Below are 72,089 nucleotides of genomic sequence, written 5' to 3'. Positions count from 1 at the left end.
TATAACACTAATCACCAGTATAACACTGCTCCCCAGTATAACTCTGCTCACCAGTATAATAACACTGCTCCCCAGTATAACACTGCTCACCAGTATAACACTGCTCACCAGTATAACACTGCTCCCCAGTATAACACTGCTCACCAGTATAATAACACAGCTCCCCAGTATAATAACACTGCTCCCCAGTATAATAACACTGCTCACCAGTATAACACTGCTCACCAGTATAATAACACTGCTCCCCAGTATAACACTGCTCCACAGTATAACACTGCTCACCAGTATAATAACACTGCTCCCCAGTATAACACTACTCACCAGTATAATAACACTGATAACCAGTATAATAACTGCTCCCCAGTATAACACTGCTCACTAGTATAACACTGCTCACCAGTATAATAACACTGCTCACCAGTATAACACTGCTCACCGGTATAATAACACTGCTCACCAGTATAACACTGCTCACCAGTATAACACTGCTCACCAGTATAATAACACTCCTCCCCAGTATAACACTGCTCACAAGTATAATAACACTGCTCACCAGTATAACACTGCTCACCAGTATAATAACACTGCTCCCCAGTATAACACTGCTCACGAGTATAACACTGCTCACCAGTATAATAACACAGCCCCCAAGTATAACACTAATCACCAGTATAACACTGCTCCCCAGTATAACACTGCTCCCCAGTATAACACTGCTCACCAGTATAACACTGCTCCCAAGTATAACACTGCTCACCAGTATAACACTGCTCCCCAGTATAACACTGCTCCCCGGTATAACACTGCTCCCCAGTATAACTCTGCTCACCAGTATAATAACACTGCCCCCAAATATAACACTAATCACCAGTATAACACTGCTCCCCAGTATAACTCTGCTCACCAGTATAATAACACTGCTCCCCAGTATAACACTGCTCACCAGTATAATAACACTGCTCACCAGTATAACACTGCTCCCCAGTATAATACTGCTCACCAGTATAACACTGCTCACCAGTATAATAACACTGCTCCCCAGTATAACACTGCTCACCAGTATAATAACACTGCTCACCAGTATAACACTGCTCACCAGTATAATAACACTGCTCACCAGTATAACACTGCTCCCCCGTATAACACTACTCACCAGTATAATAACACTGCTCACCAGTATAATAACACAGCTCACCAGTATAACACTGCTCACCAGAATAACACTGCTCACCAGTATAATAACACTGCTCCCCAGTATAACACTGCTCACCAGTATAACACTGCTCACCAGTATAACACTGCTCACCAATATAATAACACTGCTCACCAGTATAATAACACTGCTCCCCAGTATAACACTGCTCACCAGTATAATAACACTGCTCACCAGTATAACACTGCTCTCCAGTATAACACTGCTCACCAGTATAATAACACTGATCCCCAGTATAACACTGCTCTCCAGTATAACAGTGCTCTCCAGTATAACACTGCTCACCAGTATAACCCGGCTCCCCAGTATAACACTGCTCCCTAGTATAACACTGCTCACCAGTATAATAACACTGCTCCCCAGTATAACACTGCTCCTCAGTATAACACTGCTCACCAGTATAACACTGCTCACCAGTATAACACTGCCCACCAGTATAATAACTGATCCACAGTATAACACTGCTCACCAGTATAACACTGCTCCCCAGTATAATAACACTGCTCACTAGTATAACACTGCTCACCAGAATAATAACTGCTCCCCAGTATAACACTGCTCACCAGTATAACACTGCTCACCAGTATAATAACACTGCTCCCCAGTATAACTCTGCTCACCAGTATAATAACACTGCTCCCCAGTATAACTCTGCTCACCAGTATAATAACACTGCTCCCCAGTATAACAATGCTCACGAGTATAACACTGCTCCCCGGTATAACACTGCTCCCCAGTATAACTCTGCTCACCAGTATAATAACACTGCCCCCAAGTATAACACTAATCACCAGTATAACACTGCTCCCCAGTATAACTCTGCTCACCAGTATAATAACACTGCTCCCCAGTATAACACTGCTCACCAGTATAACACTGCTCACCAGTATAACACTGCTCCCCAGTATAACACTGCTCACCAGTATAATAACACAGCTCCCCAGTATAATAACACTGCTCCCCAGTATAATAACACTGCTCACCAGTATAACACTGCTCACCAGTATAATAACACTGCTCCCCAGTATAACACTGCTCCACAGTATAACACTGCTCACCAGTATAATAACACTGCTCCCCAGTATAACACTACTCACCAGTATAATAACACTGATAACCAGTATAATAACTGCTCCCCAGTATAACACTGCTCACTAGTATAACACTGCTCACCAGTATAATAACACTGCTCACCAGTATAACACTGCTCACCGGTATAATAACACTGCTCACCAGTATAACACTGCTCACCAGTATAACACTGCTCACCAGTATAACACTGCTCACCAGTATAATAACATTCCTCCCCAGTATAACACTGCTCACAAGTATAATAACACTGCTCACCAGTATAACACTGCTCACCAGTATAATAACACTGCTCCCCAGTATAACACTGCTCACGAGTATAACACTGCTCACCAGTATAATAACACAGCCCCCAAGTATAACACTAATCACCAGTATAACACTGCTCCCCAGTATAACACTGCTCCCCAGTATAACACTGCTCCCCAGTATAACACTGCTCACCAGTATAACACTGCTCCCAAGTATAACACTGCTCACCAGTATAACACTGCTCCCCAGTATAACACTGCTCACCAGTATAACACTGCTCACCAGTATAATAACACTGTTCCCCAGTATAACACTGCTCACCAGTATAATAACACTGCTCACCAGTATAACACTGCTCCCCAGTATAACACTGCTCACCAGTATAACACTGCTCACCAGTATAATAACACTGCTCACCAGAATAACACTGCTCACCAGTATAACACTGCTCACCAGTATAACACTGCCCACCAGTATAATAACACTGCTCACCAGTATAACACTGCTCCCCAGTATAACACTGCTCACCAGTATAACACTGCTCACCAGTATAATAACACTGCTCCCCAGTATAACACTGCTCACCAGTATAATAACACTGCTCACCAGTATAACACTGCTCACCAGTATAATAACACTGCTCACCAGTATAACACTGCTCACCAGTATAACACTGCTCACCAGTATAATAACACTGCTCACCAGAATAACACTGCTCACCAGTATAACACTGCTCACCAGTATAACACTGCCCACCAGTATAATAACACTGCTCACCAGTATAACACTGCTCCCCAGTATAACACTGCTCACCAGTATAATACTGCTCACCAGTATAATAACACTGCTCCCCAGTACAACACTGCTCACCAGTATAATAACACTGCTCACCAGTATAACACTGCTCACCAGTATAATAACACTGCTCACCAGTATAACACTGCTCCCCAGTATAACACTGCTCACCAGTATAATAACACTGCTGCCCAGTATAAGACTGCTCACCAGTATAATAACACTGCTCACCAGTATAACACTGCTCACCAGTATAATAACACTGCTCCCCAGTATAACACTGCTCACCAGTATAATAACACTGATAACCAGTATAATAACTGCTCCCCAGTATAGCACTGCTCACCAGTATAACACTGCTCACCAGTATAATAACACTGCTCACCAGTATAACACTGGTCACCGGTATAATAACACTGCTCACCAGTATAACACTGCTCACCAGTATAACACTGCTCACCAGTATAATAACACTGCTCCCCAGTATAACACTGCTCACCAGTATAATAACACTGCTCACCAGTATAACACTGCTCACCAGTATAATAACACTGCTTCCCAGTGTAACACTGCTCACGAGTATAACACTGCTCACCAGTGTAATAACACTGCCCCCAAGTATAACACTAATCACCAGTATAACACTGCTCCCCAGTATAACACTGCTCACCAGTATAATAACACTGCTCCCCAGTATAACACTGTTCACCAATATAATAACACTGCTCACCAGTATAACACTGCTCACCAGTATAATAACACTGCTCACCAGTATAACGCTGCTCCAAAGTATAATACTGCTCACCAGTATAACACTGCTCACCAGTATAACAACACTGCTCACCACTATAATAACACTGCTCACCAGTATAACACTGCTCCCCAGTATAACACTGCTCCCCGGTATAATAACACTGCTCCCCAGTATAACACTGCTCCCCAGTATAATAACACTGCTCCCCAGTATAATAACACTGCTCCCCAGTATAACACTGCTCCGCAGTATAACACTGCCCACCGGTATAATAACACTGCCCACCAGTATAATAACACTGCTCCCCAGTATAACACTGCTCCCCAGTATAACACTGCTCCCCGTTATAACACTGCTCACCAGTATAATAACACTGCTCCCCAGTAAAACACTGCCCCCAGTATGACACTGCTCACCAGTATAACACTGCTCACCAGTATAACACTGCTCCCCGGTATAACACTGCTCCCCAGTATAACACTGCTCACCAGTGTAATAACACTGCTCACCCGTATAACACTGCTCACCAGTATAATAACACTGCTCCCCAGTATAACACTGCTCCCCAGTATAACACTACTCACCAGTATAATAACACTGCTCACCAGTATAATAACACTGCTCACCAGTATAACACTGCTCACCAGTATAACAACACTGCTCACCAGTATAATAACACTGCTCACCAGTATAACACTGCTCACCAGTATAATAACACTGCTCCCCAGTATAACACTGCTCCCCAGTATAACACTGCTCACCAGTATAATAACACTGATCACCAGTATAACACTGCTCACCAGTATAATAACACTGCTCATCAGTATAACACTGCTCACCAGTATAACAACACTGCTCACCACTATAATAACACTGCTCACCAGTATAACACTGCTCCCCAGTATAACACTGCTCCCCGGTATAATAACACTGCTCCCCAGTATAACACTGCTCCCCAGTATAATAACACTGCTCCCCAGTATAATAACACTGCTCCCCAGTATAACACTGCTCCCCAGTATAACACTGCCCACCGGTATAATAACACTGCCCACCAGTATAATAACACTGCTCCCCAGTATAACACTGCTCCCCAGTATAACACTGCTCCCCGTTATAACACTGCTCACCAGTATAATAACACTGCTCCCCAGTAAAACACTGCCCCCAGTATGACACTGCTCACCAGTATAACACTGCTCACCAGTATAACACTGCTCCCCGGTATAACACTGCTCCCCAGTATAACACTGCTCACCAGTGTAATAACACTGCTCACCCGTATAACACTGCTCACCAGTATAATAACACTGCTCCCCAGTATAACACTGCTCCCCAGTATAACACTGCTCACCAGTATAACACTGCTCACCAGTATAATAACACTGCTCTCCAGTTTAACACTGCTCACCAGTATAACACTGCTCACCAGTATAACACTGCTCACCAGTATAATAACACTGCTCCCTAGTATAACACTGCTCACCAGTATAACACTGCTCACCAGTATAACACTGCTCACCAGTATAACACTGCTCACCAATATAATAACACTGCTCACCAGTATAATAACACTGCTCCCCAGTATAACACTGCCCACCAGTATAATAACACTCCTCCCCAGTATAATAACACTGCTCACCAGTATAACACTGCTCACCAGTATAATAACACAGCTCACCAGTATAACACTGCTCCCCAGTATAACACTGCTCACCGGTATAACACTGCTCACCAGTATAACACTGCTCCCCAGTAGAATAACATAATAACACTGCTCCCCAGTATAACACTGCTCACCAGTATAATAACACTGCTCACCAGTATAACACTGCTCACCAGTATAATAACTGCTCCCCAGTATAAAACTGCTCCCGAGTATAATAACACTGCTTCCCAGTATAACACTGCCCCCAGTATAACGCTGCTCACCAGTATAACACTGCTCCCCAGTATAACACTGCTCACCACTATAATAACACTGCTCCCCAGTATATCACTGCTCACCAGTATCACTCTGCTCACCAGTATAACACTGCTCACCACTATAATAACACTGCTCACCAGTATAACACTGCTCACCAGTATCACTCTGCTCACCAGTATAATAACACTGCTCACCAGTATAACACTGCTCACCGGTATAATAACACTGCTCCCCAGTATAACACTGCTCACCAGTATCACTCTTCTCACCAATATAATAACACTGCTCACCAGTATAACACTGCTCACCGGTATAATAACACTGCTCACGAGTATAACACTGCTCACCAGTATAAAAACACTGCTCACCAGTATAATAACTGCTCCCCAGTATAACACTGCTCACCAGTATAACACTGCTCACCAGTATAATAACACTGCTCCCCAGTATAACACTGCTCTCCAGTATAACACTGCTCTCCAGTATAACACTGCTCACCAGTATAACCCGGCTCCCCAGTATAACACTGCTCCCCAGTATAACACTGCGCACCAGTATAATAACACTGCTCCCCAGTATAACACTGCTCACCATTATAACACTGCTCACCAGTATAACACTGCTCCCCAGTATAATAACATTGCTCACCAGTATAACACTGCTCACCAGTATAATAACTGATCCACAGTATAACACTGCTCACCAGTATAACACTGCTCCCCAGTATAATAACTGCTCCCCAGTATAACACTGCTCACCAGTATAATAACACTGCTTCCCAGTATAACAATGCTCACGAGTATAACACTGCTCCCCGGTATAACACTGCTCCCCAGTATAACTCTGCTCACCAGTATAATAACACTGCCCCCAAATATAACACTAATCACCAGTATAACACTGCTCCCCAGTATAACTCTGCTCACCAGTATAATAACACTGCTCCCCAGTATAACACTGCTCACCAGTATAATAACACTGCTCACCAGTATAACACTGCTCCCCAGTATAATACTGCTCACCAGTATAACACTGCTCACCAGTATAATAACACTGCTCCCCAGTATAACACTGCTCACCAGTATAATAACACTGCTCACCAGTATAACACTGCTCACCAGTATAATAACACTGCTCACCAGTATAACACTGCTCCCCCGTATAACACTACTCACCAGTATAATAACACTGCTCACCAGTATAATAACACAGCTCACCAGTATAACACTGCTCACCAGAATAACACTGCTCACCAGTATAATAACACTGCTCCCCAGTATAACACTGCTCACCAGTATAACACTGCTCACCAGTATAACACTGCTCACCAATATAATAACACTGCTCACCAGTATAATAACACTGCTCCCCAGTATAACACTGCTCACCAGTATAATAACACTGCTCACCAGTATAACACTGCTCTCCAGTATAACACTGCTCACCAGTATAATAACACTGATCCCCAGTATAACACTGCTCTCCAGTATAACAGTGCTCTCCAGTATAACACTGCTCACCAGTATAACCCGGCTCCCCAGTATAACACTGCTCCCTAGTATAACACTGCTCACCAGTATAATAACACTGCTCCCCAGTATAACACTGCTCCTCAGTATAACACTGCTCACCAGTATAACACTGCTCACCAGTATAACACTGCCCACCAGTATAATAACTGATCCACAGTATAACACTGCTCACCAGTATAACACTGCTCCCCAGTATAATAACACTGCTCACTAGTATAACACTGCTCACCAGAATAATAACTGCTCCCCAGTATAACACTGCTCACCAGTATAACACTGCTCACCAGTATAATAACACTGCTCCCCAGTATAACTCTGCTCACCAGTATAATAACACTGCTCCCCAGTATAACTCTGCTCACCAGTATAATAACACTGCTCCCCAGTATAACAATGCTCACGAGTATAACACTGCTCCCCGGTATAACACTGCTCCCCAGTATAACTCTGCTCACCAGTATAATAACACTGCCCCCAAGTATAACACTAATCACCAGTATAACACTGCTCCCCAGTATAACTCTGCTCACCAGTATAATAACACTGCTCCCCAGTATAACACTGCTCACCAGTATAACACTGCTCACCAGTATAACACTGCTCCCCAGTATAACACTGCTCACCAGTATAATAACACAGCTCCCCAGTATAATAACACTGCTCCCCAGTATAATAACACTGCTCACCAGTATAACACTGCTCACCAGTATAATAACACTGCTCCCCAGTATAACACTGCTCCACAGTATAACACTGCTCACCAGTATAATAACACTGCTCCCCAGTATAACACTACTCACCAGTATAATAACACTGATAACCAGTATAATAACTGCTCCCCAGTATAACACTGCTCACTAGTATAACACTGCTCACCAGTATAATAACACTGCTCACCAGTATAACACTGCTCACCGGTATAATAACACTGCTCACCAGTATAACACTGCTCACCAGTATAACACTGCTCACCAGTATAATAACACTCCTCCCCAGTATAACACTGCTCACAAGTATAATAACACTGCTCACCAGTATAACACTGCTCACCAGTATAATAACACTGCTCCCCAGTATAACACTGCTCACGAGTATAACACTGCTCACCAGTATAATAACACAGCCCCCAAGTATAACACTAATCACCAGTATAACACTGCTCCCCAGTATAACACTGCTCCCCAGTATAACACTGCTCCCCAGTATAACACTGCTCACCAGTATAACACTGCTCCCAAGTATAACACTGCTCACCAGTATAACACTGCTCCCCAGTATAACACTGCTCACCAGTATAACACTGCTCACCAGTATAATAACACTGTTCCCCAGTATAACACTGCTCACCAGTATAATAACACTGCTCACCAGTATCACACTGCTCCCCAGTATAACACTGCTCACCAGTATAACACTGCTCACCAGTATAATAACACTGCTCACCAGAATAACACTGCTCACCAGTATAACACTGCTCACCAGTATAACACTGCCCACCAGTATAATAACACTGCTCACCAGTATAACACTGCTCCCCAGTATAACACTGCTCACCAGTATAACACTGCTCACCAGTATAATAACACTGCTCCCCAGTATAACACTGCTCACCAGTATAATAACACTGCTCACCAGTATAACACTGCTCACCAGTATAATAACACTGCTCACCAGTATAACACTGCTCACCAGTATAACACTGCTCACCAGTATAATAACACTGCTCACCAGAATAACACTGCTCACCAGTATAACACTGCTCACCAGTATAACACTGCCCACATGTATAATAACACTGCTCACCAGTATAACACTGCTCCCCAGTATAACACTGCTCACCAGTATAACACTGCTCACCAGTATAATAACACTGCTCCCCAGTACAACACTGCTCACCAGTATAATAACACTGCTCACCAGTATAACACTGCTCACCAGTATAATAACACTGCTCACCAGTATAACACTGCTCCCCAGTATAACACTGCTCACCAGTATAATAACACTGCTGCCCAGTATAAGACTGCTCACCAGTATAATAACACTGCTCACCAGTATAACACTGCTCACCAGTATAATAACACTGCTCCCCAGTATAACACTGCTCACCAGTATAATAACACTGATAACCAGTATAATAACTGCTCCCCAGTATAGCACTGCTCACCAGTATAACACTGCTCACCAGTATAATAACACTGCTCACCAGTATAACACTGGTCACCGGTATAATAACACTGCTCACCAGTATAACACTGCTCACCAGTATAACACTGCTCACCAGTATAATAACACTGCTCCCCAGTATAACACTGCTCACCAGTATAATAACACTGCTCACCAGTATAACACTGCTCACCAGTATAATAACACTGCTTCCCAGTGTAACACTGCTCACGAGTATAACACTGCTCACCAGTGTAATAACACTGCCCCCAAGTATAACACTAATCACCAGTATAACACTGCTCCCCAGTATAACACTGCTCACCAGTATAATAACACTGCTCCCCAGTATAACACTGTTCACCAATATAATAACACTGCTCACCAGTATAACACTGCTCACCAGTATAATAACACTGCTCACCAGTATAACGCTGCTCCAAAGTATAACACTGCTCACCAGTATAACACTGCTCCCCAGTATAACACTGCTCACCAGTATAACACTGCTCACCAGTATAATAACACTGCTCACCAGTATAACTCTGCTCACCAGTATAATAACACTGCTCACCAGTATAACACTGCTCCCCAGTATAACACTGCTCACCAGTATAATAACACTGCTCACCAGTATAATAACACAGCTCACCAGTATAATAACACTGCTCCCCAGTATAATAACACTGCTCACCAGTATAACACTGCTCCCCAGTATAATAACACTGCTCCCCAGTATAATACTGCTTCCCAGTGTAACACTGCTCACCAGTATAATAACACTGCTCACCAGTATAACACTGCTCCCCAGTATAACAACACTGCTCACCAGTATAACACTACTCACCAGTATAATAACACTGCTCACCAGTATAATAACACTGCTCACCAGTATAACACTGCTCACCAGTATAACAACACTGCTCACCAGTATAATAACACTGCTCACCAGTATAACACTGCTCACCAGTATAATAACACTGCTCCCCAGTATAACACTGCTCCCCAGTATAACACTGCTCACCAGTATAATAACACTGATCACCAGTATAACACTGCTCACCAGTATAATAACACTGCTCACCAGTATAACACTGCTCACCAGTATAACAACACTGCTCACCACTATAATAACACTGCTCACCAGTATAACACTGCTCCCCAGTATAACACTGCTCCCCGGTATAGTAACACTGCTCCCCAGTATAACACTGCTCCCCAGTATAATAACACTGCTCCCCAGTATAATAACACTGCTCCCCAGTATAACACTGCTACCCAGTATAACACTGCCCACCGGTATAATAACACTGCCCACCAGTATAATAACACTGCTCCCCAGTATAACACTGCTCCCCAGTATAACACTGCTCCCCGTTATAACACTGCTCACCAGTATAATAACACTGCTCCCCAGTAAAACACTGCCCCCAGTATGACACTGCTCACCAGTATAACACTGCTCACCAGTATAACACTGCTCCCCGGTATAACACTGCTCCCCAGTATAACACTGCTCACCAGTATAATAACCCTGCTCACCCGTATAACACTGCTCACCAGTATAATAACACTGCTCCCCAGTATAACACTGCTCCCCAGTATAACACTGCTCACCAGTATAACACTGCTCACCAGTATAATAACACTGCTCTCCAGTTTAACACTGCTCACCAGTATAACACTGCTCACCAGTATAACACTGCTCACCAGTATAATAACACTGCTCCCTAGTATAACACTGCTCACCAGTATAACACTGCTCACCAGTATAACACTGCTCACCAATATAATAACACTGCTCACCAGTATAATAACACTGCTCCCCAGCATAACACTGCCCACCAGTATAATAACACTCCTCCCCAGTATAATAACACTACTCACCAGTATAACACTGCTCACCAGTATAATAAGACAGCTCACCAGTATAACACTGCTCCCCAGTATAACACTGCTCACCGGTATAACCCTGCTCACCAGTATAACACTGCTCCCCAGTAGAATAACATAATAACACTGCTCCCCAGTATAACACTGCTCACCAGTATAATAACACTGCTCACCAGTATAACACTGCTCACCAGTATAATAACTGCTCCCCAGTATAAAACTGCTCCCCAGTATAATAACACTGCTTCCCAGTATAACACTGCCCCCAGTATAACGCTGCTCACCAGTATAACACTGCTCCCCAGTATAACACTGCTCACCACTATAATAACACTGCTCCCCAGTATATCACTGCTCACCATTATCACTCTGCTCACCAGTATAACACTGCTCACCACTATAATAACACTGCTCACCAGTATAACACTGCTCACCAGTATCACTCTGCTCACCAGTATAATAACACTGCTCACCAGTATAACACTGCTCACTGGTATAATAACACTGCTCCCCAGTATAACACTGCTCACCAGTATCACTCTTCTCACCAATATAATAACACTGCTCACCAGTATAACACTGCTCACCGGTATAATAACACTGCTCACGAGTATAACACTGCTCACCAGTATAAAAACACTGCTCACCAGTATAATAACTGCTCCCCAGTATAACACTGCTCACCAGTATAACACTGCTCACCAGTATAATAACACTGCTCCCCAGTATAACACTGCTCTCCAGTATAACACTGCTCTCCAGTATAACACTGCTCACCAGTATAACCCGGCTCCCCGGTATAACACTGCTCCCCAGTATAACACTGCGCACCAGTATAATAACACTGCTCCCCAGTATAACACTGCTCACCATTATAACACTGCTCACCAGTATAACACTGCTCCCCAGTATAATAACACTGCTCACCAGTATAACACTGCTCACCAGTATAATAACTGATCCACAGTATAACACTGCTCACCAGTATAACACTGCTCCCCAGTATAATAACTGCTCCCCAGTATAACACTGCTCACCAGTATAATAACACTGCTTCCCAGTATAACAATGCTCACGAGTATAACACTGCTCCCCGGTATAACACTGCTCCCCAGTATAACTCTGCTTACCAGTATAATAACACTGCCCCCAAATATAACACTAATCACCAGTATAACACTGCTCCCCAGTATAACTCTGCTCACCAGTATAATAACACTGCTCCCCAGTATAACACTGCTCACCAGTATAATAACACTGCTCACCAGTATAACACTGCTCCCCAGTATAATACTGCTCACCAGTATAACACTGCTCACCAGTATAATAACACTGCTCCCCAGTATAACACTGCTCACCAGTATAATAACACTGCTCACCAGTATAACACTGCTCACCAGTATAATAACACTGCTCACCAGTATAACACTGCTCCCCCGTATAACACTACTCACCAGTATAATAACACTGCTCACCAGTATAATAACACAGCTCACCAGTATAACACTGCTCACCAGAATAACACTGCTCACCAGTATAATAACACTGCTCCCCAGTATAACACTGCTCACCAGTATAACACTGCTCACCAGTATAACACTGCTCACCAATATAATAACACTGCTGCCCAGTATAACACTGCTCACCAGTATAACACTGCTCACCAGTATAATAACACTGCTCACCAGTATAATAACACTGCTCCCCAGTATAACACTGCTCACCAGTATAACACTGCTCACCAGTATAACACTGCTCACCAGTATAACACTGCTGACCAGTATAACACTGCTCACCGGTATAATAACACTGCTCACCAGTATAATAACACTGCTCCCCAGTATAACACTGCTCACCAGTATAACAGTGCTCACCAGTATAATAACACTGCTCACCTGTATAGCACTGCTCCCCAGTATAATAACACTGCTCCCCAGTATAATAACACTGCTCACCAGTATAATAACACTGCTCCCCAGTATAACACTGCTCACCAATATAACACTGCTCACCAGTATAATAACACTGCTCACCTGTATAACACTGCTCCCCAGTATAATAACACTGCTCACCAGTATAATAACACTGCTGCCCAGTATAACACTGCTCACCAGTATAACACTGCTGACCAGTATAATAACACTGCTCACCAGTATAGCACTGCTCACCAGTATAATAACTGCTCCCCAGTATAACACTGCTCACCAGTATAACACTGCTCACCAGTATAATAAAACTGCTCACCAGTATAACACTGCTCACCGGTATAATACTGCTCACCAGTATAACACTGCTCACCAGTATAATAACACTGCTCCCAAGTATAACACTGCTCACCAGTATAACACTGCTCACCAGTATAACACTGCTCACCAGTATAATAACACTGCTCTCCAGTTTAACACTGCTCACCAGTATAACACTGCTCACCAGTATAACACTGCTCACCAATATAATAACACTGATCCCCAGTATAACACTGCTCCCCAGTATAATACTGCTCACCAGTATAACACTGCTCACCAGTATAATAACACTGCTCACCAGTATAACACTGCTCACCAGTATAATAACGCTGCTCACCAGTATAACACTGCTCCCCAGTATAACACTGCTCACCGGTATAACACTGCTCACCAGTATAACACTGCTCCCCAGTATAATAACATAATAACACTGCTCCCCAGTATAACACTGCTCACCAGTATAATAACACTGCTCACCAGTAAAACACTGCTCACCAGTATAATAACTGCTCCCCAGTATAAAACTGCTCCCCAGTATAATAACACTGCTTCCCAGTATAACACTGCCCCCAGTATAACGCTGCTCACCACTATAATAACACTGCTCCCCAGTATAACACTGCTCACCAGTATCACTCTGCTCACCAGTATAACACTGCTCACCACTATAATAACACTGCTCACCAGTATAACACTGCTCACCAGTATCACTCTGCTCACCAGTATAATAACACTGCTCACCAGTATAACACTGCTCACCGGTATAATAACACTGCTCACGAGTATAACACTGCTCACCAGTATAAAAACACTGCTCACCAGTATAATAACTGCTCCCCAGTATAACACTGCTCACCAGTATAACACTGCTCACCAGTATAATAACACTGCTCCCCAGTATAACACTGCTCTCCAGTATAACACTGCTCTCCAGTATAACACTGCTCACCAGTATAACCCGGCTCCCCAGTATAACACAGCTCCCCAGTATAACACTGCTCACCACTATAATAACACTGCTCCCCAGTATATCACTGCTCACCATTATCACTCTGCTCACCAGTATAACACTGCTCACCACTATAATAACACTGCTCACCAGTATAACACTGCTCACCAGTATCACTCTGCTCACCAGTATAATAACACTGCTCACCAGTATAACACTGCTCACCGGTATAATAACACTGCTCCCCAGTATAACACTGCTCACCAGTATCACTCTTCTCACCAATATAATAACACTGCTCACCAGTATAACACTGCTCACCGGTATAATAACACTGCTGACGAGTATAACACTGCTCACCAGTATAAAAACACTGCTCACCAGTATAATAACTGCTCCCCAGTATAACACTGCTCACCAGTATAACACTGCTCACCAGTATAATAACACTGCTCCCCAGTATAACACTGCTCTCCAGTATAACACTGCTCTCCAGTATAACACTGCTCACCAGTATAACCCGGCTCCCCGGTATAACTCTGCTCCCCAGTATAACACTGCGCACCAGTATAATAACACTGCTCCCCAGTATAACACTGCTCACCATTATAACACTGCTCACCAGTATAACACTGCTCCCCAGTATAATAACACTGCTCACCAGTATAACACTGCTCACCAGTATAATAACTGATCCACAGTATAACACTGCTCACCAGTATAACACTGCTCCCCAGTATAATAACTGCTCCCCAGTATAACACTGCTCACCAGTATAATAACACTGCTTCCCAGTATAACAATGCTCACGAGTATAACACTGCTCCCCGGTATAACACTGCTCCCCAGTATAACTCTGCTTACCAGTATAATAACACTGCCCCCAAATATAACACTAATCACCAGTATAACACTGCTCCCCAGTATAACTCTGCTCACCAGTATAATAACACTGCTCCCCAGTATAACACTGCTCACCAGTATAATAACACTGCTCACCAGTATAACACTGCTCCCCAGTATAATACTGCTCACCAGTATAACACTGCTCACCAGTATAATAACACTGCTCCCCAGTATAACACTGCTCACCAGTATAATAACACTGCTCACCAGTATAACACTGCTCACCAGTATAATAACACTGCTCACCAGTATAACACTGCTCCCCCGTATAACACTACTCACCAGTATAATAACACTGCTCACCAGTATAATAACACAGCTCACCAGTATAACACTGCTCACCAGAATAACACTGCTCACCAGTATAATAACACTGCTCCCCAGTATAACACTGCTCACCAGTATAACACTGCTCACCAGTATAACACTGCTCACCAATATAATAACACTGCTGCCCAGTATAACACTGCTCACCAGTATAACACTGCTCACCAGTATAATAACACTGCTCACCAGTATAATAACACTGCTCCCCAGTATAACACTGCTCACCAGTATAACACTGCTCACCAGTATAACACTGCTCACCAGTATAACACTGCTGACCAGTATAACACTGCTCACCGGTATAATAACACTGCTCACCAGTATAATAACACTGCTCCCCAGTATAACACTGCTCACCAGTATAACAGTGCTCACCAGTATAATAACACTGCTCACCTGTATAGCACTGCTCCCCAGTATAATAACACTGCTCCCCAGTATAATAACACTGCTCACCAGTATAATAACACTGCTCCCCAGTATAACACTGCTCACCAATATAACACTGCTCACCAGTATAATAACACTGCTCACCTGTATAACACTGCTCCCCAGTATAATAACACTGCTCACCAGTATAATAACACTGCTGCCCAGTATAACACTGCTCACCAGTATAACACTGCTGACCAGTATAATAACACTGCTCACCAGTATAGCACTGCTCACCAGTATAATAACTGCTCCCCAGTATAACACTGCTCACCAGTATAACACTGCTCACCAGTATAATAAAACTGCTCACCAGTATAACACTGCTCACCGGTATAATACTGCTCACCAGTATAACACTGCTCACCAGTATAATAACACTGCTCCCAAGTATAACACTGCTCACCAGTATAACACTGCTCACCAGTATAACACTGCTCACCAGTATAATAACACTGCTCTCCAGTTTAACACTGCTCACCAGTATAACACTGCTCACCAGTATAACACTGCTCACCAATATAATAACACTGATCCCCAGTATAACACTGCTCCCCAGTATAATACTGCTCACCAGTATAACACTGCTCACCAGTATAATAACACTGCTCACCAGTATAACACTGCTCACCAGTATAATAACGCTGCTCACCAGTATAACACTGCTCCCTAGTATAACACTGCTCACCGGTATAACACTGCTCACCAGTATAACACTGCTCCCCAGTATAATAACATAATAACACTGCTCCCCAGTATAACACTGCTCACCAGTATAATAACACTGCTCACCAGTAAAACACTGCTCACCAGTATAATAACTGCTCCCCAGTATAAAACTGCTCCCCAGTATAATAACACTGCTTCCCAGTATAACACTGCCCCCAGTATAACGCTGCTCACCAGTATAACACTGCTCCCCAGTATAACACTGCTCACCACTATAATAACACTGCTCCCCAGTATAACACTGCTCACCAGTATCACTCTGCTCACCAGTATAACACTGCTCACCACTATAATAACACTGCTCACCAGTATAACACTGCTCACCAGTATCACTCTGCTCACCAGTATAATAACACTGCTCACCAGTATAACACTGCTCACCGGTATAATAACACTGCTCACGAGTATAACACTGCTCACCAGTATAAAAACACTGCTCACCAGTATAATAACTGCTCCCCAGTATAACACTGCTCACCAGTATAACACTGCTCACCAGTATAATAACACTGCTCCCCAGTATAACACTGCTCTCCAGTATAACACTGCTCTCCAGTATAACACTGCTCACCAGTATAACCCGGCTCCCCAGTATAACACAGCTCCCCAGTATAACACTGCTCACCAGTATAATAACACTGCTCCCCAGTATAACACTGCTCACCATTATAACACTGCTCACCAGTATAACACTGCTCCCCAGTATAATAACACTGCTCACCAGTATAACACTGCTCACCAGTATAATAACTGATCCACAGTATAACACTGCTCACCAGTATAACACTGCTCCCCTTTATAATAACTGCTCCCCAGTATAACACTGCTCACCAGTATAATAACACTGCTCCCCAGTATAACAATGCTCACGAGTATAACACTGCTCCCCGGTATAACACTGCTCCCCAGTATAACTCTGCTCACCAGTATAATAACACTGCCCCCAAATATAACACTAATCACCAGTATAACACTGCTCCCCAGTATAACTCTGCTCACCAGTATAATAACACTGCTCCCCAGTATAACACTGCTCACCAGTATAATCACACTGCTCACCAGTATAACACTGCTCCCCAGTATAATAACACTGCTCCCCAGTATAACACTGCTCACCAGTATAATAACACTGCTCCCCAGTATAACACTGCTCACCAGTATAATAACACTGCTCACCAGTATAACACTGCTCAACAGTATAATAACACTGCTCACCAGTATAACACTGCTCCCCAGTATAACACTGCTCACCAGTATAATAACACTGCTCACCGGTATAATAACACAGCTCACCAGTATAACACTGCTCACCAGTATAACACTGCTCACCAGTATAATAACACTGCTCCCCAGTATAACACTGCTCACCAATATAACACTGCTCACCAGTATAACACTGCTCACCAATATAATAACACTGCTCACCAGTATAATAACACTGCTCCCCAGTATAACACTGCCCACCAGTATAATAACACTGCTCCCCAGTATAATAACACTACTCACCAGTATAACACTGCTCACCAGTATAACACTGCTCCCCAGTATAACACTGCTCACCGGTATAACACTGCTCACCAGTATAACACTGCTCCCCAGTATAATAACACTGCTCCCCAGTATAACACTGCTCACCAGTATAATAACACTGCTCACCAGTATAACACTGCTCACCAGTATAATAACTGCTCCCCAGTATAACACTGCTCACCAGTATAATAACACTGCTTCCCAGTATAACACTGCTCCCAGAATAACACTGCTCACCAGTATAACACTGCTCCCCAGTATAACACTGCTCACCACTATAATAACACTGCTCCCCAGTATAACACTGCTCCCCAGTATAACACTGCTCACCAGTATCAATCTACTCACCAGTATAATAACACTGCTCACCAGTATAACACTGCTCACCGGTATAATAACCCTGCTCCCCAGTATAACACTGCTCACCAGTATCACTCTGCTCACCAGTATAATAACACTGCTCACCAGTATAACACTGCTCACCGGTATAATAACACTGCTCACGAGTATAACACTGCTCACCAGTATAATAACACTGCTCCCCAGTATAACACTGCTCTCCAGTATAACACTGCTCACCAGTATAATAACACTGCTCCACAGTATAACACTGCTCTCCAGTATAACAGTGCTCTCCAGTATAACACTGCTCCCCAGTATAACCCGGCTCCCCAGTATAACACTGCTCCCTAGTATAACACTGCTCACCAGTATAATAACACTGCTCCCCAGTATAACACTGCTCCTCAGTATAACACTGCTCACCAGTATAACACTGCTCACCAGTATAACACTGCCCACCAGTATAATAACACTGCTCACCAGTATAACACTGCTCACCAGTATAATAACTGATCCACAGTATAACACTGCTCACCAGTATAACACTGCTCCCCAGTATAATAACACTGCTCACTTGTATAACACTGCTCACCAGAATAATAACTGCTCCCCAGTATAACACTGCTCACCAGTATAACACTGCTCACCAGTATAATAACACTGCTCCCCAGTATAACTCTGCTCACCAGTATAATAACACTGCTCCCCAGTATAACAATGCTCACGAGTATAACACTGCTCCCCGGTATAACACTGCTCCCCAGTATAACTCTGCTCACCAGTATAATAACACTGCCCCCAAGTATAACACTAATCACCAGTATAACACTGCTCCCCAGTATAACTCTGCTCACCAGTATAATAACATTGCTCCCCAGTATAACACTGCTCACCAGTATAACACTGCTCACCAGTATAACACTGCTCCCCAGTATAACACTGCTCACCAGTATAATAACACAGCTCCCCAGTATAATAACACTGCTCCCCAGTATAATAACACTGCTCACCAGTATAACACTGCTCACCAGTATAATAACACTGCTCCCCAGTATAACACTGCTCCACAGTATAACACTGCTCACCAGTATAATAACACTGCTCCCCAGTATAACACTACTCACCAGTATAATAACAATGATAACCAGTATAATAACTGCTCCCCAGTATAACACTGCTCACTAGTATAACACTGCTCACCAGTATAATAACACTGCTCACCAGTATAACACTGCTCACCGGTATAATAACACTGCTCACCAGTATAACACTGCTCACCAGTATAACACTGCTCACCAGTATAATAACACTCCTCCCCAGTATAACACTGCTCACAAGTATAATAACACTGCTCACCAGTATAACACTGCTCACCAGTATAATAACACTGCTCCCCAGTATAACACTGCTCACGAGTATAACACTGCTCACCAGTATAATAACACAGCCCCCAAGTATAACACTAATCACCAGTATAACACTGCTCCCCAGTATAACACTGCTCACCAGTGTCATGAAAACAACACCCACTCTTGGGTCAGACCTTGCAGCTCTCTGGCGCCCCCTTATCCTGCTGGTCAAACACGGTATTGACAGAGGATAAGCACGGGTGCAGCTGCTCTAATTTATGTCGACTATTGTGGCACGTGATGTGACAGGACGTATATATACCACCAGTTCCTTCCAGGAACGTATATATACCTCCGACCAGCCACCCTCAAACCACAATATCACATAAATACTGGTATACTGCCACCACCGATCGCTTAACAGGTGGATCGGGTACCTGGTAGGTAACGTGAATTAGCGGGTGAGGAACGTGTTTGCTCGACATAGGACAAGAAGAACGAAACTGGTAAATAATTAATGATTTACTCCCAAAAGGGGGGCAGTGTTTACAAAAGATATACAAGATATTATAAAGGAGACGATTTACATGTATGCATAAACAGTTATTAAAATAAAAGGGATAAGTAATAGCAAAACCTGCTTCACAAGGTGATGGTCTCAGATTCTGTGGGGGGGACGGCTCCCCGGAAATTAGAGGTGATTCTTCTTACGCCGCGTGATGTGCATGCGTTCGACGTCCCTGAGAAGAATGACCTGAAAATGGCCGATTTGCTTTTTAGTAAGCAGCCAAAACTCTGGGGAACACCCCTTATTTACCTTACAAGGGGGGCTCGGCTTTGCGAGCCCACCCAGCTGCAGAAGACCTAAAAGATCCTTCAGATTCCATATCTTGGTGTGGGGGGGTCCCACATCCAAGAGGGAGACATCATCTTGACCGTCACCAATATTCATGAAGATAGATATTAAATATGAAACCTCTATGACGCTCAGAAGCTCAGAATCCATTATCTCAGTTCCCGGTCATTCCTCAGTTATGCAAGTTATACTATTGTAATGGGAAAAAGGTAAGCATTCAAAAAACGTGGTTCCGATGTTTCTGTCAGACCTGTACGTGATTAAAATTGGCATAAAACATTTGTACAATTAAACAATGGGATTTTTTGGAGGGATTTTCCGGTTTGTTCCAGTGCTTGCCCTGGACTGAGGTTTTATGGCGGGTCATAAAAATTCCTGGTTTGGGGAAAAGCAAAAGTGAGTTCTATGTCTTCACTTACAAACAGATAGGGGGTGGTTTTTTTTTTCTTTTTTAAAACATCTCTCATTTTTTAAAACTCGGGCAAAAATACCTTTTGCCTGACACCTCCCCCTTTTTGACTGCGCTATGGAGGTAGGACCTTCTGGTACTCCTCCAAGCGTATGTCTGGAGGCTCCCCTCGCCGGGACAACCCATCGGCATTGCCATGCTCGCTGCCCCTGCGGTGTTGAACGGTAAAGTCGTACTGCTGGAGGGTGAGGCTCCAGCGTAACAACCTTCCGTTGGCACCTGACATGGTGTGCAGCCAACTCAGGGGGTTGTGGTCAGTCACGACAGTGAAGGGGCGCCCGTACAAGTAAGGCTGTAAGCGGTTGAGGGCCCATACAATGGCCAGGCACTCCTTCTCTATGGTGGAATAGGCCACTTCCCTCGGCAGTAGTTTCCGGCTTAGGTACAACATGGGGTGTTCTTGGTTCCCCGAGTCGACCTGGCTGAGTACAGCACCGAGGCCAAATTCACTGGCGTCAGTCTGTACTAAGAGTGGCCGTGTGCCGTCGACCGCCTTTAGTACAGGAGAGCTGCTCAGGGCAGTCTTCAAAGCCCTAAAGGCCACCTCGCATTCATCCGTCCATTTGACGGAATGGGGTAGGCTCTTCCTGGTGAGGTCTGTCAAGGGCTTCGCAAGGCTACTATAGTCCTGCACAAAGCGTCTATAGTACCCTGCGGTGCCCAAGAAGGACTGCACCTGCTTCTTGGTCCTGGGGGTGGGCCAGGACACGATAGCGTCCACCTTCCCAGGCTCTGGCTTCAGAGTACCCCCACCTACCCGGTGCCCCAGGTAGTGGACCTCGTTCATGACCATCTGGCACTTTCCCGGCTTGATGGTCAAGCCCGCCTGGTGAATGCGCCCGAGCACCTGCTGCAGATGCTCGAGGTGATCCTCCCAGGTGGGACTGAAGATGGCAATGTCATCCAGGTACGCTACTGCGTACCTCTCCAGTCCCTGGAGCAGGTGGTTGACCATTCGCTGGAACGTGGCAGGGGCATTTTTCATGCCGAAGGGCATGACCGTGGATTCATACAATCCGAAGGGGGTGATAAAGGCGGACTTCTCCTGAGCCCCGGGGCTCAAGGGAATCTGCCAATATCCCCGACTCAAATCCATAATGGAGAGATAGCTCGCGCTGGCTAACCGCTCCAGCAGCTCCTCAATGCGTGGCATTGGTTGTGCGTCAGAGGCGGTGATAGCGTTGAGCCCCCTGTAGTCCACACAGAACCGGGTGGTCCGGTCCTTCTTAGGCACCAGGACTACAGGTGAGGCCCACGCGCTCTTGGACCGCTTAATCACCCCCAACTGCAGCATCTCCTCGACCTCCTGGCGCATGACATGCTGCACCTCGTCGGAGATTCGATAGGCTGTCCGCCGGAGTGGGGCATGATTCCCGGTGTCCACTTCATGGACCGCCACTTCAGTCCTGCCAGGCAGGTTGGTGAACACTGCTTGGAAGGGTTTCAGCACTGCTTGCATCTGAGACCTCTGGTCTGCGGATAGCAAGTCGCTTAGCTCTACATCCTCTAGGGACCCGCTGGCCTTCGCTTGGGCGAGCATGTCCAAGAGGGGGTCATCCTCCCCATCCTCGGGCAGGTTGCAGACCGGTAGGACGCAGGTTCCACGTTCTTGATGAGCCTTCATCATATTAACGTGAAACGCCTTCCGCCTACCCCGCTCGTGGTCAAGGGTGATCACGTAGGTGACCGGGTTGAGCTGTTGGTGAATGACGTACGGGCCTTCCCAGGCCGCCTGAAGCTTGTCCTTTGGTACGGGGACCAGCACCCACACCTTCTGACCCACCTGGTAGGTCCGTTCTCGGGCGTTCTGGTCGTACCAATGCTTCTGGTCAGCCTGGGCTTGCGCCATGTTGTCATGCACCAACTGCGTCAAGGTCTCCATCTTGTCACGGAAGCGCATGACATACTCCACGATGGACACTCCTGGGGAGCTCGGCTCTTCTTCCCAGAATTCCCTTATCAACCCAAGGGGTCCTCGGACACGCCTGCCATACAGGAGCTCAAAGGGGGAGAACCCCGTCGAGGCCTGTGGAACCTCTCTGTAAGCAAATAGCAGGTGTGGGAGGTAACGCTCCCAGTCGCGACCCTGGGTCTCAACCAGCATTTTTAACATCTGTTTGAGGGTACCGTTGAATCGCTCACACAAACCATTGGTCTGTGGGTGATACGCACTCGATACCAGATGCTGCACCTGCATTTTCTTACATAGGGCCTCCATTAAGCGTGACATGAACTGAGTCCCCTGGTCGGTAAGCATCTCCCTGGGAAATCCTACTCGCGAAAAGATGGCCAAGAGGGCGTCCGCCACCTTATCCGCCCTAATTGAGGACAGGGCTACTGCCTCCGGATACCGGGTAGCATAGTCTACCATGGTAAGGATGAATCGTTTTCCAGAGCTGCTGGGTATGGCCAGTGGTCCCACAATGTCCACAGCAATCCTCTGGAAAGGCTCCTCTAGCACTGGCAAAGAGATCAGGGGGGCTTTGGGGGCCGGCCCTGACTTTCCCACTCTTTGACACGTGGTACAGGATCGACAGTAGTTCACCACATCTGTCCTCATTTTGGGCCAATAAAAGTGATGAGACAGCCGGGCCTTGGTTTTGCTGACCCCCAAGTGTCCAGCGAGTGGAATTTCATGGGCGATCCGCAACAACTCATCCCTGAATTGGTAGGGGACGACCAGCTGTCTTTCCCTCAGCCACTCCTGTTGGGGTGTACAGGGAACTGTCTCCCGGTACAACCTCCCTTGGTCCCAGAATACCCTCTCCTTATCCGACTCGGAGGTGGGTTTCTCCGCGAGGCTCCTTAACGTCTCCAGGCTAGCATCTGAGTGCAGAGCTGCCTGAAACTCCTGGCTGGAGGAAGCCAGAAGTGAGGTTAAGGCCACGTCCTCACTAGGACCCTCTGGGACCGGCTCTGGGTCCATACCTGATCCTGTTATTCCTCTGTCCGAGGAGGGTCCAGAAGGCAGGGCGTTACTTGCGTTCTGGGCACTCTGACTGCGGGTAACAGCGGCTATATAGGCCGTATCCCCGGGGAATAACACCGTCTCATTAGCCTGAGAGGCCATGAGAACTACTTCTCCATCATCCTCCATTACCTCAGGCACAGTGCTACGTATGCGGCAGCTACCATCAGCCAGGTCACCATCTGTTGTGACACTCGTCACTGGCACAGCACCACCTGCGCCATGGTCCTCGTGCCTCTCCCCATTACCCTTGGCACTGACCTTTGCTCCTGCTAGGGGATCCTCAGCAACATCACCCCGCAGAGTGACATGGCTGAGTTCTCCTACACCTTCCAATACAACAACAACATCATCATCATCATCATCATCATCATCATCATCATCATCATCATCATCAGGTAAAGCCTTGACATTCACATTATCAGCATTAACCTTACCAACCGTATCAGATCGGGGAGGGGTGTCAGGGACATAATAAGCAAACATCCTCCCCAAATCAGTTCCCAACAAAACATTTGCAGGTAGGTTTTTGGATACTCCCACTTCCTTCACCCCACTCCCCGCACCCCAATCAATAAAAACCCGGGCCATGGGCAAGGGGCATCGGACGCCCCCAATCCCAGTGACAGTCAGGGTCTTTCCTGGAATAAGCGCTTCAGGGGACACCAGTTCGGGTCGGATGAGGGTTCGTTCGGCCCCAGTGTCCTTGAGGCCTACAGTGAGAGTGTCCCCCACCCTGACAGACTGAAAGTTTTCACAGGCCCTCCCAACCGGCCCACCCACCAAAAGAACTGAAGCATTAGGCCCTGGGGCCTTGGATGGGGGGTTCTTCCTCTGCTTCTCTGGGCAAGTGGCGCTGAGATGACCAGTCTGGTTGCAGGAATAACACCTGCGGGCATCGGATGCAGGCAGGGCCTTGGCAACGGGAAAAAGGCCTCCGGAAGGTCGGCTGGCAGGGGCAGGGATGGTGGTTGATGGCTTACCCCCTTTCCAGCTGGCGACGACCGGCTTCCGCACCTCTGGTCTCCGGTTGGCCTCGTAGGTGTCTGCGCTGCTTTATTGGCATCAGGTGGCTCCCGATCCATCACGAACTGCCGTACCTCAGTCGGACACAGATGCAGGAACTGGTCTTTCACCATCAGGTCCTTTAGCTGCTCAAAGGTGGTCGCTGACAGTCCTTGGATCCACTGCTCAAAGTTGATTCTGAGCCCGTCTACCACATCACGGTAGGTGTCCTGTGGTCCACGTTGGAGGGTTCTGAATTTTTTCCGGTAAACCTCCGGAGTCAGCTGGTACTTTTTTATCAGGGCCTGCTTGACGGCCTCATAGTCTCCATCCTGCTCTCGAGGGAGGGAAGCAAACACCTCCAAAGCTTTTCCTCTGAGCCCTGGAGTCAAATATCTTGCCCATTGGTCCATGGGCAGCTGATACTGCCTGCAGGCCTTTTCAAAGCCTCGCAGAAATGTGTCCAAGTCCCCATCCTTTTCCATCACAGGGAAGTGCTCAGGACGAGGTTTAAAGCAGCTGGCACTGTTGGACTCACGGGTCTGCGTAGAGGGCGACTCCTTCTGAATCCGGGCTAGCTCCAGCTGGTGTTGTCGGTCAGCTTGTCGCTCAGCAGTCTCTCGGTCAGCTTGTCGCTCAGCAGTCTCTCGGTCAGCTTGGGCTTGTCGCTCCGCAGCCTCTCGGTCAGCCCGCTCCTGGAATTTCAGGATCAGCTCCAGTCGTCCATCATGATTGTCTGTGGCGAGCTCCTCCAAGGCCATCTGCAGGTGGGGGTCCACACTACCCTGGTTGCGGGTATGGCTGGCAATCACCGGTTGGACCCCGGCAGCAACACCATCCGGGCCCTGGCTGGCCGCCCCCTCATCAGGGCTCTGCTGTCGGACGGGCTCTGCAGCATCTTGTAACAGTTCAGAAATCATTTGTTCTTTGCTTTTGCCGTGGGGGTCAATGCCTTTGGTTATACATATTCCAGTAAGAGTGTCCTTTTTCTGCTGGTGATACCAGGACTCCCCAACTACGACCATGATCACCAAAATAAAAATAGAAAAGAAAAAGCGAAGAAGGGTAGGGGTAACTGCTACACATACAGTATTGTCTCAGATCTAATAAACACTGAGTTCGATCTTCAAAACTTTTGTGCAAGTTTTTAGTGAGAGGAATGATTGCTCAAACCAGATCACTAATGTCCTATGATCCCACCGCTTGCCACCAATTTGTCATGAAAACAACACCCACTCTTGGGTCAGACCTTGCAGCTCTCTGGCGCCCCCTTATCCTGCTGGTCAAACACGGTATTGACAGAGGATAAGCACGGGTGCAGCTGCTCTAATTTATGTCGACTATTGTGGCACGTGATGTGACAGGACGTATATATACCACCAGTTCCTTCCAGGAACGTATATATACCTCCGACCAGCCACCCTCAAACCACAATATCACATAAATACTGGTATACTGCCACCACCGATCGCTTAACAGGTGGATCGGGTACCTGGTAGGTAACGTGAATTAGCGGGTGAGGAACGTGTTTGCTCGACATAGGACAAGAAGAACGAAACTGGTAAATAATTAATGATTTACTCCCAAAAGGTGGGCAGTGTTTACAAAAGATATACAAGATATTATAAAGGAGACAATTTACATGTATGCATAAACAGTTATTAAAATAAAAGGGATAAGTAATAGCAAAACCTGCTTCACAAGGTGATGGTCTCAGATTCTGTGGGGGGGACGGCTCCCCGGAAATTAGAGGTGATTCTTCTTACGCCGCGTGATGTGCGTGCGTTCGACGTCCCTGAGAAGAATGACCTGAAAATGGCCGATTTGCTTTTTAGTAAGCAGCCAAAACTCTGGGGAACACCCCTTATTTACCTTACAAGGGGGGCTCGGCTTTGCGAGCCCACCCAGCTGCAGAAGACCTAAAAGATCCTTCAGATTCCATATCTTGGTGTGGGGGGGTCCCACATCCAAGAGGGAGACATCATCTTGACCGTCACCAATATTCATGAAGATAGATATTAAATATGAAACCTCTATGACGCTCAGAAGCTCAGAATCCATTATCTCAGTTCCCGGTCATTCCTCAGTTATGCAAGTTATACTATTGTAATGGGAAAAAGGTAAGCATTCAAAAAACGTGGTTCCGATGTTTCTGTCAGACCTGTACGTGATTAAAATTGGCATAAAATGTTTGTACAATTAAACAATGGGATTTTTTGGAGGGATTTTCCGGTTTGTTCCAGTGCTTGCCCTGGACTGAGGTTTTATGGCGGGTCATAAAAATTCCTGGTTTGGGGAAAAGCAAAAGTGAGTTCTATGTCTTCACTTACAAACAGATAGGGGGTGGGTTTTTTTTTCTTTTTTAAAACATCTCTCATTTTTTAAAACTCGGGCAAAAATACCTTTTGCCTGACAACCAGTATAACACTGCTCCCCAGTATAACACTGCTCACCAGTATAACACTGCTCCCAAGTATAACACTGCTCACCAGTATAACACTGCTCCCCAGTATAACACTGCTCACCAGTATAACACTGCTCACCAGTATAATAACACTGTTCCCCAGTATAACACTGCTCACCAGTATAATAACACTGCTCACCAGTATAACACTGCTCACCAGTATAACACTGCTCACCAGTATAATAACACTGCTCACCAGAATAACACTGCTCACCAGTATAACACTGCTCACCAGTATAACACTGCCCACCAGTATAATAACACTGCTCACCAGTATAACACTGCTCCCCAGTATAACACTGCTCACCAGTATAATAACACTGCTGCCCAGTATAAGACTGCTCACCAGTATAATAACACTGCTCACCACTATAACACTGCTCACCAGTATAATAACACTGCTCCCCAGTATAACACGGCTCCACATTATAACAGTGTTCACGAGTATAACAACACTGCTCCCCAGTATAACACTGCTCACCAGTATAATAACACTGATAACCAGTATAATAACTGCTCCCCAGTATAGCACTGCTCACCAGTATAACACTGCTCACCAGTATAATAACACTGCTCACCAGTATAACACTGCTCACCGGTATAATAACACTGCTCACCAGTATAACACTGCTCACCAGTATAACACTGCTCACCAGTATAATAACACTGCTCCCCAGTATAACACTGCTCACGAGTATAATAACACTGCTCACCAGTATAACACTGCTCACCAGTATAATAACACTGCTTCCCAGTGTAACACTGCTCACGAGTATAACACTGCTCACCAGTGTAATAACACTGCCCCCAAGTATAACACTAATCACCAGTATAACACTGCTCCCCAGTATAACACTGCTCACCAGTATAATAACACTGCTCCCCAGTATAACACTGCTCACCAATATAATAACACTGCTCACCAGTAAAACACTGCTCACCAGTATAATAACACTGCTCACCAGTATAACGCTGCTCCAAAGTATAACACTGCTCACCAGTATAACACTGCTCCCCAGTATAACACTGCTCACCAGTATAACACTGCTCACCAGTATAATAACACTGCTCCCCAGTATAACACTGCTCACCAGTATAATAACACTGCTCACCAGTATAACACTGCTCACCAGTATAATAACACTGCTCACCAGTATAACACTGCTCCCCAGTATAACACTGCTCACCAGTATAATAACACTGCTCACCAGTATAATAACACAGCTCACCAGTATAATAACACTGCTCCCCAGTATAATAACACTGCTCACCAGTATAACACTGCTCCCCAGTATAATAACACTGCTCACCAGTATAACACTGCTCACCGGTATAATAACACTGCTCACCAGTATAACACTGCTCACCAGTATAACACTGCTCACCAGTATAATAACACTGCTCCCCAGTATAACACTGCTCACGAGTATAATAACACTGCTCACCAGTATAACACTGCTCACCAGTATAATAACACTGCTTCCCAGTGTAACACTGCTCACGAGTATAACACTGCTCACCAGTGTAATAACACTGCCCCCAAGTATAACACTAATCACCAGTATAACACTGCTCCCCAGTATAACACTGCTCACCAGTATAATAACACTGCTCCCCAGTATAACACTGCTCACCAATATAATAACACTGCTCACCAGTAAAACACTGCTCACCAGTATAATAACACTGCTCACCAGTATAACGCTGCTCCAAAGTATAACACTGCTCACCAGTATAACACTGCTCCCCAGTATAACACTGCTCACCAGTATAACACTGCTCACCAGTATAATAACACTGCTCCCCAGTATAACACTGCTCACCAGTATAATAACACTGCTCACCAGTATAACACTGCTCACCAGTATAATAACACTGCTCACCAGTATAACACTGCTCCCCAGTATAACACTGCTCACCAGTATAATAACACTGCTCACCAGTATAATAACACAGCTCACCAGTATAATAACACTGCTCCCCAGTATAATAACACTGCTCACCAGTATAACACTGCTCCCCAGTATAATAACACTGCTCCCCAGTATAATACTGCTCCCCAGTATAACACTGCTCACCAGTATAATAACACTGCTCACCAGTATAACACTGCTCACCAGTATAATAACACTGCTCACCAGTATAACACTGCTCCCCAGTATAACACTGCTCACCAGTATAATAACACTGCTCACCAGTATAATAACACAGCTCACCAGTATAATAACACTGCTCCCCAGTATAATAACACTGCTCACCAGTATAACACTGCTCCCCAGTATAACAACACTGCTCACCAGTATAACACTACTCACCAGTATAATAACACTGCTCACCAGTATAATAACACTGCTCACAAGTATAACACTGCTCACCAGTATAACAACACTGCTCACCAGTATAATAACACTGCTCACCAGTATAACACTGCTCACCAGTATAATAACACTGCTCCCCAGTATAACACTGCTCCCCAGTATAACACTGCTCACCAGTATAATAACACTGATCACCAGTATAACACTGCTCACCAGTATAATAACACTGCTCACCAGTATAACACTGCTCACCAGTATAACAACACTGCTCACCACTATAATAACACTGCTCACCAGTATAACACTGCTCCCCAGTATAACACTGCTCCCCGGTATAATAACACTGCTCCCCAGTATAACACTGCTCCCCAGTATAATAACACTGCTCCCCAGTATAATAACACTGCTCCCCAGTATAACACTGCTCCCCAGTATAACACTGCCCACCGGTATAATAACACTGCCCACCAGTATAATAACACTGCTCCCCAGTATAACACTGCTCCCCAGTATAACACTGCTCCCCATTATAACACTGCTCACCAGTATAATAACACTGCTCCCCAGTAAAACACTGCCCCCAGTATGACACTGCTCACCAGTATAACACTGCTCACCAGTATAACACTGCTCCCCGGTATAACACTGCTCCCCAGTATAACACTGCTCACCAGTATAATAACACTGCTCACCCGTATAACACTGCTCACCAGTATAATAACACTGCACCCCAGTATAACACTGCTCCCCAGTATAACACTGCTCACCAGTATAACACTGCTCACCAGTATAATAACACTGCTCTCCAGTTTAACACTGCTCACCAGTATAACACTGCTCACCAGTATAACACTGCTCACCAGTATAATAACACTGCTCCCTAGTATAACACTGCTCACCAGTATAACACTGCTCACCAGTATAACACTGCTCACCAATATAATAACACTGCTCACCAGTATAATAACACTGCTCCCCAGTATAACACTGCCCACCAGTATAATAACACTCCTCCCCAGTATAATAACACTGCTCACCAGTATAACACTGCTCACCAGTATAATAACACAGCTCACCAGTATAACACTGCTCCCCAGTATAACACTGCTCACCGGTATAACACTGCTCACCAGTATAACACTGCTCCCCAGTAGAATAACATAATAACACTGCTCCCCAGTATAACACTGCTCACCAGTATAATAACACTGCTCACCAGTATAACACTGCTCACCAGTATAATAACTGCTCCCCAGTATAAAACTGCTCCCCAGTATAATAACACTGCTTCCCAGTATAACACTGCCCCCAGTATAACGCTGCTCACCAGTATAACACTGCTCCCCAGTATAACACTGCTCACCACTATAATAACACTGCTCCCCAGTATATCACTGCTCACCAGTATCACTCTGCTCACCAATATAACACTGCTCACCACTATAATAACACTGCTCACCAGTATAACACTGCTCACCAGTATCACTCTGCTCACCAGTATAATAACACTGCTCCCCAGTATAACACTGCTCACCAGTATCACTCTTCTCACCAATATAATAACACTGCTCACCAGTATAACACTGCTCACCGGTATAATAACACTGCTCACGAGTATAACACTGCTCACCAGTATAAAAACACTGCTCACCAGTATAATAACTGCTCCCCAGTATAACACTGCTCACCAGTATAACACTGCTCACCAGTATAATAACACTGCTCCCCAGTATAACACTGCTCTCCAGTATAACACTGCTCTCCAGTATAACACTGCTCACCAGTATAACCCGGCTCCCCAGTATAACACTGCTCCCCAGTATAACACTGCGCACCAGTATAATAACACTGCTCCCCAGTATAACACTGCTCACCATTATAACACTGCTCACCAGTATAACACTGCTCCCCAGTATAATAACACTGCTCACCAGTATAACACTGCTCACCAGTATAATAACTGATCCACAGTATAACACTGCTCACCAGTATAACACTGCTCCCCAGTATAATAACTGCTCCCCAGTATAACACTGCTCACCAGTATAATAACACTGCTTCCCAGTATAACAATGCTCACGAGTATATCACTGCTCCCCGGTATAACACTGCTCCCCAGTATAACTCTGCTCACCAGTATAATAACACTGCCCCCAAATATAACACTAATCACCAGTATAACACTGCTCCCCAGTATAACTCTGCTCACCAGTATAATAACACTGCTCCCCAGTATAACACTGCTCACCAGTATAATAACACTGCTCACCAGTATAACACTGCTCCCCAGTATAATACTGCTCACCAGTATAACACTGCTCACCAGTATAATAACACTGCTCCCCAGTATAACACTGCTCACCAGTATAATAACACTGCTCACCAGTATAACACTGCTCACCAGTATAATAACACTGCTCACCAGTATAACACTGCTCCCCCGTATAACACTACTCACCAGTATAATAACACTGCTCACCAGTATAATAACACAGCTCACCAGTATAACACTGCTCACCAGAATAACACTGCTCACCAGTATAATAACACTGCTCCCCAGTATAACACTGCTCACCAGTATAACACTGCTCACCAGTATAACACTGCTCACCAATATAATAACACTGCTCACCAGTATAATAACACTGCTCCCCAGTATAACACTGCTCACCAGTATAATAACACTGCTCACCAGTATAACACTGCTCTCCAGTATAACACTGCTCACCAGTATAATAACACTGCTCCCCAGTATAACACTGCTCTCCAGTATAACAGTGCTCTCCAGTATAACACTGCTCACCAGTATAACCCGGCTCCCCAGTATAACACTGCTCCCTAGTATAACACTGCTCACCAGTAAAATAACACTGCTCCCCAGTATAACACTGCTCCTCAGTATAACACTGCTCACCAGTATAACACTGCTCACCAGTATAACACTGCCCACCAGTATAATAACTGATCCACAGTATAACACTGCTCACCAGTATAACACTGCTCCCCAGTATAATAACACTGCTCACTAGTATAACACTGCTCACCAGAATAATAACTGCTCCCCAGTATAACACTGCTCACCAGTATAACACTGCTCACCAGTATAATAACACTGCTCCCCAGTATAACTCTGCTCACCAGTATAATAACACTGCTGCCCAGTATAACAATGCTCACGAGTATAACACTGCTCCCCGGTATAACACTGCTCCCCAGTATAACTCTGCTCACCAGTATAATAACACTGCCCCCAAGTATAACACTAATCACCAGTATAACACTGCTCCCCAGTATAACTCTGCTCACCAGTATAATAACACTGCTCCCCAGTATAACACTGCTCACCAGCATAACACTGCTCACCAGTATAACACTGCTCCCCAGTATAACACTGCTCACCAGTATAATAACACAGCTCCCCAGTATAATAACACTGCTCCCCAGTATAATAACACTGCTCACCAGTATAACACTGCTCACCAGTATAATAACACTGCTCCCCAGTATAACACTGCTCCACAGTATAACACTGCTCACCAGTATAATAACACTGCTCCCCAGTATAACACTACTCACCAGTATAATAACACTGATAACCAGTATAATAACTGCTCCCCAGTATAACACTGCTCACTAGTATAACACTGCTCACCAGTATAATAACACTGCTCACCAGTATAACACTGCTCACCGGTATAATAACACTGCTCACCAGTATAACACTGCTCACCAGTATAACACTGCTCACCAGTATAATAACACTCCTCCCCAGTATAACACTGCTCACAAGTATAATAACACTGCTCACCAGTATAACACTGCTCACCAGTATAATAACACTGCTCCCCAGTATAACACTGCTCACGAGTATAACACTGCTCACCAGTATAATAACACAGCCCCCAAGTATAACACTAATCACCAGTATAACACTGCTCCCCAGTATAACACTGCTCACCAGTATAACACTGCTCCCCAGTATAACACTGCTCACCAGTATAACACTGCTCCCAAGTATAACACTGCTCACCAGTATAACACTGCTCCCCAGTATAACACTGCTCACCAGTATAACACTGCTCACCAGTATAATAACACTGTTCCCCAGTATAACACTGCTCACCAGTATAATAACACTGCTCACCAGTATAACACTGCTCCCCAGTATAACACTGCTCACCAGTATAACACTGCTCACCAGTATAATAACACTGCTCACCAGAATAACACTGCTCACCAGTATAACACTTCTCACCAGTATAACACTGCCCACCAGTATAATAACACTGCTCACCAGTATAACACTGCTCCCCAGTATAACACTGCTCACCAGTATAACACTGCTCACCAGTATAATAACACTGCTCCCCAGTATAACACTGCTCACCAGTATAATAACACTGCTCACCAGTATAACACTGCTCACCAGTATAATAACACTGCTCACCAGTATAACACTGCTGACCAGTATAATAACACTGCTCCCCAGTATAGTAACACTGCTCACCAGAATAACACTGCTCACCAGTATAACACTGCTCACCAGTATAACACTGCCCACCAGTATAATAACACTGCTCACCAGTATAACACTGCTCCCCAGTATAACACTGCTCACCAGTATAACATTGCTCACCAGTATAATAACACTGCTCCCCAGTATAACACTGCTCACCAGTATAATAACACTGCTCACCAGTATAAGACTGCTCACCAGTATAATAACACTGCTCACCAGTATAACACTGCTCCCCAGTATAACACTGCTCACCAGTATAACACTGCTCACCAGTATAATAACACTGCTCACCAGTATAATAACTGCTCCCCAGTATAGCACTGCTCACCAGTATAACACTGCTCACCAGTATAATAACACTGCTCACCAGTATAACACTGCTCACCGGTATAATAACACTGCTCACCAGTATAACACTGCTCACCAGTATAACATTGCTCACCAGTATAATAACACTGCTCCCCAGTATAACACTGCTCACCAGTATAATAACACTGCTCACCAGTATAACACTGCTCACCAGTATAATAACACTGCTTCCCAGTGTAACACTGCTCACGAGTATAACACTGCTCACCAGTGTAATAACACTGCCCCCAAGTATAACACTAATCACCAGTATAACACTGCTCCCCAGTATAACACTGCTCACCAGTATAATAACACTGCTCCCCAGTATAACACTGCTCACCAATATAATAACACTGCTCACCAGTATAACACTGCTCACCAGTATAATAACACTGCTCACCAGTATAACGCTGCTCCAAAGTATAACACTGCTCACCAGTATAACACTGCTCCCCAGTATAACACTGCTCACCTGTATAACACTGCTCACCAGTATAATAACACTGCTCCCCAGTATAACACTGCTCACCAGTATAATAACACTGCTCCCCAGTATAACACTGCTCACCAGTATAATAACACTGCTCACCAGTATAATAACACAGCTCACCAGTATAATAACACTGCTCCCCAGTATAATAACACTGCTCACCAGTATAACACTGCTCCCCAGTATAATAACACTGCTCCCCAGTATAATACTGCTCCCCAGTGTAACACTGCTCACCAGTATAATAACACTGCTCACCAGTATAACACTGCTCCCCAGTATAACAACACTGCTCACCAGTATAACACTACTCACCAGTATAATAACACTGCTCACCAGTATAATAACACTGCTCACCAGTATAACACTGCTCACCAGTATAACAACACTGCTCACCAGTATAATAACACTGCTCACCAGTATAACACTGCTCACCAGTATAATAACACTGCTCCCCAGTATAACACTGCTCCCCAGTATAACACTGCTCACCAGTATAATAACACTGATCACCAGTATAACACTGCTCACCAGTATAATAACACTGCTCACCAGTATAACACTGCTCACCAGTATAACAACACTGCTCACCACTATAATAACACTGCTCACCAGTATAACACTGCTCCCCAGTATAACACTGCTCCCCGGTATAGTAACACTGCTCCCCAGTATAACACTGCTCCCCAGTATAATAACACTGCTCCACAGTATAATAACACTGCTCCCCAGTATAACACTGCTACCCAGTATAACACTGCCCACCGGTATAATAACACTGCCCACCAGTATAATAACACTGCTCCCCAGTATAACACTGCTCCCCAGTATAACACTGCTCCCCGTTATAACACTGCTCACCAGTATAATAACACTGCTCCCCAGTAAAACACTGCCCCCAGTATGACACTGCTCACCAGTATAACACTGCTCACCAGTATAACACTGCTCCCCGGTATAACACTGCTCCCCAGTATAACACTGCTCACCAGTATAATAACACTGCTCACCCGTATAACACTGCTCACCAGTATAATAACACTGCTCCCCAGTATAACACTGCTCCCCAGTATAACACTGCTCACCAGTATAACACTGCTCACCAGTATAATAACACTGCTCTCCAGTTTAACACTGCTCACCAGTATAACACTGCTCACCAGTATAACACTGCTCACCAGTATAATAACACTGCTCCCTAGTATAACACTGCTCACCAGTATAACACTGCTCACCAGTATAACACTGCTCACCAATATAATAACACTGCTCACTAGTACAATAACACTGCTCCCCAGTATAACACTGCCCACCAGTATAATAACACTCCTCCCCAGTATAATAACACTACTCACCAGTATAACACTGCTCACCAGTATAATAACACAGCTCACCAGTATAACACTGCTCCCCAGTATAACACTGCTCACCGGTATAACACTGCTCACCAGTATAACACTGCTCCCCAGTAGAATAACATAATAACACTGCTCCCCAGTATAACACTGCTCACCAGTATAATAACACTGCTCACCAGTATAACACTGCTCACCAGTATAATAACTGCTCCCCAGTATAAAACTGCTCCCCAGTATAATAACACTGCTTCCCAGTATAACACTGCCCCCAGTATAACGCTGCTCACCAGTATAACACTGCTCACCACTATAATAACACTGCTCCCCAGTATATCACTGCTCACCAGTATCACTCTGCTCACCAGTATAACACTGCTCACCACTATAATAACACTGCTCACCAGTATAACACTGCTCACCAGTATCACTCTGCTCACCAGTATAATAACACTGCTCACCAGTATAACACTGCTCACCGGTATAATAACACTGCTCCCCAGTATAACACTGCTCACCAGTATCACTCTTCTCACCAATATAATAACACTGCTCACCAGTATAACACTGCTCACCGGTATAATAACACTGCTCACGAGTATAACACTGCTCACCAGTATAAAAACACTGCTCACCAGTATAATAACTGCTCCCCAGTATAACACTGCTCACCAGTATAACACTGCTCACCAGTATAATAACACTGCTCCCCAGTATAACACTGCTCTCCAGTATAACACTGCTCTCCAGTATAACACTGCTCACCAGTATAACCCGGCTCCCCAGTATAACACTGCTCCCCAGTATAACACTGCGCACCAGTATAATAACACTGCTCCCCAGTATAACACTGCTCACCATTATAACACTGCTCACCAGTATAACACTGCTCCCCAGTATAATAACACTGCTCACCAGTATAACACTGCTCACCAGTATAATAACTGATCCACAGTATAACACTGCTCACCAGTATAACACTGCTCCCCAGTATAATAACTGCTCCCCAGTATAACACTGCTCACCAGTATAATAACACTGCTTCCCAGTATAACAATGCTCACGAGTATATCACTGCTCCCCGGTATAACACTGCTCCCCAGTATAACTCTGCTCACCAGTATAATAACACTGCCCCCAAATATAACACTAATCACCAGTATAACACTGCTCCCCAGTATAACTCTGCTCACCAGTATAATAACACTGCTCCCCAGTATAACACTGCTCACCAGTATAATAACACTGCTCACCAGTATAACACTGCTCCCCAGTATAATACTGCTCACCAGTATAACACTGCTCACCAGTATAATAACACTGCTCCCCAGTATAACACTGCTCACCAGTATAATAACACTGCTCACCAGTATAACACTGCTCACCAGTATAATAACACTGCTCACCAGTATAACACTGCTCCCCCGTATAACACTACTCACCAGTATAATAACACTGCTCACCAGTATAATAACACAGCTCACCAGTATAACACTGCTCACCAGAATAACACTGCTCACCAGTATAATAACACTGCTCCCCAGTATAACACTGCTCACCAGTATAACACTGCTCACCAGTATAACACTGCTCACCAATATAATAACACTGCTCACCAGTATAATAACACTGCTCCCCAGTATAACACTGCTCACCAGTATAATAACACTGCTCACCAGTATAACACTGCTCTCCAGTATAACACTGCTCACCAGTATAATAACACTGCTCCCCAGTATAACACTGCTCTCCAGTATAACAGTGCTCTCCAGTATAACACTGCTCACCAGTATAACCCGGCTCCCCAGTATAACACTGCTCCCTAGTATAACACTGCTCACCAGTATAATAACACTGCTCCCCAGTATAACACTGCTCCTCAGTATAACACTGCTCACCAGTATAACACTGCTCACCAGTATAACACTGCCCACCAGTATAATAACTGATCCACAGTATAACACTGCTCACCAGTATAACACTGCTCCCCAGTATAATAACACTGCTCACTAGTATAACACTGCTCACCAGAATAATAACTGCTCCCCAGTATAACACTGCTCACCAGTATAACACTGCTCACCAGTATAATAACACTGCTCCCCAGTATAACTCTGCTCACCAGTATAATAACACTGCTGCCCAGTATAACAATGCTCACGAGTATAACACTGCTCCCCGGTATAACACTGCTCCCCAGTATAACTCTGCTCACCAGTATAATAACACTGCCCCCAAGTATAACACTAATCACCAGTATAACACTGCTCCCCAGTATAACTCTGCTCACCAGTATAATAACACTGCTCCCCAGTATAACACTGCTCACCAGCATAACACTGCTCACCAGTATAACACTGCTCCCCAGTATAACACTGCTCACCAGTATAATAACACAGCTCCCCAGTATAATAACACTGCTCCCCAGTATAATAACACTGCTCACCAGTATAACACTGCTCACCAGTATAATAACACTGCTCCCCAGTATAACACTGCTCCACAGTATAACACTGCTCACCAGTATAATAACACTGCTCCCCAGTATAACACTACTCACCAGTATAATAACACTGATAACCAGTATAATAACTGCTCCCCAGTATAACACTGCTCACTAGTATAACACTGCTCACCAGTATAATAACACTGCTCACCAGTATAACACTGCTCACCGGTATAATAACACTGCTCACCAGTATAACACTGCTCACCAGTATAATAACACTCCTCCCCAGTATAACACTGCTCACAAGTATAATAACACTGCTCACCAGTATAACACTGCTCACCAGTATAATAACACTGCTCCCCAGTATAACACTGCTCACGAGTATAACACTGCTCACCAGTATAATAACACAGCCCCCAAGTATAACACTAATCACCAGTATAACACTGCTCCCCAGTATAACACTGCTCACCAGTATAACACTGCTCCCCAGTATAACACTGCTCACCAGTATAACACTGCTCCCAAGTATAACACTGCTCACCAGTATAACACTGCTCCCCAGTATAACACTGCTCACCAGTATAACACTGCTCACCAGTATAATAACACTGTTCCCCAGTATAACACTGCTCACCAGTATAATAACACTGCTCACCAGTATAACACTGCTCCCCAGTATAACACTGCTCACCAGTATAACACTGCTCACCAGTATAATAACACTGCTCACCAGAATAACACTGCTCACCAGTATAACACTTCTCACCAGTATAACACTGCCCACCAGTATAATAACACTGCTCACCAGTATAACACTGCTCCCCAGTATAACACTGCTCACCAGTATAACACTGCTCACCAGTATAATAACACTGCTCCCCAGTATAACACTGCTCACCAGTAAAATAACACTGCTCACCAGTATAACACTGCTCACCAGTATAATAACACTGCTCACCAGTATAACACTGCTCACCAGTATAATAACACTGCTCCCCAGTATAGTAACACTGCTCACCAGAATAACACTGCTCACCAGTATAACACTGCTCACCAGTATAACACTGCCCACCAGTATAATAACACTGCTCACCAGTATAACACTGCTCCCCAGTATAACACTGCTCACCAGTATAACATTGCTCACCAGTATAATAACACTGCTCCCCAGTATAACACTGCTCACCAGTATAATAACACTGCTCACCAGTATAAGACTGCTCACCAGTATAATAACACTGCTCACCAGTATAACACTGCTCCCCAGTATAACACTGCTCACCAGTATAACACTGCTCACCAGTATAATAACACTGCTCACCAGTATAATAACTGCTCCCCAGTATAGCACTGCTCACCAGTATAACACTGCTCACCAGTATAATAACACTGCTCACCAGTATAACACTGCTCACCGGTATAATAACACTGCTCACCAGTATAACACTGCTCACCAGTATAACATTGCTCACCAGTATAATAACACTGCTCCCCAGTATAACACTGCTCACCAGTATAATAACACTGCTCACCAGTATAACACTGCTCACCAGTATAATAACACTGCTTCCCAGTGTAACACTGCTCACGAGTATAACACTGCTCACCAGTGTAATAACACTGCCCCCAAGTATAACACTAATCACCAGTATAACACTGCTCCCCAGTATAACACTGCTCACCAGTATAATAACACTGCTCCCCAGTATAACACTGCTCACCAATATAATAACACTGCTCACCAGTATAACACTGCTCACCAGTATAATAACACTGCTCACCAGTATAACGCTGCTCCAAAGTATAACACTGCTCACCAGTATAACACTGCTCCCCAGTATAACACTGCTCACCTGTATAACACTGCTCACCAGTATAATAACACTGCTCCCCAGTATAACACTGCTCACCAGTATAATAACACTGCTCCCCAGTATAACACTGCTCACCAGTATAATAACACTGCTCACCAGTATAATAACACAGCTCACCAGTATAATAACACTGCTCCCCAGTATAATAACACTGCTCACCAGTATAACACTGCTCCCCAGTATAATAACACTGCTCCCCAGTATAATACTGCTCCCCAGTGTAACACTGCTCACCAGTATAATAACACTGCTCACCAGTATAACACTGCTCCCCAGTATAACAACACTGCTCACCAGTATAACACTACTCACCAGTATAATAACACTGCTCACCAGTATAATAACACTGCTCACCAGTATAACACTGCTCACCAGTATAACAACACTGCTCACCAGTATAATAACACTGCTCACCAGTATAACACTGCTCACCAGTATAATAACACTGCTCCCCAGTATAACACTGCTCCCCAGTATAACACTGCTCACCAGTATAATAACACTGATCACCAGTATAACACTGCTCACCAGTATAATAACACTGCTCACCAGTATAACACTGCTCACCAGTATAACAACACTGCTCACCACTATAATAACACTGCTCACCAGTATAACACTGCTCCCCAGTATAACACTGCTCCCCGGTATAGTAACACTGCTCCCCAGTATAACACTGCTCCCCAGTATAATAACACTGCTCCACAGTATAATAACACTGCTCCCCAGTATAACACTGCTACCCAGTATAACACTGCCCACCGGTATAATAACACTGCCCACCAGTATAATAACACTGCTCCCCAGTATAACACTGCTCCCCAGTATAACACTGCTCCCCGTTATAACACTGCTCACCAGTATAATAACACTGCTCCCCAGTAAAACACTGCCCCCAGTATGACACTGCTCACCAGTATAACACTGCTCACCAGTATAACACTGCTCCCCGGTATAACACTGCTCCCCAGTATAACACTGCTCACCAGTATAATAACACTGCTCACCCATATAACACTGCTCACCAGTATAATAACACTGCTCCCCAGTATAACACTGCTCCCCAGTATAACACTGCTCACCAGTATAACACTGCTCACCAGTATAATAACACTGCTCTCCAGTTTAACACTGCTCACCAGTATAACACTGCTCACCAGTATAACACTGCTCACCAGTATAATAACACTGCTCCCTAGTATAACACTGCTCACCAGTATAACACTGCTCACCAGTATAACACTGCTCACCAATATAATAACACTGCTCACTAGTACAATAACACTGCTCCCCAGTATAACACTGCCCACCAGTATAATAACACTCCTCCCCAGTATAATAACACTACTCACCAGTATAACACTGCTCACCAGTATAATAACACAGCTCACCAGTATAACACTGCTCCCCAGTATAACACTGCTCACCGGTATAACACTGCTCACCAGTATAACACTGCTCCCCAGTAGAATAACATAATAACACTGCTCCCCAGTATAACACTGCTCACCAGTATAATAACACTGCTCACCAGTATAACACTGCTCACCAGTATAATAACTGCTCCCCAGTATAAAACTGCTCCCCAGTATAATAACACTGCTTCCCAGTATAACACTGCCCCCAGTATAACGCTGCTCACCAGTATAACACTGCTCACCACTATAATAACACTGCTCCCCAGTATATCACTGCTCACCAGTATCACTCTGCTCACCAGTATAACACTGCTCACCACTATAATAACACTGCTCACCAGTATAACACTGCTCACCAGTATCACTCTGCTCACCAGTATAATAACACTGCTCACCAGTATAACACTGCTCACCGGTATAATAACACTGCTCCCCAGTATAACACTGCTCACCAGTATCACTCTTCTCACCAATATAATAACACTGCTCACCAGTATAACACTGCTCACCGGTATAATAACACTGCTCACGAGTATAACACTGCTCACCAGTATAAAAACACTGCTCACCAGTATAATAACTGCTCCCCAGTATAACACTGCTCACCAGTATAACACTGCTCACCAGTATAATAACACTGCTCCCCAGTATAACACTGCTCTCCAGTATAACACTGCTCTCCAGTATAACACTGCTCACCAGTATAACCCGGCTCCCCAGTATAACACTGCTCCCCAGTATAACACTGCGCACCAGTATAATAACACTGCTCCCCAGTATAACACTGCTCACCATTATAACACTGCTCACCAGTATAACACTGCTCCCCAGTATAATAACACTGCTCACCAGTATAACACTGCTCACCAGTATAATAACTGATCCACAGTATAACACTGCTCACCAGTATAACACTGCTCCCCAGTATAATAACTGCTCCCCAGTATAACACTGCTCACCAGTATAATAACACTGCTTCCCAGTATAACAATGCTCACGAGTATAACACTGCTCCCCGGTATAACACTGCTCCCCAGTATAACTCTGCTCACCAGTATAATAACACTGCCCCCAAATATAACACTAATCACCAGTATAACACTGCTCCCAAGTATAACTCTGCTCACCAGTATAATAACACTGCTCCCCAGTATAACACTGCTCACCAGTATAATAACACTGCTCACCAGTATAACACTGCTCCCCAGTATAATACTGCTCACCAGTATAACACTGCTCACCAGTATAATAACACTGCTCCCCAGTATAACACTGCTCACCAGTATAATAACACTGCTCACCAGTATAACACTGCTCACCAGTATAATAACACTGCTCACCAGTATAACACTGCTCCCCCGTATAACACTACTCACCAGTATAATAACACTGCTCACCAGTATAATAACACAGCTCACCAGTATAACACTGCTCACCAGAATAACACTGCTCACCAGTATAATAACACTGCTCCCCAGTATAACACTGCTCACCAGTATAACACTGCTCACCAGTATAACACTGCTCACCAATATAATAACACTGCTCACCAGTATAATAACACTGCTCCCCAGTATAACACTGCTCACCAGTATAATAACACTGCTCACCAGTATAACACTGCTCCCCAGTATAACACTGCCCACCAGCATAACACTGCTCACCAGTATAATAACACTGCTCCCCAGTATAACACTGCTCACCAGTATAACACTGCTCACCAGTATAACACTGCTCACCAGTATAACACTGCTGACCAGTATAACACTGCTCACCGGTATAATAACACTGCTCACCAGTATAATAACACTGCTCCCCAGTATAACACTGCTCACCAGTATAACAGTGCTCACCAGTATAATAACACTGCTCACCTGTATAGCACTGCTCCCCAGTATAATAACACTGCTCCCCAGTATAATAACACTGCTCACCAGTATAATAACACTGCTCCCCAGTATAACACTGCTCACCAATATAACACTGCTCACCAGTATAATAACACTGCTCACCTGTATAACACTGCTCCCCAGTATAATAACACTGCTCACCAGTATAATAACACTGCTGCCCAGTATAACACTGCTCACCAGTATAACACTGCTCACCAGTATAATAACACTGCTCACCAGTATAGCACTGCTCACCAGTATAATAACTGCTCCCCAGTATAACACTGCTCACCAGTATAACACTGCTCACCAGTATAATAAAACTGCTCACCAGTATAACACTGCTCACCGGTATAATAACACTGCTCACCAGTATAATAACACTGCTCCCCAGTATAACACTGCTCACCAGTATAACACTGCTCACCAGTATAATAACACTGCTCCCCAGTATAACACTGCTCACCAGTATAACACTGCTCACCAGTATAATAACACTGCTCCCCAGTATAACACTACTCACGAGTATAACACTGCTCCCAGTATAATAACACTGATCCCCAGTATAACACTGCTCCCCAGTATAATACTGCTCACCAGTATAACACTGCTCACCAGTATAATAACACTGCTCACCAGTATAACACTGCTCACCAGTATAATAACGCTGCTCACCAGTATAACACTGCTCACCAGTATAATACTGCTCACCAGTATAATAACAGCTCCCCAGTATAACACTGCTCACCAGTATAACACTGCTCACCGGTATAATAACTACTCCCCAGTATAACACTGCTCACCAGTATAATAACACTGCTCCCCGGTATAACACTGCTCACCAGTATAAAAACACTGCTCACCAGTATACCACTGCTCCCCAGTATAACACTGCCCACCAGTATAATAACACTGCTCACCAGTATAATAACACTGCTCCCCAATATAATAACACTGCTCACCAGTATAATAACACTGCTCCCCAGTATAATAACACTGCTCCCCAGTATAATAACACTGCTCACCAGTATAATAACACTGCTCCCCAGTATAATAACACTGCCCACCAGTATAATAACACTGCTCACCAGTATAACACTGCTCACCAGTATAATAACACTGCTCAACAGTATAACACTGCTCACCAGTATAATAACACTGCTCCCCAGTATAACACTGCTCCCCAGTATAACACTGCTCACTAGTATAACACTGCTCACCAGTATAATAACACTGCTCTCCAGTTTAACACTGCTCACCAGTATAACACTGCTCACCAGTATAACACTGCTCACCAATATAATAACACTGCTCACCAGTATAATAACACTGCTCCCCAGTATAACACTGCCCACCAGTATAATAACACTCCTCCCCAGTATAATAACACTGCTCACCAGTATAACACTGCTCACCAGTATAATAACACAGCTCACCAGTATAACACTGCTCCCCAGTATAACACTGCTCACCGGTATAACACTGCTCACCAGTATAACACTGCTCCCCAGTATAATAACATAATAACACTGCTCCCCAGTATAACACTGCTCACCAGTATAATAACACTGCTCACCAGTATAACACTGCTCACCAGTATAATAACTGCTCCCCAGTATAAAACTGCTCCCCAGTATAATAACACTGCTTCCCAGTATAACACTGCCCCCAGTATAACGCTGCTCACCAGTATAACACTGCTCCCCAGTATAACACTGCTCACCACTATAATAACACTGCTCCCCAGTATAACACTGCTCACCAGTATCACTCTGCTCACCAGTATAACACTGCTCACCACTATAATAACACTGCTCACCAGTATAACACTGCTCACCAGTATCACTCTGCTCACCAGTATAATAACACTGCTCACCAGTATAACACTGCTCACCAGTATAATAACACTGCTCCCCAGTATAACACTGCTCACCGGTATAATAACACTGCTCCCCAGTATAACACTGCTCACCAGTATCACTCTGCTCACCAATATAATAACACTGCTCACCAGTATAACACTGCTCACCGGTATAATAACACTGCTCACGAGTATAACACTGCTCACCAGTATAAAAACACTGCTCACCAGTATAATAACTGCTCCCTAGTATAACACTGCTCACCAGTATAACACTGCTCACCAGTATAATAACACTGCTCCCCAGTATAACACTGCTCTCCAGTATAACACTGCTCTCCAGTATAACACTGCTCACCAGTATAACCCGGCTCCCCAGTATAACACTGCTCCCCAGTATAACACTGCTCACCAGTATAATAACACTGCTCCCCAGTATAACACTGCTCACCATTATAACACTGCTCACCAGTATAACACTGCTCCCCAGTATAATAACACTGCTCACCAGTATAACACTGCTCACCAGTATAATAACTGATCCACAGTATAACACTGCTCACCAGTATAACACTGCTCCCCTTTATAATAACTGCTCCCCAGTATAACACTGCTCACCAGTATAATAACACTGCTCCCCAGTATAACAATGCTCACGAGTATAACACTGCTCCCCGGTATAACACTGCTCCCCAGTATAACCCTGCTCACCAGTATAATAACACTGCCCCCAAATATAACACTAATCACCAGTATAACACTGCTCCCCAGTATAACTCTGCTCACCAGTATAATAACACTGCTCCCCAGTATAACACTGCTCACCAGTATAATAACACTGCTCACCAGTATAACACTGCTCCCAAGTATAATACTGCTCACCAGTATAACACTGCTCACCAGTATAATAACACTGCTCCCCAGTATAACACTGCTCACCAGTATAATAACACTGCTCACCAGTATAACACTGCTCACCAGTATAATAACACTGCTCACCAGTATAACACTGCTCACCAGTATAATAACACTGCTCACCAGTATAACACTGCTCCCCAGTATAACACTGCTCACCAGTATAATAACACAGCTCACCAGTATAACACTGCTCACCAGTATAACACTGCTCACCAGTATAATAACACTGCTCCCCAGTATAACACTGATCACCAATATAACACTGCTCACCAGTATAACACTGCTCACCAATATAATAACACTGCTCACCAGTATAATAACACAGCTCCCCAGTATAACACTGCCCACCAGTATAATAACACTGCTCCCCAGTATAATAACACTACTCACCAGTATAACACTGCTCACCAGTATAATAACACAGCTCACCAGTATAACACTGCTCCCCAGTATAACACTGCTCACCGGTATAACACTGCTCACCAGTATAACACTGCTCCCCAGTATAATAACACTGCTCCCCAGTATAACACTGCTCACCAGTATAATAACACTGCTCACCAGTATAACACTGCTCACCAGTATAATAACACTGCTTCCCAGTATAACACTGCTCCCAGAATAACACTGCTCACCAGTATAACACTGCTCCCCAGTATAACACTGCTCACCACTATAATAACACTGCTCCCCAGTATAACACTGCTCACCAGTATCAATCTGCTCACCAGTATAATAACACTGCTCACCAGTATAACACTGCTCACCGGTATAATAACACTGCTCCCCAGTATAACACTGCTCACCAGTATCACTCTGCTCACCAGTATAATAACACTGCTCACCAGTATAACACTGCTCACCGGTATAATAACACTGCTCACGAGTATAACACTGCTCACCAGTATAATAACACTGCTCCCCAGTATAACACTGCTCTCCAGTATAACACTGCTCACCAGTATAATAACACTGCTCCCCAGTATAACACTGCTCTCCAGTATAACAGTGCTCTCCAGTATAACACTGCTCACCAGTATAACCCGGCTCCCCAGTATAACACTGCTCCCTAGTATAACACTGCTCACCAGTATAATAACACTGCTCCCCAGTATAACACTGCTCCTCAGTATAACATTGCTCACCAGTATAACACTGCTCACCAGTATAACACTGCCCACCAGTATAATAACACTGCTCACCAGTATAACACTGCTCACCAGTATAATAACTGATCCACAGTATAACACTGCTCACCAGTATAACACTGCTCCCCAGTATAATAACACTGCTCACTAGTATAACACTGCTCACCAGAATAATAACTGCTCCCCAGTATAACACTGCTCACCAGTATAACACTGCTCACCAGTATAATAACACTGCTCCCCAGTATAACTCTGCTCACCAGTATAATAACACTGCTCCCCAGTATAACAATGCTCACGAGTATAACACTGCTCCCCGGTATAACACTGCTCCCCAGTATAACTCTGCTCACTAGTATAATAACACTGCCCCCAAGTGTCAGGCAAAAGGTATTTTTGCCCGAGTTTTAAAAAATGAGAGATGTTTTAAAAAAGAAAAAAAAAACCACCCCCTATCTGTTTGTAAGTGAAGACATAGAACTCACTTTTGCTTTTCCCCAAACCAGGAATTTTTATGACCCGCCATAAAACCTCAGTCCATGGCAAGCACTGGAACAAACCGGAAAATCCCTCCAAAAAATCCCATTGTTTAATTGTACAAACGTTTTATGCCAATTTTAATCACGCACAGGTCTGACAGAAACATCGGAACCACGTTTTTTGAATGCTTACCTTTTTCCCATTACAATAGTATAACTTGCATAACTGAGGAATGACCGGGAACTGAGATAATGGATTCTGAGCTTCTGAGCGTCATAGAGGTTTCATATTTAATATCTATCTTCATGAATATTGGTGACGGTCAAGATGATGTCTCCCTCTTGGATGTGGGACCCCCACACACCAAGATATGGAATCTGAAGGATCTTTTAGGTCTTCTGCAGCTGGGTGGGCTCGCAAAGCCGAGCCCCCCTTGTAAGGTAAATAAGGGGTGTTCCCCAGAGTTTTGGCTGCTTACTAAAAAGCAAATCGGCCATTTTCAGGTCATTCTTCTCAGGGACGTCGAACGCACGCACATCACGCGGCGTAAGAAGAATCACCTCTAATTTCCGGGGAGCCGTCCCTCCCACAGAATCTGAGACCATCACCTTGTGAAGCAGGTTTTGCTATTACTTATCCCTTTTATTTTAATAACTGTTTATGCATACATGTAAATTGTCTCCTTTATAATATCTTGTATATATTTTGTAAACACTGCCCACCTTTTGGGAGTAAATCATTAATTATTTACCAGTTTCTTTCTTCTTGTCCTATGTCGAGCAAACACGTTCCTCACCCGCTAATTCACGTTACCTACCAGGTACCCGATCCACCTGTTAAGCGATCGGTGGTGGCAGTATACCAGTATTTATGTGATATTGTGGTTTGAGGGTGGCTGGTCGGAGGTATATATACGTTCCTGGAAGGAACTGGTGGTATATATACGTCCTGTCACATCACGTGCCACAATAGTCGACATAAATTAGAGCAGCTGCACCCGTGCTTATCCTCTGTCAATACCGTGTTTGACCAGCAGGATAAGGGGGCGCCAGAGAGCTGCAAGGTCTGACCCAAGAGTGGGTGTTGTTTTCATGACAAATTGGTGGCAAGCGGTGGGATCATAGGACATTAGTGATCTGGTTTGAGCAATCATTCCTCTCACTAAAAACTTGCACAAAAGTTTTGAAGATCGAACTCAGTGTTTATTAGATCTGAGACAATACTGTATGTGTAGCAGTTACCCCTACCCTTCTTCGCTTTTTCTTTTCTATTTTTATTTTGGTGATCATGGTCGTAGTTGGGGAGTCCTGGTATCACCAGCAGAAAAAGGACACTCTTACTGGAATATGTATAACCAAAGGCATTGACCCCCACGGCAAAAGCAAAGAACAAATGATTTCTGAACTGTTACAAGATGCTGCAGAGCCCGTCCGACAGCAGAGCCCTGATGAGGGGGCGGCCAGCCAGGGCCCGGATGGTGTTGCTGCCGGGGTCCAACCGGTGATTGCCAGCCATACCCGCAACCAGGGTAGTGTGGACCCCCACCTGCAGATGGCCTTGGAGGAGCTCGCCACAGACAATCATGATGGACGACTGGAGCTGATCCTGAAATTCCAGGAGCGGGCTGAGCGACAAGCCCAAGCTGACCGAGAGGCTGCGGAGCGACAAGCCCAAGCTGACCGAGAGGCTGCTGAGCGACAAGCTGACCGACAACACCAGCTGGAGCTAGCCCGGATTCAGAAGGAGTCGCCCTCTACGCAGACCCGTGAGTCCAACAGTGCCAGCTGCTTTAAACCTCGTCCTGAGCACTTCCCTGTGATGGAAAAGGATGGGGACTTGGACACATTTCTGCGAGGCTTTGAAAAAGCCTGCAGGCAGTATCAGCTGCCCATGGACCAATGGGCAAGATATTTAACTCCAGGGCTCCGAGGAAAAGCTTTGGAGGTGTTTGCTTCCCTCCCTCGAGAGCAGGATGGAGACTATGAGGCCGTCAAGCAGGCCCTGATAAAAAAGTACCAGCTGACTCCGGAGGTTTACCGGAAAAAATTCAGAACCCTCCAACGTGGACCACAGGACACCTACCGTGATGTGGTAGACGGGCTCAGAATCAACTTTGAGCAGTGGATCCAAGGACTGTCAGCGACCACCTTTGAGCAGCTAAAGGACCTGATGGTGAAAGACCAGTTCCTGCATCTGTGTCCGACTGAGGTACGGCAGTTCGTGATGGATCGGGAGCCACCTGATGCCAATAAAGCAGCGCAGATCGCAGACACCTACGAGGCCAACCGGAGACCAGAGGTGCGGAAGCCGGTCGTCGCCAGCTGGAAAGGGGGTAAGCCATCAACCACCATCCCTGCCCCTGCCAGCCGACCTTCCGGAGGCCTTTTTCCCGTTGCCAAGGCCCTGCCTGCATCCGATGCCCGCAGGTGTTATTCCTGCAACCAGACTGGTCATCTCAGCGCCACTTGCCCAGAGAAGCAGAGGAAGAACCCCCCATCCAAGGCCCCAGGGCCTAATGCCTCAGTTCTTTTGGTGAGAGGGCCGGTTGGAAGGGCCTGTGAAAACTTTCAGTCTGTCAGGGTGGGGAACACTCTCACTGTAGGCCTCAAGGACACTGGGGCCGAACGAACCCTCATCCGACCCGAACTGGTGTCCCCTGAAGCGCTTATTCCAGGAAAGACCCTGACTGTCACTGGGATTGGGGGCGTCCGATGCCCCTTGCCCATGGCCCGGGTTTTTATTGATTGGGGTGCGGGGAGTGGGGTGAAGGAAGTGGGAGTATCCAAAAACCTACCTGCAAATGTTTTGTTGGGAACTGATTTGGGGAGGATGTTTGCTTATTATGTCCCTGACACCCCTCTCCGATCTGATACGGTTGGTAAGGTTAATGCTAATAATGTGAATGTCAATGCTTTACATGATGATGGTGATGATGATGATGATGATGATGATGATGATGATATTGTTGTATTGGAAGGTGCAGGAGAACTCAGCCATGTCACTCTGCGGGGTGATGTTGCTGAGGATCCCCTAGCAGGAGCAAATGTCAGTGCCAAGGGTAATGGGGAGAGGCACGAGGACCATGAAGCAGGTGGTGCTGTGCCAGTGACCAGTGTCACAACAGAAGGTGACCTGGCTGATGGTAGCTGCCGCATACGTAGCACTGTGCCTGAGGTAATGGAGGATGATGGAGAAGTAGTTCTCATGGCCTCTCAGGCTAATGAGACGGTGTTATTCCCCGGGGAGACGGCCTATATAGCCGCTGTTACCCGCAGTCAGAGTGCCCAGAATGCAAGTAACGCCCTGCCTTCTGGACCCTCCTCGGACAGAGGAATAACAGGATCAGGTATGGACCCAGAGCCGGTCCCAGAGGGTCCCAGTGAGGACGTGGCCTTAACCTCACTTCTGGCTTCCTCCAGCCAGGAGTTTCAGGCAGCTCTGCACTCAGATGCTAGCCTGGAGACGTTAAGGAGCCTCGCTGAGAAGCCCACCTCCGAGTCTGATAAGGAGAGGGTATTCTGGGACCAAGGGAGGTTGTACCGGGAGACAGTTCCCTGTACACCCCAACAGGAGTGGCTGAGGGAAAGACAGCTGGTCGTCCCCTACCCATTCAGGGATGAGTTGTTGCGGATCGCCCATGAAATTCCACTCGCTGGACACTTGGGGGTCAGCAAAACCAAGGCCCGGCTGTCTCATCACTTTTATTGGCCCAAAATGAGGACAGATGTGGTGAACTACTGTCGATCCTGTACCACGTGTCAAAGAGTGGGAAAGTCAGGGCCGGCCCCCAAAGCCCCCCTGATCTCTTTGCCAGTGATAGAGGAGCCTTTCCAGAGGATTGCTGTGGACATTGTGGGACCACTGGCCATACCCAGCAGCTCTGGAAAACGATTCATCCTTACCGTGGTAGACTATGCTACCCGGTATCCGGAGGCAGTAGCCCTGTCCTCAATTAGGGCGGATAAGGTGGCGGACGCCCTCTTGGCCATCTTTTCGCGAGTAGGATTTCCCAGGGAGATGCTTACCGACCAGGGGACTCAGTTCATGTCACGCTTAATGGAGGCCCTATGTAAGAAAATGCAGGTGCAGCATCTGGTATCGAGTGCGTATCACCCACAGACCAATGGTTTGTGTGAGCGATTCAACGGTACCCTCAAACAGATGTTAAAAATGCTGGTTGAGACCCAGGGTCGCGACTGGGAGCGTTACCTCCCACACCTGCTATTTGCTTACAGAGAGGTTCCACAGGCCTCGACGGGGTTCTCCCCCTTTGAGCTCCTGTATGGCAGGCGTGTCCGAGGACCCCTTGGGTTGATAAGGGAATTCTGGGAAGAAGAGCCGAGCTCCCCAGGAGTGTCCATCGTGGAGTATGTCATGCGCTTCCGTGACAAGATGCAGACCTTGACGCAGTTGGTGCATGACAACATGGCGCAAGCCCAGGCTGACCAGAAGCATTGGTACGACCAGAACGCCCGAGAACGGACCTACCAGGTGGGTCAGAAGGTGTGGGTGCTGGTCCCCGTACCAAAGGACAAGCTTCAGGCGGCCTGGGAAGGCCCGTACGTCATTCACCAACAGCTCAACCCGGTCACCTACGTGATCACCCTTGACCACGAGCGGGGTAGGCGGAAGGCGTTTCACGTTAATATGATGAAGGCTCATCAAGAACGTGGAACCTGCGTCCTACCGGTCTGCAACCTGCCCGAGGATGGGGAGGATGACCCCCTCTTGGACATGCTCGCCCAAGCGAAGGCCAGCGGGTCCCTAGAGGATGTAGAGCTAAGCGACTTGCTATCCGCAGACCAGAGGTCTCAGATGCAAGCAGTGCTGAAACCCTTCCAAGCAGTGTTCACCAACCTGCCTGGCAGGACTGAAGTGGCGGTCCATGAAGTGGACACCGGGAATCATGCCCCACTCCGGCGGACAGCCTATCGAATCTCCGACGAGGTGCAGCATGTCATGCGCCAGGAGGTCGAGGAGATGCTGCAGTTGGGGGTGATTAAGCGGTCCAAGAGCGCGTGGGCCTCACCTGTAGTCCTGGTGCCTAAGAAGGACCGGACCACCCGGTTCTGTGTGGACTACAGGGGGCTCAACGCTATCACCGCCTCTGACGCACAACCAATGCCACGCATTGAGGAGCTGCTGGAGCGGTTAGCCAGCGCGAGCTATCTCTCCATTATGGATTTGAGTCGGGGATATTGGCAGATTCCCTTGAGCCCCGGGGCTCAGGAGAAGTCCGCCTTTATCACCCCCTTCGGATTGTATGAATCCACGGTCATGCCCTTCGGCATGAAAAATGCCCCTGCCACGTTCCAGCGAATGGTCAACCACCTGCTCCAGGGACTGGAGAGGTACGCAGTAGCGTACCTGGATGACATTGCCATCTTCAGTCCCACCTGGGAGGATCACCTCGAGCATCTGCAGCAGGTGCTCGGGCGCATTCACCAGGCGGGCTTGACCATCAAGCCGGGAAAGTGCCAGATGGGCATGAACGAGGTCCACTACCTGGGGCACCGGGTAGGTGGGGGTACTCTGAAGCCAGAGCCTGGGAAGGTGGACGCTATCGTGTCCTGGCCCACCCCCAGGACCAAGAAGCAGGTGCAGTCCTTCTTGGGCACCGCAGGGTACTATAGACGCTTTGTGCAGGACTATAGTAGCCTTGCGAAGCCCTTGACAGACCTCACCAGGAAGAGCCTACCCCATTCCGTCAAATGGACGGATGAATGCGAGGTGGCCTTTAGGGCTTTGAAGACTGCCCTGAGCAGCTCTCCTGTACTAAAGGCGGTCGACGGCACACGGCCACTCTTAGTACAGACCGACGCCAGTGAATTTGGCCTCGGTGCTGTACTCAGCCAGGTCGACTCGGGGAACCAAGAACACCCCGTGTTGTACCTAAGCCGGAAACTGCTGCCGAGGGAAGTGGCCTATTCCACCATAGAGAAGGAGTGCCTGGCCATTGTATGGGCCCTCAACCGCTTACAGCCTTACTTGTACGGGCGCCCCTTCACTGTCGTGACTGACCACAACCCCCTGAGTTGGCTGCACACCATGTCAGGTGCCAACGGAAGGTTGTTACGCTGGAGCCTCACCCTCCAGCAGTACGACTTTACCGTTCAACACCGCAGGGGCAGCGAGCATGGCAATGCCGATGGGTTGTCCCGGCGAGGGGAGCCTCCAGACATACGCTTGGAGGAGTACCAGAAGGTCCTACCTCCATAGCGCAGTCAAAAAGGGGGAGGTGTCAGGCAAAAGGTATTTTTGCCCGAGTTTTAAAAAATGAGAGATGTTTTAAAAAAGAAAAAAAAAACCACCCCCTATCTGTTTGTAAGTGAAGACATAGAACTCACTTTTGCTTTTCCCCAAACCAGGAATTTTTATGACCCGCCATAAAACCTCAGTCCATGGCAAGCACTGGAACAAACCGGAAAATCCCTCCAAAAAATCCCATTGTTTAATTGTACAAACGTTTTATGCCAATTTTAATCACGCACAGGTCTGACAGAAACATCGGAACCACGTTTTTTGAATGCTTACCTTTTTCCCATTACAATAGTATAACTTGCATAACTGAGGAATGACCAGGAACTGAGATAATGGATTCTGAGCTTCTGAGCGTCATAGAGGTTTCATATTTAATATCTATCTTCATGAATATTGGTGACGGTCAAGATGATGTCTCCCTCTTGGATGTGGGACCCCCCCACACCAAGATATGGAATCTGAAGGATCTTTTAGGTCTTCTGCAGCTGGGTGGGCTCGCAAAGCCGAGCCCCCCTTGTAAGGTAAATAAGGGGTGTTCCCCAGAGTTTTGGCTGCTTACTAAAAAGCAAATCGGCCATTTTCAGGTCATTCTTCTCAGGGACGTCGAACGCACGCACATCACGCGGCGTAAGAAGAATCACCTCTAATTTCCGGGGAGCCGTCCCTCCCACAGAATCTGAGACCATCACCTTGTGAAGCAGGTTTTGCTATTACTTATCCCTTTTATTTTAATAACTGTTTATGCATACATGTAAATTGTCTCCTTTATAATATCTTGTATATATTTTGTAAACACTGCCCCCCTTTTGGGAGTAAATCATTAATTATTTACCAGTTTCTTTCTTCTTGTCCTATGTCGAGCAAACACGTTCCTCACCCGCTAATTCACGTTACCTACCAGGTACCCGATCCACCTGTTAAGCGATCGGTGGTGGCAGTATACCAGTATTTATGTGATATTGTAGTTTGAGGGTGGCTGGTCGGAGGTATATATACGTTCCTGGAAGGAACTGGTGGTATATATACGTCCTGTCACATCACGTGCCACAATAGTCGACATAAATTAGAGCAGCTGCACCCGTGCTTATCCTCTGTCAATACCGTGTTTGACCAGCAGGATAAGGGGGCGCCAGAGAGCTGCAAGGTCTGACCCAAGAGTGGGTGTTGTTTTCGTGACACCAAGTATAACACTAATCACCAGTATAACACTGCTCCCCAGTATAACTCTGCTCACCAGTATAATAACACTGCTCCCCAGTATAACACTGCTCACCAGTATAACACCGCTCACCAGTATAACACTGCTCCCCAGTATAACACTGCTCACCAGTATAACACTGCTCACCAGTATAATAACACTGCTCCCCAGTATAACACTGCTCACCAGTATAATAACACTGCTCACCAGTATAACACTGCTCACCAGTATAATAACACTGCTCACCAGTATAACACTGCTCACCAGTATAATAACACTGCTCACCAGTATAATAACACAGCTCCCCAGTATAATAACACTGCTCCCCAGTATAATAACACTGCTCACCAGTATAACACTGCTCACCAGTATAATAACACTGCTCCCCAGTATAACACTGCTCCACAGTATAACACTGCTCACCAGTATAATAACACTGCTCCCCAGTATAACACTACTCACCAGTATAATAACACTGATAACCAGTATAATAACTGCTCCCCAGTATAACACTGCTCACTAGTATAACACTGCTCACCAGTATAATAACACTGCTCACCAGTATAACACTGCTCACCGGTATAATAACACTGCTCACCAGTTTAACACTGCTCACCAGTATAACACTGCTCACCAGTATAATAACACTCCTCCCCAGTATAACACTGCTCACAAGTATAATAACACTGCTCACCAGTATAACACTGCTCACCAGTATAATAACACTGCTCCCCAGTATAACACTGCTCACGAGTATAACACTGCTCACCAGTATAATAACACAGCCCCCAAGTATAACACTAATCACCAGTATAACACTGCTCCCCAGTATAACACTGCTCACCAGTATAACACTGCTCCCCAGTATAACACTGCTCACCAGTATAATAACACTGCTCACCAGTATAACACTGCTCCCAAGTATAACACTGCTCACCAGTATAACACTGCTCCCCAGTATAACACTGCTCACCAGTATAACACTGCTCACCAGTATAATAACACTGTTCCCCAGTATAACACTGCTCACCAGTATAATAACACTGCTCACCAGTATAACACTGCTCCCCAGTATAACACTGCTCACCAGTATAACACTGCTCACCAGTATAATAACACTGCTCACCAGAATAACACTGCTCACCAGTATAACACTGCTCACCAGTGTAACACTGCCCACCAGTATAATAACACTGCTCACCAGTATAACACTGCTCCCCAGTATAACACTGCTCACCAGTATAATAACACTGCTCCCCAGTATAACACTGCTCACCAGTATAATAACACTGCTCACCAGTATAACACTGCTCCCCAGTATAACACTGCTCACCAGTATAACACTGCTCACCAGTATAATAACACTGCTCCCCAGTATAACACTGCTCACCAGTATAATAACACTGCTCACCAGTATAACACTGCTCACCAGTATAATAACACTGCTCACAAGTATAACACTGCTCCCCAGTATAACACTGCTCACCAGTATAATAACACTGCTGCCCAGTATAAGACTGCTCACCAGTATAATAACACTGCTCACCAGTATAACACTGCTCACCAGTATAATAAAACTGCTCCCCAGTATAACACGGCTCCACATTATAACAGTGTTCACGAGTATAATAACACTGCTCCCCAGTATAACACTGCTCACCAGTATAATAACACTGATAACCAGTATAATAACTGCTCCCCAGTATAGCACTGCTCACCAGTATAACACTGCTCACCAGTATAATAACACTGCTCACCAGTATAACACTGCTCACCGGTATAATAACACTGCTCACCAGTATAACACTGCTCACCAGTATAACACTGCTCCCCAGTACAATAACACTGCTCCCCAGTATAACACTGCTCACCAGTATAATAACACTGCTCACCAGTATAACACTGCTCACCAGTATAATAACACTGCTCCCCAGTGTAACACTGCTCACGAGTATAACACTGCTCACCAGTGTAATAACACTGCCCCCAAGTATAACACTAATCACCAGTATAACACTGCTCCCCAGTATAACACTGCTCACCAGTATAATAACACTGCTCACCAGTATAACACTGCTCACCAGTATAATAACACTGCTCACCAGTATAACACTGCTCCAAAGTATAACACTGCTCACCAGTATAACACTGCTCCCCAGTATAACACTGCTCACCAGTATAATAACACTGCTCCCCAGTATAACACTGCTCACCAGTATAATAACACTGCTCACCAGTATAACACTGCTCACCAGTATAATAACACTGCTCACCAGTATAACACTGCTCCCCAGTATAACACTGCTCACCAGTATAATAACACTGCTCACCAGTATAATAATACAGCTCACCAGTATAATAACACTGCTCCCCAGTATAATAACACTGCTCACCAGTATAACACTGCTCCCCAGTATAATAACACTCCTCCCCAGTATAATACTGCTACCCAGTGTAACACTGCTCACCAGTATAATAACACTGCTCACCAGTATAACACTGCTCCCCAGTATAACAACACTGCTCACCAGTATAACACTACTCACCAGTATAATAACACTGCTCACCAGTATAATAACACTGCTCACCAGTATAACACTGCTCACCAGTATAACAACACTGCTCACCAGTATAATAACACTGCTCACCAGTATAACACTGCTCACCAGTATAATAACACTGCTCCCCAGTATAACACTGCTCCCCAGTATAACACTGCTCACCAGTATAATAACACTGATCACCAGTATAACACTGCTCACCAGTATAATAACACTGCTCACCAGTATAACACTGCTCACCAGTATAACAACACTGCTCACCACTATAATAACACTGCTCACCAGTATAACACTGCTCCCCAGTATAACACTGCTCCCCGGTATAATAACACTGCTCCCCAGTATAACACTGCTCCCCAGTATAATAACACTGCTCCCCAGTATAACACTGCTCCCCAGTATAATAACACTGCTCCCCAGTATAATAACACTGCTCACCAGCATAACACTGCTCCCCAGTATAACACTGCTCCCCAGTATAACACTGCCCACCGGTATAACACTGCTCCCCAGTATAACACTGCTCCCCGTTATAACACTGCTCACCAGTATAATAACACTGCTCCCCAGTAAAACACTGCCCCCAGTATGACACTGCTCACCAGTATAACACTGCTCCCCAGTATAACACTGCTCACCAGTATAATAACACTGCTCACCAGTATAACACTGCTCACCAGTATAATAACTGCTCCCCAGTATAATAACACTGCTCCCCAGTATAACACTGCCCCCAGTATAACACTGCTCACCAGTATAACACTGCTCTCCAGTATAACACTGCTCACCAGTATAACACTGCTCCCCAGTATAACACTGCTCACCGGTATAATAACACTGCTCCCCAGTATAATAACTGCTCCCCAGTATAACACTGCTCACCAGTATAACACTGCTCACCAGTATAATAACACTGCTCACCAGTATAACACTGCTCACCGGTATCACTCTGCTCTCCAGTATAATAACACTGCTCATCAGTATAACACTGCTCACCAGTATAATAACACTGCTCACCAGTATAACACTGCTCACCAGTATAATAACACTGCTCACCAGTATAACACTGCTCCCCAGTATAACACTGCTCACCAGTATAACGCTGCTCACCAGTATAACACTGCCCACCAGTATAATAACACTGCTCACCAGTATAACACTGCTACCCAGTATAACACTGCCCACCAGTATAACACTGCTCCCCAGTATAATAATGTGGCACCCCAGGGGTCTGGTTTCCACAGTAACAGCAATGTTATGTCTGAGAGCAGGTGGGAGGTCTCTTGGTCAGGAATCCTATGCATGCCACACCTCCTGCCCAGTCCTGGGAGGGGAAGAACTTCCCCTGTATAAACCTGGGGCTGAGGCAGGGTTAGGGAGTAGAGAAGAAGTAGAGACAGAGAAGAGAAGCAGATATAGGAAAAGAACATCAGGAGCTCTGTGGGAGCAGTGCTATAAGGAGTCAGGGGCTGGCAGCTGCAGAGCTCGCCCTGACTGGGAAGCTATCACCGGACCCGGAGTCCGAGGCTGTGGGGACTAACTTCTACCCAGCAGCAGAAACCGACCGGCAGGGGATTTCAGGTCCTCCGGCCAAGAAACCCGAAGGCACGGTCACACGCGTGGGACCAGCACCGCCGTCATGGAGCGGACGCCACTAGAAGGCCCCGAGTCACCGGCCATACGGGTGAGCACCACACGGTACACTCAGGGACGTGGGCTACTTATACCCGCCTCTAGCAAGGTAGCCAGAAGAGTACAGTCAGTTTGGGAGGCCTACAACTCCGCCTGGCCAGGGGAGATCCCATCTGCTCAAGGACTGACCAGGCCCCGATCGCTAGCCAGTACTCCGGGAGGGTCTATCTTTATCACCAGTAAAGACCCTGAACTACATCGCATCGTCTCTGAGTGATTCCTGCTACCCCCATCATCCACGTCGGCTGCCCTGAGGCCATACCCCTCCCGTTGGGGGTGACACTATCACGCTGCACAATCCTACCACCGGCCTCAGCGGTCTGCCCTGCAGCGGCAGCTCCTTCGCTGCATTCAACGGGTGGCGTAGTCGTCCAACATCTACCACTAATACAACGCCACTTAGTCTGACTCCCTGGGCACGGACCGGGTCACCGCCACGAGACTACAACCCTCAACAGATCCGGCTCCGGGTAAGCTCCTGCATGCGCAACGCTGTGCGACACAGGCCCAGGGGTGCGTCAACTTTTGGCGTAGTCGGCAGGATTTCGTGCCCGCAACCACCGGGTACTGCGTGCCTGAAAAAGACTGTTCAAACTTACCTGTGGTGAAGATTCCCGCCATCCGGCGCCATCTTCGGCCTTCTTCCCGCCATACGTGGAGTTTTCCCGCCATTGGACGCCATCTTGAGGACGCCGCGCGGGAAGAAGAGGGGCGTGGACTCCGAAAGCGCGTGAGAACTGAAGCCCCGCCTCACGTCCGGACGTTGCGTAAGGTCCTGGAAGGAGCCCAGCAGACGCCGACGTCACAGGAGCGCGACGGAAGGTCCTCAACCCTGACGATCCACTGCGGAGCCGCGGCCTACGGAAGAGGATCATCGCAAGGTAGGCCACGGTCCTCTAGGGGGGAGAAGGATGTCGGATACGGAGGAGAGCTTCACCGCTTCAACCCCCGCCAGCGCCACCGCTGTTGCGGTCATGCCTTTCACCATGCCCTATATCCCGGGGGCAGCCTGGCTACCCCAGTACTCAGGGGAGTCACATACCCTGCATGACTTTAGAGAAAAGCTGGATAGCCTCTTCCAGGTGTACCCCCTCACAGAGGAGCAAAAAGTGAGCATCCTGGTGGCCCAATTAACCGGGGCAGCCCAAAGGGAGGTAAAGTCCTGGCCACCTGGGAGGAGGACTGTCGCAGAGATACTAACCCAGCTAACCGAGGAGGAGCTGCAGTACTACCAATACGAGGAAAGCCAAGAGGACCCGAACGGGTCTGAGGACTACCCTCAGGAGGGAGCACAAAGAGGACATAGCTACTGAAGGGAAGTAGCGTGAATAAAGAGCTGTAAATAGTTACCCGTAAGGGTACAAGGACTGCTGCTAATTAAAATATGGTCCCCGTTGGGATTAGTGAATTGTTCCCCATGTGCCCCTATCTTAAACCAGGCTGAGGACTGTGAGCAGCCATTCCTTATCCCCACTGGCCGAGGACTGAGAGCGGCCATATCCTGTAAATAATTATGTGTTTCTAGTAATTTATGGGAGTCTTTGGTGGATTTGCCGGGAATCCTTTGTACATAGTTGGAGCGTAACCCAGGATGGACTAAAGACTGTTAAGGACTCGGGGCAGGACAGACCCCTACCTGGTTACGTCTCCCTGTTTTGGTGAAATGGACACCTTGCTTTTCTTCAAAAACTGCACCCGGTTGCGGACACGCCGTGACCATCTTTATATGTTTTTCTTATTGTATTATTATTGTTTATACCTTGTTATGTTTAAAAATATGTTTAGTCCCGGAGTACTAAATTTCACTAGGGGGGAATGTGGCACCCCAGGGGTCTGGTTTCCACAGTAACAGCAATGTTATGTCTGAGAGCAGGTGGGAGGTCTCTTGGTCAGGAATCCTATGCATGCCACACCTCCTGCCCAGTCCTGGGAGGGGAAGAACTTCCCCTGTATAAACCTGGGGCTGAGGCAGGGTTAGTGTGTAGAGAAGAAGTAGAGACAGAGAAGAGAAGCAGATATAGGAAAAGAACATCAGGAGCTCTGTGGGAGCAGTGCTATAAGGAGTCAGGGGCTGGCAGCTGCAGAGCTCGCCCTGACTGGGAAGCTATCACCGGACCCGGAGTCCGAGGCTGTGGGGACTAACTTCTACCCAGCAACAGAAACCGACCGGCAGGGGATTTCAGGTCCTCCGGCCAAGAAACCCGAAGGCACGGTCACACGCGTGGGACCAGCACCGCCGTCGTGGAGCGGACGCCACTAGAAGGCCCCGAGTCACCGGCCATACGGGTGAGCACCACACGGTACACTCAGGCACGTGGGCTACTTATACCCGCCTCTAGCAAGGTAGCCAGAAGAGTACAGTCAGTTTGGGAGGCCTACAACTCCGCCTGGCCAGGGGAGATCCCATCTGCTCAAGGACTGACCAGGCCCCGATCGCTAGCCAGTACTCCGGGAGGGTCTATCTTTATCACCAGTAAAGACCCTGAACTACACCGCATCGTCTCTGAGTGATTCCTGCTACCCCCATCATCCACGTCGGCTGCCCTGAGGCCATACCCCTCCCGTTGGGGGTGACACTATCACGCTGCACAATCCTACCACCGGCCTCAGCGGTCTGCCCTGCAGCGGCAGCTCCTTCGCTGCATTCAACGGGTGGCGTAGTCGTCCAACATCTACCGCTAATACAACGCCACTTAGTCTGACTCCCTGGGCACGGACCGGATCACCGCCACGAGACTACAACCCTCAACAGATCCGGCTCCGGGTAAGCTCCTGCATGCGCAACGCTGTGCGACACAGGCCCAGGGGTGCGTCAATAACACTGCTCACCAGTATAATAACTGCTCCCCAGCATAACACTGCTCACTAGTATAACACTGCCCACCAGTATAATAACACTGCTCACCAGTATAACACTGCTCACCGGTATAATAACACTGCTCCCCGGTATAATAACACTGCTCCCCAGTATAACACTGCTCACCAGTATAATAACACTGCTCACCAGTATAACACTGCTCCCCAGTATAACACTGCCCACCAGTATAACACTGCTCACCAGTATAATAACACTGCTCCCCAGTATAACACTGCTCACCAGTATAATAACACTGCTCACCAGTATAACACTGCTCACCGGTATAATAACACTGCTCCCCGGTATAATAACACTGCTCCCCAGTATAACACTGCTCACCAGTATAATAAGACTGCTCACCAGTATAACACTGCTCCCCAGTATAACACTGCCCACCAGCATAACACTGCTCACCAGTATAATAACACTGCTCCCCAGTATAACACTGCTCACCAGTATAATAACACTGCTCACCAGTATAACACTGCTCACCAGTATAACACTGCTCACCAGTATAACACTGCTCACCGGTATAATAACACTGCTCACCAGTATAATAACACTGCTCCCCAGTATAACACTGCTCACCAGTATAACAGTGCTCACCAGTATAATAACACTGCTCACCTGTATAGCACTGCTCCCCAGTATAATAACACTGCTCCCCAGTATAATAACACTGCTCACCAGTATAATAACACTGCTCCCCAGTATAACACTGCTCACCAATATAACACTGCTCACCAGTATAATAACACTGCTGCCCAGTATAACACTGCTCACCAGTATAATAACACTGCTCACCAGTATAACACTGCTCACCGGTATAATAACACTGCTCCCCAGTATAACACTGCTCACCAGTATAATAACACTGCTCACCAGTATAACACTGCTCACCGGTATAATAACACTGCTCACCAGTATAACACTGCTCACCAGTATAATAACACTGCTCACCAGTATAACACTGCACACCAGCATAACACTGCTCCCCAGTATAACACTGCTCACCAGTATAATAACACTGCTCCCCAGTATAACACTGCTCACCAGTATAATAACACTGCCCCCAAGTATAACACTAATCACCAGTATAACACTGCTCCCCAGTATAACACTGCCCCCAGTATAACACTGCTCACCAGTATAACACTGCTCCCCAGTATAACACTGCTCACCAGTATAATAACACTGCTCACCAGTATAACACTGCTCGCCAGTATAACACTGCTCCCCAGTATAATAACACTGCTCCCCAGTATAACACTGCTCACCAGTATAACACTGCTCCCCAGTATAATAACACTGCTCACCAGTATAACACTGCTCCCCAGTATAACACTGCCCACCAGTATAACACTGCTCACCAGTATAATAACACTGCTCCCCAGTATAACACTGCTCACCAGTATAATAACACTGCTCACCAGTATAACACTGCTCACCGGTATAATAACACTGCTCCCCGGTATAATAACACTGCTCCCCAGTATAACACTGCTCACCAGTATAATAAGACTGCTCACCAGTATAACACTGCTCCCCAGTATAACACTGCCCACCAGCATAACACTGCTCACCAGTATAATAACACTGCTCCCCAGTATAACACTGCTCACCAGTATAATAACACTGCTCACCAGTATAACACTGCTCACCAGAATAACACTGCTCACCGGTATAATAACACTGCTCACCAGTATAATAACACTGCTCCCCAGTATAACACTGCTCACCAGTATAACAGTGCTCACCAGTATAATAACACTGCTCACCTGTATAGCACTGCTCCCCAGTATAATAACACTGCTCCCCAGTATAATAACACTGCTCACCAGTATAATAACACTGCTCCCCAGTATAACACTGCTCACCAATATAACACTGCTCACCAGTATAATAACACTGCTGCCCAGTATAACACTGCTCACCAGTATAATAACACTGCTCACCAGTATAACACTGCTCACCGGTATAATAACACTGCTCCCCAGTATAACACTGCTCACCAATATAATAACACTGCTCACCAGTATAACACTGCTCACCGGTATAATAACACTGCTCACCAGTATAACACTGCTCACCAGTATAATAACACTGCTCACCAGTATAACACTGCACACCAGCATAACACTGCTCCCCAGTATAACACTGCTCACCAGTATAATAACACTGCTCCCCAGTATAACACTGCTCACCAGTATAATAACACTGCCCCCAAGTATAACACTAATCACCAGTATAACACTGCTCCCCAGTATAACACTGCCCCCAGTATAACACTGCTCACCAGTATAACACTGCTCCCCAGTATAACACTGCTCACCAGTATAATAACACTGCTCACCAGTATAACACTGCTCGCCAGTATAACACTGCTCCCCAGTATAATAACACTGCTCCCCAGTATAACACTGCTCACCAGTATAACACTGCTCCCCAGTATAATAACACTGCTCACCAGTATAACACTGCTCCCCAGTATAACACTGCCCACCAGTATAATAACACTGCTCACCAGTATAACACTGCTACCCAGTATAACACTGCCCACCAGTATAACACTGCTCCCCAGTATAATAACACTGCTCACCAGTATAATATCTGCTCCCCAGCATAACACTGCTCACTAGTATAACACTGCCCACCAGTATAATAACACTGCTCCCCAGTATAATAACACTGCTCACCAGTATAATAACTGCTCCCCAGCATAACACTGCTCACTAGTATAACACTGCCCACCAGTATAATAACACTGCTCACAAGTATAACACTGCTCACCGGTATAATAACACTGCTCCCCGGTATAATAACACTGCTCCCTAGTATAACACTGCTCACCAGTATAATAACACTGCTCACCAGTATAACACTGCTCCCCAGTATAACACTGCCCACCAGTATAACACTGCTCACCAGTATAATAACACTGCTCCCCAGTATAACACTGCTCACCAGTATAATAACACTGCTCACCAGTATAACACTGCTCACCGTTATAATAACACTGCTCCCCGGTATAATAACACTGCTCCCCAGTATAACACTGCTCACCAGTATAATAACACTGCTCACCAGTATAACACTGCTCCCCAGTATAACACTGCCCACCAGCATAACACTGCTCACCAGTATAATAACACTGCTCCCCAGTATAACACTGCTCACCAGTATAATAACACTGCTCACCAGTATAACACTGCTCACCAGTATAACACTGCTGACCAGTATAACACTGCTCACCGGTATAATAACACTGCTCACCAGTATAATAACACTGCTCCCCAGTATAACACTGCTCACCAGTATAACAGTGCTCACCAGTATAATAACACTGCTCACCTGTATAGCACTGCTCCCCAGTATAATAACACTGCTCCCCAGTATAATAACACTGCTCACCAGTATAATAACACTGCTCCCCAGTATAACACTGCTCACCAATATAACACTGCTCACCAGTAAAATAACACTGCTCACCTGTATAACACTGCTCCCCAGTATAATAACTGATCCACAGTATAACACTGCTCACCAGTATAACACTGCTCCCCAGTATAATAACTGCTTCCCAGTATAACAATGCTCACCAGCATAATAACACTGCTCCCCAGTATAACAATGCTCACGAGTATAACACTGCTCCCCGGTATAACACTGCTCCCCAGTATAACTCTGCTCACTAGTATAATAACACTGCCCCCAAATATAACACTAATCACCAGTATAACACTGCTCCCCAGTATAACTCTGCTCACCAGTATAATAACACTGCTCCCCAGTATAACACTGCTCACCAGTATAATAACACTGCTCACCAGTATAACACTGCTCCCCAGTATAATACTGCTCACCAGTATAACACTGCTCACCAGTATAATAACACTGCTCCCCAGTATAACACTGCTCACCAGTATAATAACACTGCTCACCAGTATAACACTGCTCACCAGTATAATAACACTGCTCACCAGTATAACACTGCTCCCCAGTATAACACTGCTCACCAGTATAATAACACTGCTCACCAGTATAATAACACAGCTCACCAGTATAACACTGCTCACCAGTATAACACTGCTCACCAGTATAATAACACTGCTCCCCAGTATAACACTGCTCACCAATATAACACTGCTCACCAGTATAACACTGCTCACCAATATAATAACACTGCTCACCAGTATAATAACACTGCTCCCCAGTATAACACTGCCCACCAGTATAATAACACTGCTCCCCAGTATAATAACACTGCTCACCAGTATAACACTGCTCACCAGTATAATAACACAGCTCACCAGTATAACACTGCTCCCCAGTATAACACTGCTCATCGGTATAACACTGCTCACCAGTATAACACTGCTCCCCAGTATAATAACACTGCTCCCCAGTATAACACTGCTCACCAGTATAATAACACTGCTCACCAGTATAACACTGCTCACCAGTATAATAACTGCTCCCCAGTATAACACTGCTCACCAGTATAATAACACTGCTTCCCAGTATAACACTGCTCCCAGTATAACACTGCTCACCAGTATAACACTGCTCCCCAGTATAACACTGCTCACCACTATAATAACTCTGCTCCCCAGTATAACACTGCTCACCAGTATCAATCTGCTCACCAGTATAATAACACTGCTCACCAGTATAACACTGCTCACCGGTATAATAACACTGCTCCCCAGTATAACACTGCTCACCAGTATCACTCTGCTCACCAGTATAATAACACTGCTCACCAGTATAACACTGCTCACCGGTATAATAACACTGCTGACGAGTATAACACTGCTCACCAGTATAATAACACTGCTCCCCAGTATAACACTGCTCTCCAGTATAACACTGCTCACCAGTATAATAACACTGCTCCCCAGTATAACACTGCTCTCCAGTATAACAGTGCTCTCCAGTATAACACTGCTCACCAGTATAACCCGGCTCCCCAGTATAACACTGTTCCCTAGTATAACACTGCTCACCAGTGTAATAACACTGCTCCCCAGTATAACACTGCTCCTCAGTATAACCCTGCTCACCAGTATAACACTGCTCACCAGTATAACACTGCCCACCAGTATAATAACACTGCTCACCAGTATAACACTGCTCACTAGTATAATAACTGATCCACAATATAACACTGATCACCAGTATAACACTGCTCCCCAGTATAATAACACTGCTCTCTAGTATAACACTGCTCACCAGAATAATAACTGCTCCCCAGTATAACACTGCTCACCAGTATAACACTGCTCACCAGTATAATAACACTGCTCCCCAGTATAACTCTGCTCACCAGTATAATAACACTGCTCCCCAGTATAACAATGCTCACGAGTATAACACTGCTCCCCGGTATAACACTGCTCCCCAGTATAATTCTGCTCACCAGTATAATAACACTGCCCCCAAGTATAACACTAATCACCAGTATAACACTGCTCCCCAGTATAACTCTGCTCACCAGTATAATAACACTGCTCCCCAGTATAACACTGCTCACCAGTATAACACTGCTCACCAGTATAATACTGCTCCCCAGTATAACACTGCTCACCAGTATAACACTGCTCACCAGTATAATAACACTGCTCCCCAGTATAACACTGCTCACCAGTATAATAACACTGCTCACCAGTATAACACTGCTCCCCAGTATAACACTGCTCACCAGTATAATAACACTGCTCACCAGTATAATAACACAGCTCCCAAGTATAATAACACTGCTCCCCAGTATAATAACACTGCTCACCAGTATAACACTGCTCACCAGTATAATAACACTGCTCCCCAGTATAACACTGCTCCACAGTATAACACTGCTCACCAGTATAATAACACTGCTCCCCAGTATAACACTACTCACCAGTATAATAACACTGATAACCAGTATAATAACTGCTCCCCAGTATAACACTGCTCACTAGTATAACACTGCTCACCAGTATAATAACACTGCTCACCAGTATAACACTGCTCACCGGTATAATAACACTGCTCACCAGTATAACACTGCTCACCAGTATAATAACACTCCTCCCCAGTATTACACTGCTCACAAGTATAATAACACTGCTCACCAGTATAACACTGCTCACCAGTATAATAACACTGCTCCCCAGTATAACACTGCTCACGAGTATAACACAGCTCACCAATATAATAAAACAGCCCCCAAGTATAACACTAATCACCAGTATAACACTGCTCCCCAGTATAACACTGCTCACCAGTATAACACTGCTCCCCAGTATAACACTGCTCACCAGTATAATAACACTGCTCACCAGTATAACACTGCTCCCAAGTATAACACTGCTCACCAGTATAACACTGCTCCCCAGTATAACACTGCTCACCAGTATAACACTGCTCACCAGTATAATAACACTGTTCCCCAGTATAACACTGCTCACCAGTATAATAACACTGCTCAACAGTATAACACTGCTCCCCAGTATAACACTGCTCACCAGTATAACACTGCTCACCAGTATAATAACACTGCTCACCAGAATAACACTGCTCACCAGTATAACACTGCTCACCAGTATAACACTGCCCACCAGTATAATAACACTGCTCACCAGTATAACACTGCTCCCCAGTATAACACTGCTCACCAGTATAATAACACTGCTCCCCAGTATAACACTGCTCACCAGTATAATAACACTGCTCACCAGTATAACACTGCTCCCCAGTATAACACTGCTCACCAGAATAACACTGCTCACCAGTATAACACTGCTCACCAGTATAATAACACTGCTCACCAGTATAACACTGCTCACCAGTATAATAACACTGCTCCCCAGTATAACACTGCTCACCAGTATAATAACACTGCCCCCAGTATAACACTGCTCACCAGTATAATAACACTGCTCACCAGTATAACACTGCTCACCAGTATAATAACACTGCTCCCTAGTATAACACGGCTCCACATTATAACAGTGTTCACCAGTATAATAACACTGCTCCCCAGTATAACACTGCTCACCAGTATAATAACACTGATAACCAGTATAATAACTGCTCCCCAGTATAGCACTGCTCACCAGTATAACACTGCTCACCAGTATAATAACACTGCTCACCAGTATAACACTGCTCACCGGTATAATAACACTGCTCACCAGTATAACACTGCTCACCAGTATAATAACACTGCTCCCCAGTATAACACTGCTCACCAGTATAATAACACTGCTCACCAGTATAACACTGCTCACCAGTATAATAACACTGCTCCCCAGTGTAACACTGCTCACGAGTATAACACTGCTCACCAGTGTAATAACACTGCCCCCAAGTATAACACTAATCACCAGTATAACACTGCTCACCAGTAAAATAACACTGCTCCCCAGTATAACACTGCTCACCAGTATAATAACACTGCTCACCAGTATAACACTGCTCCAAAGTATAACACTGCTCACCAGTATAACACTGCTCCCAGTATAACACTGCTCACCAGTATAACACTGCTCACCAGTATAATAACACTGCTCCCCAGTATAACACTGCTCACCAGTATAATAACACTGCTCACCAGTATAACACTGCTCACCAGTATAATAACACTGCTCACCAGTATAACACTGCTCCCCAGTATAACACTGCTCACCAGTATAATAACACTGCTCACCAGTATAATAACACAGCTCACCAGTATAATAACACTGCTCCCCAGTATAATAACACTGCTCACCAGTATAACACTGCTCCCCAGTATAATAACACTGCTCCCCAGTATAATACTGCTCCCCAGTGTAACACTGCTCACCAGTATAATAACACTGCTCACCAGTATAACACTGCTCCCCAGTATAACAACACTGCTCACCAGTATAATAACACTGCTCATCAGTATAATAACACTGCTCACCAGTATAACACTGCTCACCAGTATAACAACACTGCTCACCAGTATAATAACACTGCTCACCAGTATAACACTGCTCACCAGTATAATAACACTGCTCCCCAATATAACACTGCTCCCCAGTATAACACTGCTCACCAGTTTAATAACACTGATCACCAGTATAACACTGCTCACCAGTATAATGACACTTCTCACCAGTATTACACTGCTCACCAGTATAACAACACTGCTCACCACTATAATAACACTGCTCACCAGTATAACACTGCTCCCCAGTATAACACTGCTCCCCGGTATAATAACACTGCTCCCCAGTAT

This window comes from Phyllobates terribilis, unplaced genomic scaffold (assembly GCF_046119375.1).
Source record: "Phyllobates terribilis strain yellow unplaced genomic scaffold, ASM4611937v1 Scaffold_10__3_contigs__length_209671492, whole genome shotgun sequence".
Classification (NCBI taxonomy): domain Eukaryota; kingdom Metazoa; phylum Chordata; class Amphibia; order Anura; family Dendrobatidae; genus Phyllobates; species Phyllobates terribilis.
The sequence above is the reverse complement of the archived record's forward strand: the minus strand, read 5'-3'. Positions refer to the sequence as shown.